At 36.0% G+C, this 72,089-nt stretch overlaps 1 protein-coding gene and 1 long non-coding RNA gene across 2 annotated transcripts; one reads left to right on the top strand and one right to left on the bottom strand.

Annotated features, from left to right (window-relative positions):
* The first annotated feature begins 29,660 nt into the window (after nt 1-29,660).
* On the top strand, nt 29,661-31,997 carry LOC113288103 (cytochrome b561 and DOMON domain-containing protein At5g47530-like). Its single transcript, XM_026537048.1, has 3 exons — nt 29,661-30,600; nt 31,043-31,297; nt 31,396-31,997. The coding sequence occupies exons 1-3, from the start codon at nt 29,974-29,976 to the stop codon at nt 31,702-31,704; spliced, it is 1,191 nt and encodes a 396-aa protein (XP_026392833.1). The 5' UTR covers nt 29,661-29,973; the 3' UTR covers nt 31,705-31,997.
* A 31,468-nt stretch (nt 31,998-63,465) lies between these two features.
* LOC113285790 lies at nt 63,466-66,585 on the bottom strand. The gene is made up of 7 exons (XR_003328942.1): nt 65,814-66,585; nt 65,588-65,704; nt 64,963-65,056; nt 64,813-64,889; nt 64,159-64,334; nt 63,810-63,912; nt 63,466-63,597 (listed from the first exon to the last, which is right to left on the bottom strand). It is a non-coding gene; the product is annotated as an uncharacterized LOC113285790 (long non-coding RNA).
* Nucleotides 66,586-72,089: the final 5,504 nt, after the last annotated feature.

The following is a 72,089-nucleotide window of genomic DNA, read 5'->3' as shown; positions in this document are numbered from 1 at the left end:
GAATGCATGCATTTCCGGACAATCACTGACCTGATGGTCAGAACCGTTACATATATCACAGATAGCCATTTCGACATGTTCACAGAAAGCAGTGGTAGAAGGTTTTACGTTTTTCTGAAGTTCTAATGCTTCTATTCTTCTTGCTAGTGCTGCCATTTTTGCATTTTCCTCAAATTTAGACTCAATTCTATGGACCTTATCTACAGGTGTAGTCTTTCTAGGTTCACGAATGGACTCCCATTGTTGAGTTTTTTCAGCAACTTCAATTAGGAAAGCCCAAGAGTCATCAGCACTTTTATCTGTGAAGAGTCCATTGCACATAGACTCTACAATTGTTCGGGTGGAGACATCTAAACCTTCATACAAAATTTGCACAAGTCTCCATTTCTCAAAACCATGATGGGGACACTTAAGCAACAATTCATTGAATCTCTCAAGATATCTAGCTAAGGTTTCACCTTCTAATTGTACAAAGCTGTTCAGATTTTGACGAATTGTCGCAGTCTTGTGATTAGGGAAGAACTTTTTGAAAAACTCTTTCGTGAGGTTGTCCCATGTCCTAATTGACTGTGGATGTAAGGCATACAGCCATGACTTGGCCTTTTCCTTCAAAGAAAAAGGGAATAGTCTCAATTTTAGGGTTTCGTCAGACATCTGAGTGAAACGTATAGTTCCACAAATCTCCTCAAATTCTCTCACGTGATGGTAAGGGTTTTCATTTTCAATTCCTCTAAACACGGGAAGCATTTGTATTGTGCTCGATTTTAGCTCATAATGACCAATAGCTTCTGGTAAAACAATGCACGAGGGTTGACTTGTCCTTGTGGGTACATGTAATCCTTGAGGCTACGGGGTTCTTCCATTATCTCAGGTTGGTCCGGTGTGTTTTCCTCAGAGGATGTGGGTATGTCAATTGGGTCTATTGGATTGACTCTAATTAGTCGGTTTGATTGGTCTCTAAAGGTCACAACCATATCCCTAAGATCATTGATCGATGAACTAACATCTAACAGGCCCACAGTCAATGAAAAACACGACCTAAAATTTGGTTTTGGTTGGGTTTTGGTTTCACAATGGGTTTAGAGAAATTTTGGATTAAGGGACAAAAGCCCAAACAACTAAAAAAAAAAACTTTTGGTTCTTGGTTTTTTTTTTTTTTTTTGTAAGGTTAGGAGCCCAATGATTGGGGTATAAACCTATAGTCCAAAATAAAATGCAAGCCCACAAAAGAAAAGAAAAATAACAAACAAATAATTACAAGCATATAAAAGAAAAAGAAAAAGAAAAATAAAAATTATTACAAGCCCAAATAGAAAATAAAGAAAAAGAAAAATAAAATTATTACAGGCCCAAATATAAACACTTAAATACAAGCCCAGATAAATTTAATGAGGCCCAGTTGGGTTAGCTCATGGGTTAGGCTTACCTGATTTTTGGAGGGAGCCCAAATTTGGGCTTTTTATCCCTTTTTGGTTGCACAGGCCCAGTTGGGCTTTAGGATCGTCCTAAGCAGCTCAGTTGGTTCAAGCCCAGCAGCAAAGGTGGAGCAGAGCCCAGGGGCAGTAAGTACTAAGCCCAGCTCAGTTGGTTCAAGCCCAGCTCAGTTGGTTCAGAGCCCAGCAGCAGAGAGTTGGCACAAGCCCAGCAGCAGAGAAAGCAGGCTTTGGCTTTGGCAGCAGCAGCAACAGCAGCAGCTGCACAGCAACAGCACCAGCAGCAGCACTTGCAGCAGCAGAGCAGCAGCACCACAGCAACAGCAGCAACACTTGCACACCAACAGCAGCAGCACTTGCACTTGCAGCAGCACAGCAGCAGCACTTGCAGCAGTGCAAGGTAGTGCAAGGCAATGCACTTAGTGAAGCAAAAACAAGACAGAAAACAGGAAACAAACAGAAAACAAGCAAACCGCTACCGAGTCCCCGGCAGCGGCGCCAAAAACTTGGTGTAAGGGGAAAAGAACCTACAAACTAGCCTGCAAGTATGCAGAGTTGTTGTAGATAGGTGGAGTAAGAAAGGGTTTGTCCACAGGGACTTGGAGGATTTGATGAAGTTCTCTTTGGGGAGTTTCTAAGGTTATCTGAGTTCAAGGGAGGGTACTAAGGCTTTTGATTCCACTACTTGACCCTAGGCTAAGGAAATTGTGATGCAATGTATGTCATGTTCTTTCATGAAAGATTACAATGAAGAAAAGAGTAACTAACCTAGCTAAATGACCCCTAGCATCAGCTGTCTTTCAACAGCACAACTGATCACAAGTATTTAGCTCAACTAGCTAACTGAGCTTAAGGCAATCTCTCTAATGGATTAAATTCTTACAACTGACCTAGCTGCACTCCTAGCATCAGCTGTCTTCTAACAGCACAGCTGATCACAAGTGAAGTAACTCAAGTGGCATTTCATTAATCCTAAGGCAGTTAAATCATTCCAAGACAATACATATACATTTACTATCCTAGCATATGATCAAGAGCTTCCTCTAAGCCCTAGCAAAAGAATTAGAACATGGACATGGTTATAATCATGATATTAACACATATACACATGCTCCACATTATAACAGTATACTTCACAATCAATTTTTATGCATCACAAATATTCCACATGAACTGAAAATGTAACTGATATATGAAGTAAAATGAAAACTAAAACATGTGTTCACTGGCTAGCCCAGAGATGTCAATTTCACAACCCATGACCCCAATTTATAGTCAGTTACAATTCCCCCCAAAATACCCAAATGTCAGAAATTAGGGTTTCACAAAAAGGTGAAATTGACTTACCTAATACACTGATAACAACTCTAAATCTTCCCCCCATGCTTCTGTTGATCCAATTGCATCTACCCATGCTCTGATTTCTTCTCCAACTTCACCTATTCTACCAATTTCAAACCTAGGGTTTCTGTGAAGAAAAAGGGTTGAAATCGATAGAATATGTGTCTAGAGAGGTAGGGTAATGATGGGTTATGATTACAAGTAGCCATGATGGCTTTTGGAAGAGGCGTGGTGGTGGTTGAGGCAGAGGCAGGCGGAGTTGGTTTTGCAGCAGGGTAAGGTGGAGGAGATGGGTTCGATAGAATGGGAGAAGGGTCTGTTTGTTTGGGGTGTAGGTGCTCGGTCGCTAGGGTGTGAGGCGGGTCCATCAAGAGATGATGTTTCGTGAGATGGGCCGTGGGATGTGAAGCTGGTAGGTGGATCGGATGGTTCCTCCTGATGAGGTTGGTAGCGACCGTCAGATTTTTTGATACAACGAAGTTAACGGTTCTAGATGGGGTTAGGTGTTGTAGTGTAAGGCGGAGATATCAAACGTTGATGAACAGCAAGGGAGCGACCGTTGGATTCAACTACCATCTAATCTGAAGGCTTGGAATTTCAGCGCTGTGGTGCTTGGCAAAAACTTCAGATTTTGATGCTCTACGAAGGAGTGACCGTCGGATGCTTCTGAGAACTGATCTGATGGCTGAGAACGGAGGCGTTTTTGTGTGTAGAAAATGAGGTTGTGCGCACCATTCTTCGCGGCTTCCTTGCGTAATTTCTCCCGGCTTTTCACTACTTTTCTGCTCTTTTCGCTCCGCGACTCATCCGAACTTTATTTATTACCTAAAAATGCAAAATTAATTAATAAAAACATTTATTCTTGAAAACAATGAAAATACAGAATATGGGATAAAATGTAGAATTACTGCACAAAAGATGAGTTAAATGCCAACAAAAAAAGGATAAATATATACAATATTTGGCACTCATCAGAATGCCACCATGTCACAACTACTAGCACGTCGCTATGCCATGGCCACTGGCATACCACCATGCCACAGCCAATAGCACGTCGCTATGCCAAGGATATTGGCATGCCACCATGCCACAGCTGCTAGCACGTCTCTATGCTACGGCTACTGGTATGCCACCATACCACAACTGCTAGCACGTCGCTATTCCACGGCTACTGGCATGCCACCATGCCACAGCTGCTAGCACGTCGCTATGCCACGGCTACTGGAATGCCACCATGCCAGAGCTGCTAGCACGTTGATATGCCACGGCTACTGGCATGCCACCATGCCACAGCTGCTAGCACGTCGCTATGCCACGGCTACTGGCATGCCACCATGCCACAAATACTAGCACGTCTCTATGCCACGGCTACAGGCATGCCACCATGCCGCAGCTACTAGAACGTCGCTATGCCACGGCCACTGGCATGCCACACGTAGCAACGTGCTACACGCATTCCACGAAAACATTCGAGACATCAAAACATGTCACAAACTGGGGGATACTCATCAGGGTATTGGTCTGGCGGTGTACAGCGTGCGGCGTGCAATACGCCCGTTCAAGAAAGTGTCATAAGAATGAGGCGGTTAGTAAATATAAGAAGTAATGGTGAAACGTTCTCTTCATTATGGAAACATCAATTCCAGACGTTACCCGTTACGACTTTCTTCCATTACATAACCGTTTCCACTTCTTACGAGGCCAGGGTACGTTTCATTACGACTTGTATAAATAGGTTTCACCTATTTCCACCAAAGGACAAGTTTTTTGGTCAGGAGAACAATACAGATCCAGAAATCACCTGGTAGCTTTCCATTCAGCTTGCCAGTTCAACTTTCGGATACAAGTCGCAAAACACCCACACTTTCAGAATCAACTATTCTGGCCTCAACACTTTCTTCGCTTCCCTCCGTAAGACCAAACCTTCTCCTTCACTTTGTGACCGAAGCAAACCTGGAACGGCCATTTCTTGGTTTAGGCCAGGGTTATATAGATTGATCTCTCGAATCAAAAGTACTCCCGTGCAGTACATTGTTTTGGGTTTAGATTCGTTTCTCACCCGCACTCACACGAAATTACCGAAATCAGCAGAAACGATTTTCACCCATAAACAAGCATATAAACCCCATGGAGCTTGCACTTCCTTCTTACACAGCTATATAGCATAGGTGAATCACTTTCAACTTCTTAATTCCAATTTCTTAAGCAAGGAGCAAACTATTTATTATAGCCCACACCTCTACAATTATTATATATGCTATTGATATCCAATTTTCTTTGTTTTATATACAATTGTAATCAATGGTTGCGCTATCAGAATACCAGTTATTTAGAAAGTAAAGATAATTTTTAAAAATAGAGTTTTGTTAAAAGAAATATAAAATATAAAATTTATACAAAATACTTTTTTGATTTTTAAAATCGGAAATAGCAACAAAAAATAAAGAAAATTTTATACGAAAATATTTTTTTGATTCATACCTAAATTTTAAAAAAGAAATTAAAAAAAAATATTTTATACAGAAAGAATCCCGAGTTTTTTTAATTAGTCAAAGGAAATTTTTTTTTAAGGAATTTTTTTTTTCTTTACATGAATATTTTTTTCCGGAATCTTTTTCATGTTTATCTTACGTGAATAAAAATTTTCTTTAATTATAATTTTAAGGAATTTTGTAATGTAAACGTATGCATATATTCTAGAGTTTTGAGAAACAAATCTAAGGCTCTTAAATGTGCATACTAATTACAATTCCAATTAAATCTATTTAGAGAAACAAATGTAGATATTTCTGTTCTTATTAAATACAAAATCCTATTTTAGTTATCGATGGTCATGACTTCCATTTTAAGACCTTATGTCAAATTTAGGCGACACTAATATGGTATCTCAAACAATATATATTTTTAGGATTTTTTTTAATAATTAAATCTCAGTTTTATATATGAAGGATATAAGACTATAGGCTTGAGCATTGCTTCATATTTTCATCGTTTGTGTGATTTGTTTCTCTGGTGATCATATTTTTAGCTTTCTTATTTGTTGTTGTTAATGTATAGGTTTTCTGTTCGGCCGAGAGTGCAGGTCTCAATTTCGTTTCTAATGAAGAAGCATACATGTAAAACTATTTTTGTATCGTTATTTTATCATTGTTACCCGATCAAATTAATCATAATCCAAGTATTTTTGGTAACTTTCTTAATTTGTCGACGAATTTTCTCTCTTGCCACTTTTTATATCTCTTTATCTTATCATCTTAACGATTTAGTAGATTAGTGGATAGTATCGGGTTGAGATTATACACGCTCAGTAACTGTTTCCTAAAATGGTAAATTTTATAAAATGTAACTCATGCAATAAAGGTTTTTTTCCCCTGACTTATACTGATACTATGATTTCCTCCTTTTGGTTTATTGATTTTACAATAGAATGACACCTAAAGGTCTATTTTTTTCGTTTACGGATCGCAGTACCCTAGCTACCAAGGTGATTAAAATGAACATATCTGTGTAACTATAGCTTATTGTACACTATATTACTGATTTATAGCCACTGCTGTTAGAAGTGCGATCAAAATTGGTTATTTTATGCTTTTGACTTTCACCTTTTTCCTTTTATGCATTTTATTATCTCCTTCATTTGTTAAGTGTAAGACGGTGACCAAGAAATTAAATAAAATAAATAATTTAAAGACCATCCTCCATGGAGGAACTTAAGAATGGATTACCAGTACTGGTCAATGGATTTGGATTCGCCGAATATCATTAATATCATGGCCGCTTATGGGTATTCAGTCTCGTTTTATAGCTTTTGTTCCACTTGAATCTCTCTTTTGCATATTTTGTTTTCTTTGTGATGGGATCATGATGTGAAATAATTGTTTTCTTCATCAAGAATTTTCAACAAACATCTTAAGTACAGTAGAATGTGACACAAGGCTGAATAATGAACTACACCCATAGAGAACATAACTCCCCAATTTTCATGTTTTTTGAAGTGGATAATTTGCCTCTTTGTTTTCTGTTAGCTCTTCTTCATGACATGGAGATGCTGATTTTTTTATTTTTTTCTAAAAGGAAATTTCTTGAACAAGATTTTGATTCTAAGATTGTTTTTTATTTGTTCTTCATGGCTCTTTTACCCGCCCTACAAAGATATCAATTCCAGACTATCCATTAATTTCTTTTTGATATTTGATAAATATAGTCCACATTGATTGATATGTAATTTTAAGCTATCTTGGTGATAGCTCAAAGAAATTTGTTATAATTTCTTGATGCAAATAAGAGCTCATGATCAGCTTCCTTTGGTTATTTTGTGACTCAATTTTTTCCCATCTGTTTGTACCAATGGTACTTGTTGCGGTTGCAGGGTGGTACATATTTTTCCCCTTTTCGGTTGATGTCTATTTGTTGGTAGTATGCTTTTTTAGCAGTCTCAGTGTCGGGACCATGAATTGTACATTGATCACCAATGAAGAGTGGATGCGAAATCAAAAATACTACACAATATGGAATTAGTGACACTTTAGTAGTTTGAAAATATTAATCGGATACGATTTGAATTTTATTGAGATTTGATTTTTAAGTGATTTTATGTGATTATATAGGATTATTCTAAAATACGTTTTTCTATTATTTGTTACATATTTTTGGGGATGTACATATATTTTCTGTTCATACCCTGTTTGGGTAGGGACGACATTGAATTTGTTTTATATCTCCTCTCTCCCTCTTTTAAATGGGGTGGACTGAAATTGATATCGATGGCTAAATTAGTATGGTGAATACATGTGAGACAACAAGTATTAATTGTTAAACCACACTCAGACAGCCGCCCTTGAATTTGGATTGAGTATAAAAAAAATAGATGGTTCAAAATATTATAGACAAATATAGGACATTCTTAATGAAGAAGGTACGTAATATGATATGAATATGAATTTGATAACTATCACTATGAACTAACAATTTATTGAAAATTGCTAGCCAATCATTCTATTCAATAACCTGGCAGAAATTGTCAGAAAGAAAGATAGTAAACTGAAAAAATGCCGGAATAAAGAGAGGCAATGAGTGACAAAGTACCGGTGTTTGAAGGGTTGAATATATATAGAGTAATCGTGAGTCTAATTTATAGGTAAAGTAAAACTCAATTAAACTTTAATGCACAGCGTTTTAGTTAAACTATTAAAAATGTAAGTTCCACATTATCCTTTGAAATTTGAATCGACTTATCTTTAGTTTATATATGGAAAACAATTTCTTATATGGAGTAACCTAAACCGGCCCGAGATATTATTTTCTCACACCAACTTAAATATTAACTATTTATTCCATATATGCAAGAAATAGGCCCGTGCATTGCACTGGCGACAACCTAGTAGAGTTAAAGGCTGTATTTTGTAGTTGTTGTAGAAGATTTCGTTTTGTTTGAAATTGGAATAGAACTATACAAGAGAAACTGCATCGATCTTTCCTAAAATAGATTATCAAACAAAAGATACGAATGACCAAAGACTAGTGTCATGCATATGTAATTGATTAGGAGTTGGCGGTGGCACACAAAATATACAGTTTTTTCCATAGAAAAATTACCAGTTAAAATGCATTGATTATTCCCCAAAATGCAGGACGAAAAAGTCTGTTGAGTGCCTGAACACAAATTCCCTAAATGGCTACATTTCAAGTTTGTCGTTACCAATCGCAATCAATATCGGCTTATTATGCGAGCATCTGTATTTTGATTGCATTCAGAAAAATCCATATTTGATAAAATGGTCACACATTTCTGCAGGATTTTAATGCAATTTACATCGGAATAATAAGTTTCGTGTACAAGTAAGTTCAAAATCAAAGTTCTATGAAAGCGAACATAGTGAAAATACGAGTGTCACTATCTCAAGTTAAGTATTGGACGGAGAAAAATGTTCTTAAAAGACTATTAAAAGGTAAGAAGGTTGGTGAAGTCTTGAAGAGTCTTCATGTAGTTCCTATCCGCTCGCAAAATATGCAGTCTACGCAGATAAAATCAAGACAAGATCCCATGATGATTTAAAGCATATATGATATGCCTAATGTAAAGTGTACCAGTGTAGAATAAAGAGAATCCCAAAAGAAAAAGGAGGAAACCGTTATCATCCGCGGCACATGTGTCTTAACTTTCAAAGCAAAATACCCCCTTGCCAGTAGGCCAACTCTCCGACTGTAGGGACTTGTTAAAAGCCGAGATGCTAAAACCCTCCGGTTGCTTGCCATTGGCAATTGGCATGACTACCAATGGGTTACTAAGTTGTCTGGGAATGTGTACAAAATCCATACGAGAGAAAACATTTTTTAACATTAATTTAATACTAGTGTTGAGCCCGTGCGTTGCACGGGTTTATGTCTGTCATACCGAATTTGTTACTATGATATAAATGCATAAGTTAAGTAATTCAATGTTTTTATATTCGGGGATTTTGCTTAAATTTTGTAATTTTTTCCCAGTTCTGAAATTGTACTAATCATCTTCAGTTACCAATTGACAAATATTTTCTCTTCTATCAGTTTCATCAAGATATGATTAGATTTTCGTAATTAAAAAAAAAGAAAATTATTACTTTTTTTTACAGATTCAACTTGGTTCGGAGAGATTATCAGTTTGGAATCTAATTAATGTTTCTATCGAGTTCTAATCCAAGGAAAAAATGCAACAGTAACAAATTAAAAGTTGCTATCATAAAAATTATAAAATAGTTAAATCGTCATCACTCTCATCACCTTCATTTTTACCATTGCTATGGTCGATAAATATTTTATATATAAGCGCCCGTCCGTTGCACGGGTTCAAATTGGTTGTCTCAAAGGTAATCAATCCATGTAAGCGTATAGGTTTTTATGTAAAAAATAGGTTATGTATATTGAGAGTGATTCGGCGCTCATTTACCTACTCATTCTATTTTGCTACGCCAATCCCACGATTCTTATTGGTCGGGGGCCAAGAGCATGATTCGACGCTCATTTACCCACCCGTTCTATTGTGCTATGTCAATCCTTGATTCTTATTGGTCGGGGGCCAAGAGCATGATTCGGCGCTCATTTACCTATCCATTCTATTTTGCTACGTCAATCCTTGATTCTTATTGGTCGTGGCCCATGAAGAGCATGATTCGACGCTCATTTACCCACTCATTCTACTGTGTTACGTCAATCCTTGATTCTTATTGGTCGGGGGCCAAGAACATGATTCGGCGCTCATTTACCTATCCATTCTATTTTGCTACGTCAATCCTTGATTCTTATTGGTCGTGGTCCAGGAAGAGCATGATTCGGCGCTCATTTACCTATCCATTATAATTTGCTACGTCAATCCTTGATTCTTATTGGTCGTGGCCCAGGAGCTCTAGAATTCGAGCTTTTGGTCTAACTTTCAACGTGAGGCCAGCAATTTCAACTGAAATTATATATAAAATATTGTTAAACTCGTATCGGCATTATCGACGTTCGTCATTATGCCTAGCTATAGAGGATGCATCATAAGATCATGCAAAGTGCAATCAGACCACCGCAAAACTTGAGTAGAATCCACTACCTGTTGGCTCAAATTCGTGAAGGTGTTAAAGGAGGTCCAGGTCCATTTTGTCGGTGGCAGCTACATTGAGACAAATAGGGTCTCAAGACCCATATATATTTTATAATCAAAGGCCTTCAAAAAGGCTAATGGTCCTCCTCAACTGTTGGTAGGAGCCAAACATGAGGGACAAACCAGTACATAGTAGAATTGTTTTTCTTAGCCTATAAAGCAAGTTCATGAGCTACAGAGTTACAATAACGAGGTTGAAAGCTAAAAACACAGGAAACTAACTTAGAAGAGAAAAATTGAATATCCTTAAAGATAACATCCGTACGCGAATTCCCTTCGAAATTTCCAGCTGAAAATTGGTCGATGAGAGATTTCGCATCACTTTCAATGATGATGTGAGTTAACTGTTTCTCCAAGGCTTTCTTCAGTACTACCCAGATGGCTCTTGCTTCAGCTTCTTCAGCAGAATGTAATTCAAAGACTAAGGACGCACAAAAGGTTGTTTTTCTTGAGAAATATCGCATCACATACCGTGCCTCATTTGCTCCAGAAGTATCATCAAAGGCACCATCAGTATTACATTAAATCCAACCAAAAGAGGGGGCATCCATTTATCACAAATACTGACAGAAGTAGTAGTGGAAACACCCAGGCTAGTTTTTCTAGTGAGAAGCATAGCTCTGGCTCTAGCTAGGACAATAGTATGATTTTCAGAAATATTTTGGAAGATGAAATTGTTCCTACTAGTCCAAAGAGACCATAAGATAGCAACAAAAAAACTTTGAGCTTCATCAGAGAGTTTAGACCGGGGATCAGTTAACCAAAAAAGAAGCTAATCAATGAAGGACTTGTTTTGAAAGAATTGAGTGTTAATGTTGAAATCAGAGATAAACCAGACTCTGCTATCAAAGGGACAAAGGACCAAAGCATGCATAATAGTTTCATAAGGATCAGTACACCTAGGACAATCCACACTATGCATAGGCATTCTAGTGTGAAGGATAGTTCTGTAAGGCAAAGCGTTTCTAGCTGCTCTCCAAATAAAAACTTGAATTCTATAAGGAACTCTGACTTGCCAGATACGCTTCCAAATATTTTTACAATGGGAGCGCCTAAGACCTCTGAGCCCCATGCAGACAGATTTAGAAGAAAACTTGCCATTCTTTGAAAGATCCTCAGCCCTCATATCAGGAGTGCAAAGCTGGCTTAAGGGACTTGTGATAATCTTCTGAACAGAAGCATTATCAAAGTGGGTGTTAAGTCTAGACACATTCCAACTTCTGGTTTGTGAGCCAATAAAATAAGACAATTTGATACTAGGATCAGGGGGAACTAGAGGGTTGGGTGTTGCAGAACCCAAGGAGGGTATCCATTTGTCACACCATGGGTCAATAAATTGACCATCCCCAACTATCCAAGAAATGAAAGGCTTGATTAGTTCTTTGATGGCATGTAGACACTTCCAAGTCCAAGAACACTTACCAGTGCACTTGGCATTAAAGAAATCAATTCTAGGAAAGTATCTAGCCTTAAGAACAGTGGCCAGTAGGCAATTAGGATTTTCCAGGATTCTCCAGGCATTCCTAGCTAGCATAGCCAAATTATTTAATTCAGCCTTCCTAAAGCCCAAACCACCTTCAACTTTGGGGGAGCATAAAATGTCCCAGCCAAGCAGGTGCAACTTCTTATCTTTTGGGTCTAAAGTTTCACCCTACCAAAATTTGTAGAGGTGAGAATCCATTTGTTTACAAAGATGCCTAGGAATAAGAAAGGCTCCCATTTGAAATAGAGGAATAGCTTGGCCAATATGTTTAATTAAAGTGGTTCTAGCAGCTTGGGACAAGAGATTATGAAGCCAGATAGAGATTCTGGCATCAACAGCTTGGAGAATACCCATATGAGCTTGGATTTTAGAAGCTTGGAATACAGTAGGAGTGCCAAGATATTTTTGAATGTTAAGGTAAGTAGGAGTCTTAAGACCCACTTTTTTTTGAATGTTAAGGTAAGTATGTAACGTGTATAATTTCATGGAAAATTTTAATGTTTGTGGGGTCAAAAGAGGTAATTACATGTAAATTATTATCCTATGTCTATCTTGACCCCATCCCCTAAAGATCTTTCCCTCCGTCGCTGCATTCGCTATGAGTTATCTTGGATTACTCGTCCAATTTTTTTTTCTTTATTATCTTTGTGGTGAATTTTTTTTTTATTTTTTCAGGTTCAGCGGGTTATATCTTTACCAAGAAAACTCAAATGTTAAAGTTTAAGCTAAAAAACATAGAGTTTGGAGATGTTGACATGATTTTAGAAGATTTAGAAGGGGAATTTTTGCAACTGGATATGGAAGAAGAAGATAATGGTGTTTGAGTGAAGAGCTATGGGACAAAAGAGTTTTGGCTCAACAGAATTATTGTAGAACTATTGTTTTAGTTGCGGAGAAATAGAGGGCTCAAAGTAGAGTAAACTTTATTCAAAACTATGATAAGAATACAAAGTTGTTTCCCAAGTTTGCTTCTGATAGAAGAAGAAGAAAGTATACCAATAAGGTCAAAGTCGAGGGTATAATGACTCAAGATAATAAGGAAACTAAGGATGGAACTGTTAATCATTTTAAGAAAAATTTTCAGGATAAGCCTCTTAGAAGACCTGTTATGAGGGTTTTGAAGTTTAACAAGATTGATGAGGAGATGAATTTGTATTCGGAACAATCCATTTCTGAATTTGAAATTTACTAAGCTTTTGTGAGATTAAGGGGGACAGATGGATTTTAAATTTTATTTTACATAAAGGCTTGGGAGATTATCAAATTTGACTTTATGAAAGTTATTCAAGAGTTGCAGGAGTTTGGGGTTTTAGATCGGAGATTCAAGAATACTTTTGTTGCTCAAATTTCTAAAAAATACATAGTGGAGGAAATCTATGATCTTAGACCTATTATTTTAGTGGTCGGGGCTTAGAATATTATTTCTAAAGTGTTGGCAACCAAGCTTTACAAAAATTATCTCTCAGCAGTAATCAACATTCATCAAACAAAGACAAATACTGGATGGGGTCTTAATAGCCAATGAGTTAATCAATTCTAGATTGAAATCTGGGAAAATTGGTTTCGAAAAAGCCTTTAATAACGTTAGTTGGGATTTCCTGTAAGAAACAATTGTTCAAATGGGTTTTGGACAGAGATGGATAAAATGGATAATAATATGTGTTCAAAGAGTTCGTTTCTTGATTCTTATCAATGGGAGTGTTGAGGTTTACTTCACAAGCAAAAAAGGAATTTTCCAAGGTGATCCTCTCTCAACCTTTTTATTTCTTATTGTTGTTGAAGTCCTTTGTTTAATGATGTTGAAAGCTAAAGTGGAAGGTCTTATTAATGGTTTTAATATCAAAGAAAATGGGACTTCTATTACCCACCTTCAATTTGCAGACGACTCTTTGTTTTGTTCTAGATGCTAATGATGATCGTCTTAAACATTTGAGAATAATTCTGCAAGGTTTTGAGCTATTATTTGGTCTAAAAAACAATTTTGCGAAAGGCAAGTTATATGGTGTGGCTTTGAATTGTGATTTTGGTCAATTTTCTTCTATTTTGGGTTGTCTCAGCGACGTATTACCCACTTCTTATTTGGTATTACCACTTGGCGATAAGTATAAGGATTCAAGAAAATGGAATATAGTTAAGATAAGTGCACTCGAAGGTTATCTAACTGACATAAAGCTAATATGAGTAGGGCATGTAAAATTACCCTTATCAACAGCGTTCCAGCATGTTTACCAAACTATTTCATGTCCTTATTTGAGATTCCGGTTTCTGTGGCTAATAAGATTGAGAAATCATGAGAGACTTTCTCTTGGATGGAAAACATAGCAGGAAGAAAATTCACTTGGTGAAATGTTCTCAACTGATGAAAAAGAAAAATAATGGGGATCTTCAGATTTAGAGTTCAAGGCATATGAATGATGCCATGTTAGTAAAGTGGGTTTGGAGATTTGCGTTAGAAGACGATATGTTATGGAATAAGATTATAAAAGAAAAATATTGTATTAGTCGACAACCTTATATCTCTAATCAGCCTAAAGGTAGCTATGGGGTTTTAATATGGAGAGCAGTTATGAATAGAGAATCAATTTTTAAAGAGAATATTACTTTCAAGTTAACAGTGCATCTAAAGTCAGATTCTATATTGTTGGTTGTTCGACTGAGACATGAAATCTGAATTCCCTGATATATACAATAAAGCTCGATCTAAAGGTAAGTTTATTGGTGATGTAAGTAACGGCGAAAACGTAGGGATACCAAAATACACCACCAACCTTTTCTTAGGAAACTTGTATGGACTAAACTCGAATACAATTGTGAGAGTTCAACTTAATGAATCTCAATCAAGGAATCATATGAAGAGCTTATATCTCTTTCTCTCACAATTAGAATGTTTTTAGTTTTAGTCCCTGAACCCAATTATGTGTGACAGTACTTGGACGATTCCAAAGATCAATATCCAAGAATTAATCAAGTCGTATCCAACAGACAAGGATGGATATATCTACTTTTATTGATTAACATACAACATGTGATATGTCAATTATAAATATAAACAATATAATGTGGAAAAATAAATAACACATACACCAGAAATTTTGTTACCGAGGAAACCGCAAATGCAGAAAAATCCCAGGACCTAGTCCAGATTTGAACACCAAAATTGTATTGAGCCGCTACAGACACTAGCCTATCAAAACTTCGGACTGAAATGTAGTTGAACCGAATTAAGCCGTCACAGCAATTCAGTTACAATCGCGCTCCTTACGCCTCTTGAATCCCAGCAGGACTCCGCGCAATTGATTCCCTTAGCTGGCGTCCTTTACATCCTAAGAGTTGCTTCAACTCAATTCAAGACTTTAAACCAATCTTACTCCCACAGATAAGCCTATATTTGATTTCCGCTCTGATCAAAGATCAAGGTGAGGTAGGAAATCGATTGCGATAGACAAATTCTAGCAAACCTCAAAATCTGGTCTTATGACTCCCGAAGAGCAGCTAGATTATTTCGTAACTCTATATACTTAAGTGGGAAAACAACTACTATATCTTTCCTTGATACTTTGACCATAGTATAATGACCAAGTCACCAATACTAGAGACAAGTAAACAAACTATATTTTGTATTTTATGCTTTCATTTAATACTGATTTGCAAGAACTAAGAGTAGAAATAGAACAAGTCAAGTTTCTGTTATTAACCTTGTGTTGAAGGATTATGTGTTCGTTGTTGCCGACACGTCTTCAGGTTCTTCATGAGTAACTAGAGCGAGTCTCAACATTTCTATGTTTCTAGTCTAACCTAACGAAGTTGACTCTAGTAACCAAATCAAGCACTTCGAGTTTCAGAACTAAAATATGACAAGTAAAGTTGCCATACCAATGCTTGGTGGTTTCAAGCGAGCAATGTTGTAACAGATTTATCCCTTATATTGTGTACATGATCCATGTATCAAAGTTCCTTCAACCAAGTGTCAAAGAATTTAAAAGAAAAATATTCATCTCTCGAGGATGGATCATGACTTAAAGAGATAAGACAATGGCCATAATTAAAAGGCACTATCAGAGAAAGATTAACAATAGGAATTTATGTGACATGTATATGTTTGGTTAACCCTTATCTAATCTTTCTGGTTATTCCAAAATGTATTTACTCCTTGGAAACCCTAGATTGTCCATCGTACAAAATTGATCTCTGAACAATTCTTGAAACATTTTTAGCTTCTATTTTAATAAAAGATAGGGCCTCTTTTCTTTTTTAGTTCGGGAACATGTCATATTAAAAACATCAACTTCTATCAGAAGCATTCTAGTATATTTGAGTATAGCAGGGATTTCCTCCAGGTTATCCCAAGCAATATGCCTATTATTTTTATGAGTTAGTGGAAACATGTTAAAAGTTATTCTTTAGCTGATAAATTAGATTTTATATAACTAATCGTATTGAAGTTTCATTAGCCATTTCAAACTAAGACTCAGCCCCTCAGAAAATTGTTAATATCATTGCAACGCAAATTGGGTCCATAGAGTGAGATTTTTTTTTTTTTTTTGGGGGGGGGGTTGGGGGTGGGATAACAAGTTTTACATCAAAGGTTTCTGAGATTTAGTCTGAGATATATAAGGTCTTTTAGTATGAAATATATAAGGTCTCTCAAAATTTATAAAAATAATTTGAGTATTGTGAAGTTCCCCCAACATCATTGAGCATTCGATGCATTAAGTCATTTTTTTTAAAGCCTGAAAGAATCTTTGGATACTCAAGAAATCATGAAATTATTAAGCATGGGAGGGATTAAATGTTCTATGATTTACACTGAAATGTGAAACCTAGCTAGTTAGCAATTCTGTGTAGGTGGACAGTTGAAAGGAGAACAATTCAAGTACTATCCGCGTTGAGAAAATGTAAATTTTGTCTGATATTCCGTCAATCATTCGTGATTCACGGATAATGTGGAACCACTTCAGTGTGCATATTTATCTTTTTGGACATATGAGCCGGCGCACAAATACTAACATGCAATGAAGTAGGAAAAAAACTATTATAATAAACATTTTTGTTAGAAAAGTTTGATCTTATGATCTAAATGAATTATATATTTCTATCCAAAGAGCCCAATAGTGCAATTCGTATGCGCAAACTATCTATTTTGCATTTTTTTTAGATAACTGAAATTTTTATTTAAGTAGGAGGAGGGTTAATAAACCTTTCTAGAAAAGTATCAATACTAAGAGCAGAGTTGTAGTACTCTTCCATATACTGTTTATCACTTCTTTTTCTTTTAGAAATGGTATCTGCCAATCGATTACCATCTCTTTTAATACGAGTGATTGACCAGAAATTAAAAGAAGATAAAATAGATTTAATGGTTCTAATAATTTTCCTATTTTCCCAGCTAACAAATAGTTCTTTCGTTGTGATAGATCTCACAACAGATACTGCATCAGCTACAATGTGAATTTTCATGATGTTCTTGTCTCGAACCCAGCTCAAAGCTTCCATTACAACCATGCATTTTCCTGTTTCTGGATCTCTTACTCCAGTTACATAGGATCCTTTGACACCTGAGACTTCCCCTGCAAAATTACAAAGCACCATACCAGTGCCACAATCATTAGTAATGTAATATAATGAAGCATCCACAAAGATTTTGAGAACATCATCATCTCCTGAACTGAGACTCTGAACACCTGAACATCATTATAGTACAATGATTATTGGTTGATGATACTAATAACCGAGTTCGAATTTGGTCGATACCAAACTTTTTACCAATAAAATGAAAATCAATTTTGGATTAGTTTGATTTGGAACTGTTCTTGAATAGTCGGGTGAAACATTGGTCAGGATATGAACAAATTTTCCACCAGATTTCTTATTTTATCATGGGAGTGTGGAACTATGAAAGTGGATTGTGTAGCAAAAATTGCATAATATCGACATTTCATCCAAAAGCACGCGTGCTTTGTCTTCGGTAATGGGATTGTCCCATTTCACTTTTGCTACTACTAGTACTAGTTTCCTTTTATATTTCCTTCTAAACTACTCGTAGCCTCGTAGGTCTCTAGAAGACCTGCTAAGAGCTTCTCCAATGGAATGTATGTGAAGATAAATGTCTAAGTTCACATAGGATAGACATTCATTTTCCATAAAATTCTTCTCCAACCCCAACTTCTTAAATCAATGTGAAGATGACATGGCTTCACTTTTGTTAGACATTGTCAAGGTGGATGTCGAGTTTTACACATTCAACTTGACAATATCAAACTATCCTAGTAAGCTTTTGCTTACCTAAATTAATCTCAATATATTAAATAACCATTTTTAGCTCTAATAAAATCTAAAAATTACTAAAAATAATATTTACATTTAATCCACAAAACATCACAACAACACCATTGGAGATGAACTATATTTACTCCCTAAAGTTAAAGAAAAATTAGAATGAGTATGTCTTGTTTATGTTGCCACCTAGGAAACACACACAACCACCATTAGAGGATCTCTAATGATGATAAACTAGCGATTGGTCGAATCAATGACGATGTTGTAGTTTTTCTTCCACTAACCAATCGGCACGCCAAAGGGCCGTGGGATCCACAAAGAACGACACTAGCTGGTGCCTGGGAATATTGTTACTGATATTGCATTGGTCTCTCGGGACCTGAATTTATCTTTTCCTGGGTTAGTGTAATATACCGTGTGGACCGGGATGGGCTGTGTGATCATCTCTCCTTCAGTCTTTCTCTACCCTGGCGACTACTTCACGTCTATTAACGGTTATGCTCATGGCTGCTTTACCAGGTTGGGATCAGCCCTCAATTTCAGCCATACAATAACGTATGTCCGATTTTCTTTTAATATTATACAGTTAAGATGCACTTTAATTTTACATAGAGCAACATAGGATTCCAATTTCAAAGGTGGCATGTAAAGTGTGACTACCGTAAGCAGTTAAAAATCCATAACCAATGTTCCCTTTGAGTACTAGGCTAGTTAGGCAAGTTGACAAGGTCAAACATTATGATTGTATGTACCTTGATAAAGTAAGAGTCCAAACGTTATTATGCGAATAATTGTGTTATATATAGGGATCATTAATTAATGGCTCAAGAAGAAGACTAGAAGCTTGTGGACTGCACAAGCCCCGTAGTTGACCCAACAATTTCCGTACATTCAGAAATGTGAATCACTAGCAGTGTCTTGTTCCGCTAGACTTGTTCAACTCGTCTTCTCTTCCACATATATATAGAGTTAACAACTTGCATGTATCCGACCATAATTCCTCTGATTTCGGTCAACATGTGGGTTAACAATTATTTCAAACCGATGTAATAGATAATTAACATGTACTATTCCTTACAGAAGGGAGGGATGTCGCGGGCTCCTAAGTCTTATTTGTTTGGATGTATAGTTTCTAAGTAAAGAACCGTGTTGACATCTATAATTCCTTTAAATGCCTCAAGTTCAAAAGTCATTGAAACTAGCTCTCAATGTGAGTAGAAAAACTGTTGGTTAAACTTCAACATAGAAGTCACTAACAAGGTGGTTATGACAAGATTAGAAAATTGATGTAATTCTAAGGGAATTAGAAGTCATCTAATTCTAAGAAAAGGAAAGACATGTAATAAGGTAATAGGACTAGAAAAAGGAATTCATAGTTCTATATATATATATGATCACCAAAGTTGTGGTTGATTATATTGGGTGCAATAATTAAAATAAAAAAAAAATCAAATAAGCAAAAGTTATTGATACTTATCTCCTTTATAATGGAATTGATCGATTGACGAAACGAACGAGCTTCTCATATCTCCACAACAGCAACAAGGCAAAACTTTGGAAAAACAGAGTGAGTCACGTGTTCAACACGTTGCCCTTAAGACATTAGCGCCCGGCTACACTCAAGAGTGACGCTATAGCCCTCACAGGACGGATATCTCCAGGATAAAACACCCTACTACACCTACTACTAGCATATGTAGTAGATGCTCAACTTGAGTTTGGCAACTCCGAAAAAACCGTTAAGGAAAATCGCGAACTCTTAAGAAACGCTATAAAATATTTTCCCTTAGGGGTCCCTCTAAAATATAGAGCAACCCCTTTCCCATCGATTTTACAAAAGCAGTGAATTTCTTTATATAATGGAATAAAACAATTTAAGAAGTGGAAACTCCACAATGTGGGACTAATAAGTTTATATAGTTTCTTAAAACTACTAAAAATTGGAAACTCCACAATGTGGGACTAAAAAGTTTCATTCACAAAAGAAAATAATAAATTATAATTTTTTATTAAAACTTTAAAAAATTATTTTTTTATTAATCGTTTTCCAACAATCCCCCACATGAATGAAAACTCAATAAAACATGAAAACACAGATAGATCTTGGTAAATCAACATCCCAACCTCACGATCCAAACAGACTGATCGTGCAAATGTTGAAATCATACTAGTCATTTCGACGTCCTCTCCCTCATACAAAAGTGTGTTGACCCCAGGGTCATACTATGGATTGCATAAATCATAATATATTGAGAGCTTTCATCTTTAGTTCTCACATGGTGAGACTATAGGTATCTTTCACCAAAGTGAAAAAGCATGAACTAGTGAACCCTTAGTGACCTTTAGGTCCTAAGTTCCAGTAATACCAAAACCATCAAAACGAAAATCACATAAAAAGCGCAGGAAATACCATTTTAGGCAGAGGTGTCCATGAGGTCTTGAACCTTTGCTTAGTGAGATATTACCGGAATTACTTGCTAGAGACAGTGAACTATGTCTTGAACTGCTAGCATTTGATGTAATTCGCGATAACCACGGGTGATATCTCCAAGATTGCTGCCAAGCTCGTGCCGTTTTGTCCAATTTGGCCCTGGACATATCCTGTTTCTCAGAATGCTCTAGAGAATCAAAGCTCATATTCTCATAGGAAGCGGCCCACTTCCTCATTCAGATAGGTGAGTTTCCATAAAGAGTGTTACTGCTACACCCCACTTCAATCTTAAATTGAAACTATAGAACTCATTAAGACTTCTTAAAAGTCATCCTTCACATGCAGTCACACTATCACGTCTACACCATAGGGAAGGGACAGAGAATAAAATTCTCTGATAGTGTTTACCTTTACCCACCAAAATTAGTTGTCTCATTCGAAACCTTGATCTTGGGATCTCCAGTCAGCAAGGTTGAGTATCCTTCATGGCAAGTTTAATTTATGAGCTTAAGCCCCTTCCCCTTCCTGTGTTTCTAACTATCTTTGGATAACCTTTCGTCAAAGGTTGCGCGATATTCTCCTTGGACTTTATCCAATCAATGGAAATAACGCCGATTGAGATTAGTTATTTTCAGCTTTAGCTATTATAGCTTGGCTAACACATGTATAGATATAGCTGGCACAGGCCTATGCCAGAGAGGAATGTCTTCTAAAAAGCATCTTAGGCACTCGGCCCCCTCTCGTGCTTTATCTAACTCAATACTCTCAGATTCCATAATGAATTGAGCAATATATGTTGTTTGAAATCTTCCAAAACAAACCCCTGCTAGAGTGAAACATATCCACTCGTAGACTTAGACTCCTCTGAGTCAACTATCCAGTTTGCATCACAAAGTCCCTCAAGGACACAAGATACCTTTCATAAATCAAATAAAAGGTAATAGAGTATTTTAGGTACCATAATACTCTAAGTGCATCTGAATGCTCTTGCTCTGGACTACAATTATATCTACTTAACTTACTCAATATAGGCAATGTCTGGACTCTTACAGTTCATTAAATTCATCAGACATCCTATAACTCTTGAGTATTCAAGTTAAGATACTCCATTACCCTTTTCTTGAGTCTACAAGAATAATCGTACGGAGTACAAGCAGGCTTACAATCACACTGATTGTATCTCTTAAGCACAAATTCAACATAATGAGAATGACTAAGACTACATATGTTAGATTATTTTCTAATCCTCATCCCTAAGATTACATCAACAGGGCCTAAGTCTTTCAAGTCAACGTTCTCATTCAGCGCATGTTTTTAGTGGAATTAATCACATCTATGTTTGTATCAAGTATAAGCATATCATCAACATACAAGCATACAATCACACAGGCATCCTTAACAAGTTACTTGTAAATATACTTGTCAGATTCATTAACTTAAATCCACTACACATTATCACATGATCAAATTTTCCATGTCACTGTTTACGTGCTTATTTTATAAACCATACAAAATTTTGTTCAACTTACAAACTTTGTCATCATAACCTTTCACTACAAAGTCCTCAGGTTGGTCTATGTAAATTTCTTTATCTAATTCACGATTTTAGAAAAGCTGTCTTAACATCCATCTGATGTATCTCTAATTTGTTTATGACAGCAATAACAATTAGCATCTCAACGTAAGTAAATCTCGTCACATGTGAATAAGAATCAAGGAAATATACACCTTCTTTTAGTTTATAGCCTTTAGCTACCAACTTAGCCTAATATTTTTCTACAGTTCCATATACCTAATGTTTCCTCTTAAAGACTCATTTACATCTCATGGTCTTACTCTCTGGAGGTAAACTATAAACCTCCCAAGTCAGGTTCCGACGGACTGAGTCCATTTCACTAAATGAAGCTTCTTACCAGAATGGGGTTTCAGTAGATATCAAGGCTTCTTTACAAGTCCAGGGCTTAGACTACGCTAGGCATGTTATGAAGTCGGCTTCATAAGAAGTCTCAAGTCTAATTGTTTTACTTCTCTTAGGCTCAACCTTAACTTCATCTTCCTTTAAGATAAGTTCTGACTATTTGAAAATAAATCTAGGGGATCAACAACACATCTCTAATGAGGTACAGGTTTAAGAATAAACATGTTCAAAGAACTCAGCATCCCTAGATTATGTAATAGTATTCACAACAAAGTCAGAAAAATCACACCAAAGTATGAAAAATCAGAACACACAACCAAAAATCTATATGTAGAAGTATACTCAGCATACCTTATATGAAGACACCATTTTTGGTTTCTATCTTCTTTAGGAAGAGGAATGACAATCTTAGTCAAACACCCCCACACTTTGACATATTCATAAGAAGGTCATCTACCTTTCCATAAATCATATGGAGTTTCATCTGATCCTTAAGGGTACTATATTCAGGATATACTAGTTAAGAGGACTTCCTCCTCCCACAAGACCGCAGGTAATCCTGAACTAATCAACATGGTAATTATGATCTCCTTAAGGATACAATTAATATGTTCAAGGCTTCTAATTGGTTATCAACTTCAAGTTTATACATCTTAAGGCTTCTAAGGCATCATCCTTATCCCTAAGCAAGTATACAAGATAGTACCTCGTACAATCATCTACGGAAGTTATAAACCATCTTTTACCATAGTGGTTTTGGGTTGAACTCATGTCAACTAGGCCTAACTGAATTAATTCTAAGGATTAGAATTACTGAACATTTGTGCTAAAAGATTTTATAGCATATTCATTTCACTTTTGTGTTCAAGATCCAAACTAAATTTGGGTACGAAGCCTATGCTAGGCAGTTTATACATTGACTTATAATTTTACGGTTCCAAGTCTACCATGCAAAACATTCAAAGACACAAAAGAAAGCACAAGAATCAACTATGTTCACTTCATCAGATTTTCCTTCAAACTTATATAGACCCTAAGTCCTATAACTGTTGCCTAAAAATCAATACCCTTAGTTATAACAAGTTTTCCACATTTAATTAAGATCTTCAATTTTACCATCTTCAAGAGAACAAGATACAAGATTTCATATGCTCGGAACATGAAAACTTCATTCAGTGTGAGAATATTACAGATATGAGCTTATGCTCGACCTTTCCCTTTTATGCAACCTCTGTCGCAGATGAGTTACTCATATAGAGTTTCTCGACATCCCTTATCCTCTGATAAGAGGTGAACAGGTCTCTGTTTCAACAAACATACTTAGTGGCTCCAGAGTCCACCCACCAGTCTCTCACATTGGTTATTAAAATAACTTCCGACATCATGTCAATGAACTCGTTCTAATTTGTTTCAACTAAATTAGCATTAACTTTTACTTATTAAGGTTTTATGTTGTCTACACTTTACTGCCGTATGGCCAGGAATTTTACAAACATAACAATCACCCTTAATTAAAGTAATGCCGGATTCAGTTTTACGAAACATACCTTTCTTATGAAGACTACGCTTAGAGTTGTGTTTGATGTTCTCGCCTTTGTCAGCTTTGGAAGACTTGTGTTCATCCACATGCGCCTGGTAGCCATGTTCCTTTTCAATTTCATGTCACAATCTTCGTTTATACTCTGACCACGGACACGGTAATTTCCCAATCACCTAATACACCACATCTCACAAACCTTAGTTCCGAAACGGAAGATAAAATATGAGTTTTGAAGATAATATCTAGATTTACAAACTTCGTTTGAACCACCATATCAAAAAACTCATGTTACCCCAAAAAAATACTTTAGTTAACAACAAAAGTTTGCCCGTCAGAATTTTTCAGGAACATTTGTCTGTTTTGTAAAATATCAAAAAAATACTTTTACAACTCCAAAAATTCTGAAATTTTACGTGGGTAACTATCAGGATGTCTACTACGTTGTGTCAAAAGGGTTCATCGAAATTCCTTCTAGGTTAAGATAATCTCGAAACTCTACAGCTGACCAAAAAATTGTTTTTGTTTTTCACTCCACAATTAACATCCATGATTCACAAACCAACCAACCATTTTCGATTATTACAAATTATAATGTCTTAAGATTGTTGGGTGCAATAATAAAAAAAGAAAAATCAAATAAGCAAAAGTTATTGATACTTAGCTCCTTTATAATGGAAGTGATCGATTGGAAACGAACGAGCTCATATCTCCACAACAGCAACAAGGCAAAACTTTGGAAAAACAGAGTGAGTCACGTGTTCAACACGTTGCCCTTAAGACATTAGCGCCCGGCTACACTCAAGAGTGATGCTATAGCCCTCACAGGACGGATATCTCCAGGATAAAACACCCTACTACACCTACTACTAGCATATGTAGTAGATGCTCAACTTGAGCTTGGCAACTCCGAAAAAACCGTTAAGGAAAATCGCGAACTCTTAAGAAACGCTATAAAATATTTTCCCTTAGGGGTCCCTCTAAATATAGAGCAACCCCTTTCCCATAGATTTTACAAAAGTAGTGAATTTTATATATTGAAAAACAATTTAAGAAGAAACTCCCCGATGTGGGACTAAAAGTTTATATAGTTTCTTAAAACTACTAAAAATTGGAAACTCCACAATGTGGGACTAAAAAGTTTCATTCACAAAAGAAAACAATAAATTATAATTTTTTCTTAAAACTTTAAAAAATTATTTTTTTATTAATCGTTTTCCAACAGATTATATGAGCAAGATTAGAGCTTGTGTTTAGTTTTGAGAGATTTTCTAAACATCAATAAAGAGAGTTGTCTTTATATAAGCTAAGTTTCATCTTGCAGTTGCCATTAACTGGTATCAGAGCTTGTTTCTGAGCCATGGAAAACGAAACCACCATTGTGGGTGCAAAACAGTTCACGCCACCATCAATACAAGTTTCAATCCTCAACGCCACAAACTACACAGTATGGGCCATGAGAATGAAGGTACTGATGAAAATCTACAAAGTTTGGGAAACAATTGATCCTGGTACATTGGACCCAGACAAAAACAATGTTGCCATTGGATTACCCTTTCAAGCAATACCAGAATGTCTTGTTCTACAAGTTGGTGAACAGGAAACTTCAAAGAAAATTTGGGATGCAATAAAGGCACGTAATCTCGGAGCTGATCGAGTTAAAGAAGCCTGTCTGCAAACCTTAATGTCTGAATTTGAAAGAGTGCAGATGAAAGACACTGATATTGTTGATAGCTTTGCAGGAAAGCTATCAGAGATAGCCTCAAAAGCTGCATCACTTGGACAAACTATTGAAGAGAACAAGCTTGTCAAGAAGTTTCTCAACAGTCTACCAAGATCCAAGTATATTCATATCATAGCTTCTCTCGAACAAGTCTTAGATTTAAAGAAGACAAGCTATGAAGATATAATTGGAAGATTGAAAGCATATGAAGAAAGAATCCTTGATGAAGAAAACAATGGAGAAACTCAAGGAAAACTCTTGTACACAAACTCTTACCAACAAACTCTGCGACAAGAGGAAGAGGTCGTGGAAGAGGTGGTAGAGGAAACAGAGGCCGAGGAAGGGGAGGAAGGTTTAACTCACAAGATAAAACAACAAGTCAGAATGATCAAAACCAAGGGAAAGAAAAGAAGGATAGATCAAGAATTATTTGTTACAGATGTGATAAACCAGGACACTTCTCCTCTGTATGCCCTGAAAGAATACAAAAGATGGAAGAAGCAAACAAGAATGAAACAAGAGAAGCAAATACAACTCTTTTCATACACGAAGTTGTATTCTTAAACGAAGGGAACCTAATACCAAAGAACTACGAATCAAAGGATGGAGAAGAAGGAATCTGGTATTTAGATAATGGAGCCAGCAATCACATGACTGGTAAGAGACACTACTTTTCTGAACTCAATGATAAAATCAAAGGACAAGTGAAGTTTGGGGATGGATCTTCTGTAGAAATTGAAGGGAAAGGATCAATTCTATTTCAGAGCAAGACCGGAGAACAGAAGCTTGTCACAAACATCTACTTCATCCCAAACTTACAAAGCAACATTCTAAGTTTAGGACAAGCTACAGAAGTTGGATGTGATGTTAGAATGCGACAAGATTATCTAACAGTTCATGACCCAAGTGGAAGACTTTTATTTAGAGTCTCACGCTCACAGAATAGACTCTACAAGATAAGTCTCATGATTGGAAGGCCATTGTGTCTGAATATGAGACTGGAAGATCAGACATGGAAGTGGCACGCAAGGTTAGGACACATAAGTTTCAGAACCTTAAAAACTATGTCTCATAACAAGATGGTTCGAGGGCTACCACAGATAAACGATGAATCAAGGATCTGTGAATCATGTTTAGTTGGGAAACAAACGCGTCAAGGTTTTCCAAAAGCAACAACATTCAGAGTGGTAGTAAGTCGCGACGTGGTGTTTGATGAGACAGCAGATTGGAACTGGAAAGAAACTAATGATGGACCAAGTAGGGATCCAGGAATGTTTCACATGAGATGGGGTCAAGTAATTGATGAAGGCGAAGGACCCATAATCATCAATACCAATGGAAACAATGATGTTAATCAAGAAGAAGAAGAGAATAATGAAAACACTGAGAATAACGAAGAAGTAGAAGAAGAAGAAGAGATCGATGAAATAACTCAACCCATTCCACTGCGAAAATCAACAAGACGGATACAAAAGCCACAGTATCTGGAGGATTATGTTCTTCAAGCTGCAGAAGAATGTGAGATTATGCTACTTTCTGTTAATGATGAACCAAGGAATTTTCAGGAAGCAACGGTCTCGACTAAATGGACACAAGCATGTAGAGAAGAAATTATTTCAATCAACAGAAACAAGACTTGGTTTCTAGTTGATAAGCCAGGTGGGTTAAACTGATTGGTCTTAAGTGGATTTTCAAAATAAAACGGAATGCTGATGGTATTGTCAACAAATATAAGGCAAGACTTGTAGCTAAAGGATAGTTCAAGAATCAGGCATAGACTTTGATGAAGTTTTCGCACCAGTTGCTAGACTAGAGACAATTCGTCTCTTAATAGAAGAAGTTGCATCAAACTCATGGGAAATTCACCACTTAGACGTTAAGACAACATTCTTACATGGTGAATTGCGAGAAGATGTGTATGTTGAACAACCAGAAGGTTTTGAAGTAAAAGGACAAGAGCATAAGGTTTATAAGTTATCAAAAGCTCTATATGGTCTAAGACAAGCTCCTCGAGCCTGGAATACAAAGTTAGATCAAATCTTAAGAGAAATCAGATTTGTTAAGTGCTCTAAAGAAACATCAGTATGCAGAAGAGAAGAAAAGGGAACGCTTCTTGTGATTGCAGTCTATGTAGATGATCTATTTTTGACTGGAAACTCCCTTAAGGTGATCAATGAGTTCAAGAGAGAAATATCATCAAAGTTTGAGATGTCAGACCTCGGAAAGCTCACTTATTACCTTGGCATAGAAGTCCATCAAGGAGTAGATGGGATTCAGATTAAACAAGAAGCTTATGCAAGGAGAATTCTGAAAGAAGCAAGACTTGAAACTTGTAATCCAACTAAGATACCAATGGAGTTTGGACTTAAAGTTTCAAAGGCACAAGAAGAAGCAGAGATTGATTCAACGAGTTATAAAAGAAATGTTGGATGCCTAAGATACTTATTACACACAAGACCAGATTTGGCTTTCTCTGTGGGAGTAGCAAGCCGTTATATGCAGAGTCCATGAAAGTCTCATGGTGATGTAATAAAGCAGATATTGAGATATCTAAGAGGAACAATCAGCTATGGATTGAAGTATGGTCGAGGAGGATCAAAAGGAATTGTTGGGTATAGTGACAGCAGTCATAATATTGACCAAGATGATGGAAAAGGTACAACTGGTCATATATTTTATCTAGGTGAAGCACCTATTACATGGTGTTCACAGAAGCAAGACATTGTAGCCCTCTCATCCTGTGAAGCTGAGTTTATGGCCGCAACAGAAGCAGCTAAACAATCAATATGGCTTCAAGAACTGTTGGGTGAAATCAAAGGAAGAGAACCTGAAAAAGTTCTCATCAAGATTGATAATAAGTCTGCAATTGCACTCGCTAAAAATCCAATGTTTCATGGGAAGACGAAACACATTCACAAAAGGTATCATTTCATACGAGAATGTATCGAGAAGGAGATCATCAACGTTGAACACATATCAGGAACTGAGCAGAAAGCAGATATATTGACAAAGGCATTAGCTCGGATCAAGTTTGAAGAAATGAGACAACTGATTGGAGTACAAGATATGTCACGGGTAAGGCTGAAGCTTAATGGGGAGAATGTTGGTTAAACTTCAACATAAAAGTCACTAACAAGCTGGTTAGGACAAGATTAGGAAATTGATGTAATCCTAAGGGAATTAGAAGTCACTAGTTCTAAGAAAAGGAAAGACATGTAATAAGGTAATAGGACTAGGAAAAGGAATTCATAGTTCTATATATATATGATCACCAAAGTCGTGGTTGATTATATGAGCAAGATTAGATCTTGTGTTTAGTTTTGAGAGATTTTCTAAACATCAATAAAGAGAATTGTCTTTATATAAGCTAAGTTTCATCTTGCAGTTGCCATTAAAAACATCCCTCTAAGTTCTTGTAACGACATTATCAAATCAAATGGTGCTTACATATATGATTATGAAGAAGACTTCACACCAATAAAGCTGTCCTGTCTTAGTAAAAAGTTAAAAGACTTTTAAGGCCGTTCTTAATCACTAATCTTTTAACAAGGTAACGCTTGAAGCTTTGAACATGACATTTTCTTCCATAGAGTAACTACTAATCAATGCCTTCTTCTCTCCTTTTACACAAATTCTGTTTTTCTAAGAAAAAAAGTTGATTTACCTAAAATTCTTAGGGACAGGTGGGAAACCAAAGGGTGGGTTGGTGTGAAATACAAACCTGAAAACTTAAGGAAAGTGAGAAAAAAAAGACACGTTAAATACACAAATGACTCATCAACATTTGCTACACCTACCCATCTTTCTTTGTAATCAAATAACCTACCCATCTTATACATCAAAAAACACACACACATAGAAAGTGTTACTGAATTAGCAGGTCCCAGTGAAATGTTATCACTTGGCAATCTCTTCTCGTTCACACACAAATCAAAGAGAGAACAAAAATCCAAAGTAAAAGCAATGACTTGATTTAATTCCGAACCTTCATCTGTATCCGAACCAGTCAACAACCTCAACTGCCCTTTTGTATTAAAACCCTTACTTTCCCCTTTCTTTTCTTTCATTCACCTTTCTCTCTGTTCTTCTTACACAGAGCAAAAAAAAAATCTGAATTCTCATACAAATTCAGTGACAATCATTTACAGAACACCCAGATCTTAAAAACTTCACAAGTTTCCTGAGATTCTCTTCTGTTCTGGGTTTCACCATGGTTGATTCTCTTAGACCGGTTCTGTTTCTAACTCTCTTCGTTTCATTATTCATCTCAATTTCAGCTCAAACTTGTAGAACACATGTGTTTCCAAGTAATAATCAAGTCAGTACTGATTTCACTTCTTGTAGCGATTTACCACACTTGAATTCATTTATTCACTGGAAATATGACTCAGCAACCAGAAGAGTGAACATCGCTTATCGACATACCAACATCGATTCGAGTAGATGGATAGCTTGGGCTATTAATCCAACCAGAACAGGAATGGAAGGATGTCAAGCTCTTGTTGCTTATCAAAAAGATGGGCGGATGACTGTTTATACATCTCCAATCCCGACGTATTCTACAACACTGGCACAAGGAAACTTATCTTTTCCAGTTCCTGATTTAACCGCAACATTTCAGGATCGGGAGATGACAATTTTTGCAACTATACAATTACCAACTAATACCACCACAGCTGTTGTTAATCAAGTTTGGCAAGAAGGTCCTCTTCGCAATGGTAATCCTTCTGCACATGATTTTGCTCCGGCTAATAAACAATCTATGAGTACTTTGGATTTTCTCTCTGGACAACAATCTTCCTCTGGTGGTGTTGATTCAAGAACCAAACGCAGGAACGTAAGTATTTCTTATTTGTTCTTTTGGTTTTTTCCTTCTGCTTAACCAAGTTTTATTTCCGTTTTACTTGACTTATTATGAGGTATTATGTTTCGTAAACGATCTGATTTATATGGCCTTGCATTAGAATTTATCTGCTCGAAATTGTTTCTTTTCGAAGAATAATCGTCAGAAAGCCATCAATGTAACTCTCTTTGAAATCATGTGCGAATGACTAGTGTTTTCTAAGCCGCCACATACTAAGATTGCAGGAATATTCCAGCATTGTTTTTCTGTGATTGGGTTGGGAACCAAATTAAGTTTCTCACATGTTAATGTACTACGTGAAATCTTCACTTCAAAGATAGGAGTCTAAAATATTCTTATGTTGGCATGAAATCTTCACTTCAAATATAGGATTCTAAAAATTTCTATGTTGGTCTATTGGGATTGAAACTTTCAGGTTCATGGAGTATTGAATGCTGTTGCTTGGGGAATTCTGATGCCTGTTGGAGCCATCGCTGCAAGGTATTTGAGGGTATTCAATTCAATGGACCCAGCATGGTTTTACATCCACATTGCTACCCAAACTTCTGCTTACATTATCGGCGTTGCTGGATGGGCAACTGGCCTCAAACTCGGTAGTGAATCTTCGGGCATTCAACATAATGCCCATAGAAACATTGGGATTGCTTTGTTCATTCTGGGGACACTTCAGGTATATTAGCTACTCTCATCTATATACTCTTCCATCGACGTAGAAAAGGAAGCAATAATTTGACTGACTATGAGAATTTGGAATCTTTTTTGTATTAGGTGTTTGCTTTGCTTCTGAGGCCTAAGCCTGATCACAAATATCGATCCTACTGGAATATCTATCACCGCTTGACTGGATGCATAGTCATAGTACTTAGCATCATTAACATATTCAAAGGTTTTGATATTTTGGAGCCTGAGAAGAAATGGAAGAATGTATTCATAGGCGTGCTTATAGGTTTGGCTGTTATTGTGGTTCTGTTAGAAGCTTTTACATGGTACATTGTTTTGAAGAGGAAGAAATCTGAGAAATCTCATCATGGTGCAAATGGTCACGCTGGTGGCAATGGAAACCCATACGGTGCTTGAATTCAATCGGTTGCGTAGACGGAGATGGGTCGACGTCTCAAACTGCGCTGTTTTGGCGACGGGTATGATAGAGTATAATGTTAGTATCACCATACAGATATATGTAAACAGAGATGGTTAGTTGGGTTTAGAACTTATTCTTTGTAGCAGCACAGAGTGTTTTGTTTGTTTTCAGTAAATGGCTTTGGATGCCCTTGCTAGATTGGAGAGAGATCCACATCATGTAGACTATTCTTATTGACTTATTTATACTCATATTTTCTTGTTTTGAAACTTGGATTTTCGTTTTTGCATACCTGTTTTTCTTACTTCTTGTAGTTAATTCCGACTTCTTTAAGCAAAATTTTGAAATTCTTAGACCACTTTGATAGATTTCACATCAGATGGAATTACATTTTTACATAATACCAAAGAAGGAGTTGATACTAACTGCAAGTTATTCAATAGATAGCATATTCTACCTCCTTATTTTGACCAAGTGGTTGATGACCAAGTCATAAGATGATCTCATGATTGTCATTAAAATCTGTATTTTCCTGGCGTGAGGCAAGTTTCAAGTTTCAACATGGCAAGTACTATTCAGTTAACCGCGTCAAAAGGACACGCCATTTTTTGCCATTCGAATTTGTTCAGTAACTGTTATAAAACCAATGAATAATGTGTATTGCTAAAGACATAGTACATCAAATATGTTAGCATCTCGATATGACCCACTGAAATCTATCCTTAAGCTTAACCCATTCCCATCGAATATATTCAGGATTCAACATCTTGAAGTTGTCCGATATATAAGATATACAACATTGAACTTCTACGACAAGTATGTGATTGTTTTCTATGATCTTCTCTTTACTCTTAATTAGTTCCCAGTGCTGCATCCTCTCAAATATGACATTATCTGCATGAAATAAGCCGGAATTAGCAGATTTTTGTTGCTGGAAGTTGGAACTGTCTATAATTCTTTGTATGAACACGTTCATTGATTAAGGATTAGACTTTTGGTATGAAAATAATTAACAGAATCCTGAATGGTTATCACAGTGATTTGGATGTCCTTAAGATTTTGAAGGCTGTTTTCAGGCATACCAAAAACTTTCAAGGATACAAAATAATTTTTCCATCCTAGGTGACCTTATAAGGGGTGTGTATTTGGTAGTTCAATTATCTATATACCCTTGAACCTAAAATCAAAAAATAAACTGTCCCAAACATCTCTTCTTCTTCCTCTATCCAAACCACCTTCCTTTTCTCTCAGATTTTTTTTCCATCACCCTAATTAATTATCGATTCGTGAAAATTCGATCATCGGTTAAATTGAACCATATATATAATGGATTGTACGAAGAAAAAAGCAAACGTCAGGTGTTCTAAATCCTCTTCCAATCCATGAATTAAAGAAGAAGAACCAATTGAAGATGAAGGGTGTAAAAACTATAGTTGAACCAGAAATTGAATCGAAAATTCAACCATTTGAAGCTCCAAATACTGAAATGAGGATAAGAAGGTATTCCCTACAAACCCAATCTTTTATTTGTTGTTTTTCATGGATTGAAGGGGTTAAATTGCTAAAAACTTAGGTTTTTGACGGCTACAGTAGCGGGTTCGGCTGATAATTGAGTTGAGTTTTGAGCCGAACTGTTCTTGAAATTTCACGCTGAAAGTGTCTCTGAACAGTTCGGCTAAACCGTAAATGTCAATTTTTAGCCGAACCCCAAAATGTATATTAAATACGTCCAAGAACAGTGTCAGGTTCGGCTAATACCTTGCAAACCTTCCTGGCCGAACCTGAGAAGTGAAATTTACCCCAGGTGGTTGTCAGGTTCGGCTGACTCGATTAGATCACTTTAAAGCTGAACCTCTCTCTGTAAACACTTCGAAAATATTGATTTGCAGGCTCTAGGTTCGGCTAGCTCGTGTTGTTGAGTTATCAGCCGAACCTTCTCTTTGCACACTCAAGTTTTTCGATCTTGTTTTTGCCATAACTTTTTCGTCCAATGTCGGAATGACCTCATTCTTTTTGCGTTGTGTTTTTATTTTAATTCTATTGAATTTGAATATAAGATCTCATTGATTTTAATGAGTTTAATATGGACCTTGGTATTTTCCATCATTAGACTTTACATTCTTAACACTTTTAGTAATTTCCACTTTTCTTGTTTGGTTCATCCTATGAAAAGGCTGCACAATAGAAAACATATGTAATAAAAAGCCTAACCCCTAAATGTGTATGAATTGAAGTGTTTCATGGAAAATAAGTATCATGTTCGGCTGATGTGATTTTTTGAATATGAGTCGAACTTGGAAAAATATATAGTTCGTCTGATACGATATTTAGAGTGAAAAACGAACCTAACTCTCAGGAATAGGTTCGGCTTGTTATTAGACTTTAATATAAGCCGAACTAGGATCTTTCAAATAGGTTGGAAGTTGGAAAATGAAGGTTCAGCGTATAACGTTAACAAATTCAGCTAGCTGAACTGTTCATCAATTTAGTGGGTTCGGCTTATATTTTTAAGCCGAACATAGTCCTGGTTCGCTGAACCATGATAAAAAATACAATTTTTTGACGATTTCAAGCTACAAAAGTGAGATTAAACATAAAATAGAAGTGTACATGTGTGTTAGAAGCATTGGGTTCCTCATCTATGTATTCATCATCTGGATTTGGTTCTAAAAATCATCATCTTGAGTTTGAGTTTGTGTAAAATCATTCTCGTAATCTAAGAAATCAGCCATTTCTGGATCATTGTTGTAGTTGATATGTATTTTCTTAGGTTTTTTAGATGAAGAATGACCCTTCTCATCCTCCATTGAATAAAGAATTTTTTTTTTCTCACTTTCTCCTTTTCCTTCTCTCCTTCTCAATAAAAACTTGATTTTTTTCCCCAAATTTTTTCATCTACCCAAAACTTGATAATTTTGAATTATCTTAATCACTAAACAAAATTTTTAATCACTAATCCACTTTACTAACACTTATACAGAAAGGGCAGATTTGTCATTATAAAAAATTTTGGTTAAGGGGGTTTCTGATTTTGTTATTTGACATCCTTTTTCGTCTTTATTCAATAAGCCTAGAAAGATTTAGGTATGCCTAAAAACAACCTTCAAGATTTTATCTTCTTTTAGTAGCTGGGCCTGGAAATGCACTTATGTGGAAATTGATGTTAACCAGGTCCATATAGCTCATGCCTTAGCTAAACAGTAAACATGGTATCTTAAGTTTTCAAACCTTGGAAATTTCTTTTAACCACCCTGCTTGGATATAGAATGTATCCAAGCAGTTGTAATCCTTTCCTTCATCAATAAATCTCTTCTTTTCGTATTAAAAAATATATCACACTGATTCTGTCGATATGAGTGCTAGAGTTATAGTCAATGTGGGACTATTAATTTCAACACTCTCCTTCGTGTATATAACAAGATTTTGTCCTTTAAAACGTGCATCCCATATTATATTCATGTATCGGCTTACATCGGAATATTAATCCCAAAAATTAAGATATCTGGGTTTTCATTTCAAAACCAATTAACAATGAGTGGAATGGTCGTCTCGTATTATATTGGGTATCAATGCTAGAGTTATGGTCTACATGGGAATATTAATCCCAAAAAACCGCAGAAAATATAAAGTTTAAGGATACGAGGAATTCAGTTTATAACATGATGTCTTTGACTAATGGCAAGTATGTCATAACTCTGGATCAACCCACAAATTCGTAATGATTTACTTCTTCAAACTGAACAAACAAATTGAGTTGAAATTAATAGATTTTATGGTTTAGTCGTTTTTACGAAAATGATAATTTTAAAAAGATTCGAAGTAGTTGCAACAACGGCAAGTATGTGATAACTCTGGATCAACCCACAAATTCGTAATGATTTACTTCTTCAAAGTGATCAAACAAATTGAGTTGAAATTAATAGATTTTATGGTTTAGTCGTTTTTATGAAAATGATAATTCTAAAAAGATTCGAAGTAGTTGCAACAACATTAGACAGAAATGTAGAACATGTTATGTGTTTTTTTTAACCAAATCTACAAAAGGCAAATCTCTTTAAGACAAGATCTACCATTCGCCATAGTTGGAGACAACCTACTAAACCGAAATTAAGGTTTTCAGTATAATTTTTGTATTGCCATAGTTGGAGCATTGTTCGATTGAACCTACCAAGCGTTGGTATGCCAAGCTGTTGCGCTATCAACAAATGATAGAAGAAACCCAAGATATCTGTTTCTTGCACTCAAGAAGACAGCCTACAAACTTATCTTTTCATTCATAAGCCACACAGAGAAGTACATTTTCTCTTAAATAGTTATTTGTACAAACGCTAATCAAATAACTACTCACACGGTACATCTCAGCCGTTAATTTCTAATTCTATCCAACTTACTAATTAAATCTACTTAATACTAAATAACTTGCTAATTAAGTTACAGATAATTAAGTGTACTAAAACATAATGGATAAGAGCACCCTGTCTCACTAAGGGTTATCCAGGGATATGACATTACTCTCCCTAAAAGAGTTCCTTGTCTTCAAGGATAAAAAGATGGAAAGTGTGCCCTGATGTTGTTGACATCTTCCCAGGTACTATCTTCTGTAGCAGAGTTGGACCATTGGATCAGAAATTGAGGAATGGTAGTGTTGTTGCGTGAGATGATCCTTTCTCCCAGTAAAGCTACTAGATTGACCATGATTTGTCCTTGTTGGTCCACCAGTGATAGATGAGGAATGACTGTGACAGAGGACCCTATCTTGTTCTAGAGTTGAGATACATGGAAAATTGGATGTATCTTAGAGTGTGTAGGCAACTGAAGCCTGTAAGCTACAGATCCAATCTTCTCAATGACCTGAAATGGCCCATAATACTTTGCAGAAAATTTTAAGTTCTTCCTCAGAGCTATGGTAGTTTGCCTATAGGGCTGCAACTTGAGACAAACCATGTCATTTATTCTGAACTGCCTATCAGTCCTCTTCATATATGAGAAGTAATTCATCCTTTCTTGAGACATATGTAGTGATTACTTGAGTAGGTTTAGTATCTGGTCCCTTTCTTTAATAGAATCTTCAACATATGCTATTGAGGTGGTGACTGAGATAGGAAAAGCCAAATGATGAGGGTTGTACCCATAGAGATCCTTGACGGGGGTCATGTGTAGGCTAGTATGATAGTTTGAATTGTACCAACACTCATCTAAAGGTAACCAGTTGTGCCAAGCTTTTGGTTTGTGACTAGTCATGCACCTCAAATAGTTCTCCAAACATGCACTCACCCTCTCAGTCTGGACATCAATTTGAGGATGGTTCTGTGCTGAGGTTTAAAATGGTGCCAATGGATTTGAACAAGTCTTGCCAAAAATTGTTGATAAAGATTTTATCTCTGTCAGATGTAATGGATGATGGTAATCCATTGAGCTTGAATACATGGCTCCTGTGCAACAGTAGCAACTGTATAGGGGTGACTGAGAGCAATAAAATGACTGTATTAAGTCAACTTGTCTACTACTACCAGTATGACATCCTTCATTTCAGATTTTGGAAATCATTCAATGAAATCTAAGGAGATGTGTTTCCAAGCATGCTATGGGATAAGGAGGGGCTGTAACAGACCTACAAGGTGAGTGTGTTCTCATTTATTTGTTTGGCAGACATCACATGAGACTACATACTCCAATATATCATCTCTCATCTTTGGCCAGTAAAAGTATGCCTTTGCTCTCTGATAGCTCACTTGAATCCCAGAGTGGCCACCAATGGCAGAGGAGTGAAGAGAAGATAAAACTGTTTGTTTGACACCATTACTGTTACCTACATATATTCTGGATTTATACCTTAACACTCCCTTGTTGTAGGTGTAATTATATACTGAAGTTGGTGAAACCATAAGTTTTCCAATGATGTCTTGAGTTGTTGTATCTTGTTCATAGCTTCTACTAATCTCCACTGCCCATTCTGGTTGAGAAATGGTAAAGGTGTTGCATGAAGAACTAGGCATCCTGGAAAGGGCATCAGCTGCTTTGTTTTCCAACCCCTTCTTGTATTTGATCGCATAATCAAAACCAAGTAGTTTCATCAGCCACCTCTGCTGCAATGCAGTTTTCATTCTTTGTTCTAAGAAGTATTTAATGCTCTGCTGATCTATATGTATGATGAAGTGATTTCTCATTAAATAACTCATACACTTGGTTACTGCCATCACAATTACAAGAATCTCCTTTTCATATATGTAAAGACTTAATGATCTGGGACCCAAAGGCTTGTTGTAATATGCTATTGGTCTTCTTTCTTGCATAAGCACATCTCCTAACCCTTTAGAGCAAGCATCAGCTTATACTATGAATGTTTTGGTGAAGTCTGGTAATGCTGGCACTGGAGTGATACTCATGACTTGTTTAAGCTCCATAAAGGCTTGTTCAGCTTCACCTGACCATACAAATGCATTCTTATTTAGTAGATCAGTGAGTGGTTTGCATATAACCCCATATCCCTTGATAAACTTTCTGTAGTAGCCAGTTAAGCCTAAAAATCCTCTCAGATCCTTGACAGTTGTGGGTGTAGGCCAAGAAACCATGTTAAAAACTTTAGAAAGGTCAGCTTCTACTCCCTTCTAAGTAATTATGTGCCCCAAATACTCTTACTCTTCTTGAGCAAAGCAGCACTTGGATTTCTTAACATAGAGTTCATGCTGTCTCAAGACCTCCAAAATCTGTCTTAAGTGTTGAACATGTTCTGTATGTGACTTGTTGTAGATTATAATGTCATCAAATGACACAAAGACAAACTTCTTGAGTAATGGTTTGAACACTTTATTCATGAGATCTTGGAAAGTTGCAGGGGAATTTGTCAAACCAAATGGCATCACTTTGAACTCATAATGGCCCTCATGAGTCTTAAAAGTTGTCTTGTGAATATCTGGTACATGCATTCTTATTTGATAATAACCAGACCTTAGATATAGTTTGGTGAATACCATTTCCCCTTTTAGTTCATCTATCACAGGAATGTGAAACTTATTCTTGTTATTGTTGTTGAGTAAATTGAGTTTTCTTTAATGATTACGACACTCGCGCGCTTCGACTTTGATCGTTGTGGATTGGTACAAAGATCGATCCCTAGGTGAGCGGATTTAATTTTAACATCCGGCACAATAACAATGAAAATGAAAGATCTCATGCATTGGAGTCCATGGTTATGGCCCCGAATCCATTAGTATGGAATATTTTATTTTCCAAGTCAAATCAAGTCTTGATGTGAGTATGTGAGTGAGAAGTGGGAATTAAGATTAGGAATTGGGTTTGACACTCTTGGACTTTCAATTTCAAATTTCTAAGGGGCGCATAATTCAATTGAAGTATTAAACGATTTTGGAGGGGGGCCATGAACGATTTTTTGGGCACCATTCTATTTTAGAGGGGGCCTGATTTCAATATTAGTAGGTGATCGGTGCCTAATAATGCATATTTCTATATCATTTTGCTATCTTTTATCACATCTCAAATGCATCAATGTCGTATTTTAAGTCAAATTATGCATTTTGCGTCTCAGGGTGTCAATAATATGTTTTGTTGTAATTATTGATATTTTGTGTTTGCTTTGTAGGAATGATGAGTATTTGGAGGTTCATAAAATGAGCAGGTGGTTGGAGGTTAGAATGGCAACGGTATAAAGAGTGGAATTCACGTGCGACTAAGGATCAACTCATATCAGAAAGTAGATGGACTGAATAATGGGCCATGTGTGGAAAATGAGAGAACAAATTAAAACTTCAAATACCTAAGCCAGGTACAATCATCCAACACCCAATAAACACGCCCTGTATCACTCTTCCCATTTCCATTTTCCAGATCAGAAGTAAAAATAAATCATCTTCTTTCTTACTCTACCCGACAACTGCACCCATTCCTCTCATCTCCTGTGTACCACCAGACCATCACCGCCGACTTCTCTTTCTCCTTCTCTTTCAAGTTGTCAATTACCTCCATCGGCATCTTTCCCAAGATGTCTTCTTTGTACCCATTTTAAGCTAACCCTAGATAGTTATTATTTGAGGAAAATAGGCTGGCTAATTTTTCTCCAAGAGCTGCTATAATGGCAACTTAAGGTCTGAATTTCAAACTCTCTGCAGCATCAACATCATTAGATAATAAGGTGGTTGTGTACAGTGAAGACTATGCATCAGTGGTGAGTTTTGTAAACATCAAATACCTAATTTTGTATTGTACTTTATTGAAAATGGAATTGAAAATTGGGAGAAGTATTGTATAAATTGGGAGAGGGGTTGTAGATAAAAACTCATGCCCGGATTAGCCGGAGCACCAAGTAGTAATATAGATTAAATTTCAATATTTCTTCACCATGTGCTGAATTTCATAACTTGGGTTGAGATGAAGGTCTTAAAATTTTGGCTGATTTTGTTGTTCAATTTGAAATCTATTGCATATGGAATGGTTTAGTATTTGTGTGCCAGCATATAACTTTCACTTCGAATGTCTTGCATCCATAGTCGAACATTTATATGTTGTTACTCCAACTCGTGCTTCAATTGATATGGTTGGTCTGTGATTAGTTGTGCTATAAAAAGACATCTAATTCTAGGGATTAATCCTTTAGTTGACAATAAACCTTCAACTTAAGAATCTTTACATTATTGGAAGAACGGGAGACTCATATCTCTGCCGCCGATTCAAGGGACAACACTGTTAGCTGAATTATCTAGCCTAGGTTAAGTACTGGATTCAACTGCCCTAGTACTTCTTATGTGTGTGTTTAAATCCTATTTTTCATTTGTTTTATGCATTCTAGTTTATATTTCATATCATCTGTTTCGTCGTATCGACACCCAACAAAACAACCTTTGTGTTATTCTTTCTTTTGAATCAGTTTTAGTAAGAATTTGTAATCAACTCTACACCCACCTTGTCCACTTTGTAATCAACTCTACTGTGCGCTTGCAGTTAATATTGTAGGCATCTTTCCTAGCCTACCAGTAGGACATTTGGAAACAAATTGAAATACCTCTTATCCTTGTATTTATCTTAATACCAAAATTATCGTAATGATTAGCTAAATGATTAAATTAAGCTAATTAAGGATTAATGAGGTTAAATTGATGTGTTGGTTTTTTTGGAAGAAGAATTATTTAGAGATAGAAGAAGAACAAGAGGGTTTTGGAAAAATACTTAGGATTATTTATTTATTTATTGAGATGCTTGATTTCGAAATAAGTGATTCGAGTGAGAGCTTCTCCGAATCAGAACCTTCATCCTAGAGTATTTTTAAATCTTCACAATGATTCAGAAATGAGTTATTTTTTAGATGGTGGTTGCATTCTTCCCCAAACTCAAACTTAAGATCAAAATGATGGTTTTTACGAGCCACAACCAGAGGAAGAGTATTTGGGTACTCATGTATATTTCAAATTTAGTTAACGTTGCTTGAAATTGCCAAAACCTTCCTAAAAATGAAAAACTTATAAGTTGATTTCGGCCAAGTCAAACAAGTTCAGCTACAATATCTGAATAACCAGTAGTCGAACTTATCTGTACATGTAGTTCCGCTAATGTTTCCTAAGACACGGGTAGCCGAACTTAGCTTTAATAAAGTTTTTACTTTGTTCAGCTATTAGGATATATGATAATTAGCTGAACTTTTATTCTAGGTTATACGGAGAAATATTCGGTTTAGTCGAGTCCATTCTTTTCGTAGCCGTACTTTAAGTTAATAATTTGCTAACTATAGAAAATAATTATTCAGCGTGTTTTTAAAGTTGCATGTATAATCGAACTTTTTGTTCGGTTTTGTTCGCAAAGTTGCATGTATTTCCGAACTTGTTATTCATGGGAAAATCCTATCACAAGAGTTTATTAGATGGGAATTTCGATATGTGCACACTTAATTGCCGACGACGTTAATTTCACTGTTCATTTAGATTATAGTGTTACACTCACCCCAAAAACAACCATATGTGTCGAGCAACTTAAACATATGAGACTGATGATTGCATTGGTTGGAAGCAACCACTTTATAGGCCTCCAGTTAGAACCTAATTGTCTATTTCCTTCAATATCCACAACTTCTTATTGGCATGGATTTAACCTCGACGTAATATTGGGTTGGTGCATTTCGTACGAGCATAACATGGAGAAGTGAAATGCTTTGAAGAATTCGGCAGAAATAACATATGAAGACTCAATTGTTATTTAGGATAAAATGCCACATGTAATGAGAATAAATATACTTTGAAGATCATAGTATGAATGAAAGATTATGTTTCTTGAAATTTTTTATTGTATACTTGTAAAATCAAAATTTGAGTTTACCGAGAGTTCGGTTAGTGATGGGTTTTATAAACAACCTACAAATTGACCTGCAAGTATACAGGGTCAATTGTAGCTAGAATGGGAAGAAAGGGAAAGTCCACAGGGACAAGGGGAGCAAATGTTTTTTTCTAGCTTCTCTAGCTGCTTCCTAAGCTAACATGGAGCTGAATGGACTGATGTATGAGAGCTGAATGGGGGCAGTAAACAGTGAGTGAAACAAGTAAAGATTGTGGTGTTAAGACACCACTGTGAGCATGAGGGGAAAACAAACAGTGAGTAATGAAGGTAAAATAAATGAAAGAAAACAGAAAACAAGCAAAACAGTTGAAGATGTAAGTGTATGGAGATGGATGAGAATTCTCTTTCACCTAGCTAGTTAGCCTGGGATAAATCCTTGTCATGTGGCTAGTTAACTACCTAAAATCCTTAGATTAACCCCTAGCATTGCCTATCTGATTAAAGCATAAACAATCACAGGTCATTTAGGTTCCTAGGTTTCTAACTAATATGGTTTGTTCATCCCTTAGATTATTACTAACTCCTAGCATTAATGGTCTGTTTAAAGCACCACTAATCACAAGCCAGTGAACCTTTGGAATGTTACTAACCTAAATGTTTTGAGCTCAACAGGGTCTAACCCAAATGGCTAACCAACAAAGTTCAGTTGTCTTCTCACCCTAGTGGTGAATTAGAACATAACAAACATGGTGATTTACATGAACATTAACATACACGAGAACATGAACATAACATCAGAACAGAGTTTAACAGTGAAGAACAAGTACTGACAGTATAATTGAAATTGAAATTAAACATGAAATTGAAATTAAAATTAACCCAATTAGGGGGTATCTCGGCTAACCCAAGAACACTTTAAACATTCTACATCAGTTTCTATTTATAGCTTACATCAAATCCCTAATTTCTAAACCCTAAAATTTGGGGATTTTCAATTTCTCTCACCCATTTGCGAATTCAGCTCGACCCATGCTTTATCTTCTCTTCCTCCTGCTCCTGCTACGTTTCTAGCTTGATTTGTGTCATCAACTGCACACTCTAGGGTTCAGAGAGGAAGAGTGTGAGATTGATGGAACAACTCGGCTAGGAGGATATGAGGCTAGGTGGTAATGATGGTTTGGGGTATGGTGAGATAGGATGGTTGTGGCAGAGCAGTTGGGAGAGCAGGTGGAGGAGCAGGTGGTGGAGATGGTGGTGGTATGGCGTCTGTAGAGGAATGGAGAATATGGAGTCGATGGTTTTGGGAAGAAAGGTGTGTTTTGTTGGGTTAATAGATTTGGGTTCTTGGGTGTTGAGAGGGTTTAGCAATTGTTGATGCACAACGAGGATGAGACGTTGGATGCGAAGATGATGGATCGATCTAACGGCGAGATGGAAGGAAGCGGGGAGCGACCGTTGGATGCCCGATACAACGAAACTGACGGCTCAAGATGGAGTTAGGTGTTGTAGTGTTAGACAGAAGCTTCAGACTTTGATGTACTGGCGATGCTGCGACCGTAGGATGCTGAGATGATCCAATCTGACGGCTAGAAAGGGAAACGGGTATGGATATAGGAAATGGATTTGGATGAGGGTTTTGGGACTTGGGTATGCCAAGCCCATATCTTCTTTAAGAACAATTCTTCCTCTTCAAGCCCATTTCTAGCCTTTTGATCTTGTGCACAACATTTTTCGCGGCTTCCTTGTGTATTTCCTCCCGGCTTTTCACTACTTTTCTGCTCTTTTCCGCTCCGCTATTCATCCAAACTTTATTTGGTACCTAAAAATGCAAAATTAATTAATAAAAATATTTATTCTTAAAAACAATGAAAATACAGAATATGGGTTAAAATGGAGAATTAGAGCACAAAAGATGAGTTAAATGCCAAGAAAAATATATATAAATATGCACTTTTTAGCACTCATCAAATACCCCCAAACCTGAATTTTACTTGTCCTCAAGTAAAACAAAACTAAGGAAATCCTAACTATACCACTGTCGCTGGTCTCTCGAATGCATTTAGCGTATGCACTAAGCCTTTTAAACCACTAAGTGTCCCTAGTGGACAAGTGAAGTCTCGTGAAGGTTTGCTTAGAACGTACCTACAAAGTTCTAGGACAAAATATAAGCTCAGATTCCATCAAATGTGACATGTGCAAGTCAGTTTAAGCTCACAGCAAAATGGAGATGTCAATCTAGCTATCAAAGGCACAATCCTAGCACTGATAACAAATAAAGACATGTGATAAGAGTGTAAAGTGTATCTACACATGCATAAAGAAAGATCGGATGTTATGACTACTAATCACCAAGAGATAGTTTCTCAGGCTAAGAACCGGGGTCGAAATCTAGCTAGCTGTCCGGACTTTACGAGAATTGTGAATGAGTTGGAGGTATTTCACAATTACTCGCGTTGTACATCAATGGCATACACCCTCCTTGCTTATTACAATGAAACAACAAAATGACTCTTTACATGACTCTTATTTACATTGACTACTCTCTTTTATTTTTGGAACAAGAGAGGATGAAATTGATAAATACTTGATTTTATTTTATTTTTTGATTTTTTTCTGAATATATACATCGTGTTTTTTTTTTTTCTTTTTAACACTTGCTAACACTTTTGATACATAACAAAAAGAAACAAAAAATTACATGACACTTTGCAAGAGGTAGCCCTTTTTGATGCACCCAGTTAAATTCGATGGTTGTCTTTCTTAATGTAACCTCCACCTTCTATCCCAACCAACCAAAGAACAAGCTAGTCAAGTTTCGTTCAGTATTCTAAAGTGATTGGCAACTAAAACTTCCGATAGAACACCTCAAGGATGAGGCTATACATGTATTGGTAGATCGTGCGCGTGCAAGTTTCTTATCACTATGTAAATTGTGCTAGAATCAGGGTGCCTAAATATCTAGACTAAGACTCCAAAATTTTACATATTTGCACAAGAGTCAACATTTCAAGGTAAATGAGCTCCATTTTTATGATTTTTTATTTTTTATTTTTTTTATTATTTTTTTTCAATTTTTTAATTTTTTTCAAAAAATAAGGAGTTCTTGTTTTCAATTATAACATGTGATCGTGGTATCTACTCTATACCCCCAAACCTAAACTAAGCATTGTCCTCAATGTTTCAAAAGATGTAAAGAATTATAATACAACATATGGAGAGGACCATGCTGAGCAGGGAAAAAGGAAAGAGAATACCCGGATGTCGGCGAAAGCAAGATTAGAACTCCGTTATTCAAGGCAAAAATCCAACATATTTCAGTTAAGAGTCACATTGGATTAGCAAAATATGTACAAAAGGAACAAAAGGGTTTTTTTTTTTTTTTTTTTTTAAAAAAAAAAAAAAAGTTTGTCTACTAGATTATGTACAAAAAAATCACCATACACCAATAATCTAAAGAGTTGAGGATCAACCCAAAAGACGAAGTGTAGAGGTTTCAACAGCTTCACACAAATATAACAGGAAAGAAACGCAAGTGAAACTATGAAACAAAATGAGCTACCCCCAAACCTGGATTTTTCAACGGACAAAATTTTGGAAACAAAATCTCGCAGTTTTTGGGGTTCATCATGCACAAGGTCTAATTCGAAATGAACTTTTCTAGGGACGGGTACACATGCTAATTCCAACTGTGGTTCCTCAAAGATATTATACTTAGATGCAAAATAATCCAAAAGGACTTGGGAAGCACACAGTTCCAAACCTAGATTAGGGACTCTCAGAAAAATTGGTTTGACAATATGGGTACAAACCAACTCTAGGTTGGGTGGAAGGCTATCAGATTGTGACTTAGGCAAGAAAGTGACATCTAAGTGTCTCACATGCATGAGATCAAGAGTATCAATATTATCAGTCACATCAGCATTATCTAAGTCACACTCAAGATGTGTAGCATGCTCATCATCACAAAAAATTTGCACAAGTCCTAATTCAGAATCGTGGTTATCCGATATATTCAAATTATCATCAAAAGAAGCAATATATTGTGGCTTAAGTATGGAATAAGACACATCAACTATGTTTTCCTGCATAGGATCATTAGTGTCAACAGAAGATTTACCTAAGTCATGCTCTTCACAGGATAATTGCACAATATCTAAATCAGTATCAACATCACATGCATATGGAATACTAGAAGAAATATCATTCATGAAGGTCGGGGCAGAAAAGCCTAATGTATTTGAAACCAAAGGTTCCACAACATTTTCAGCATAGACATGTTCTTCTAACATAACATTATCATCATCATCATCATCATCATCATCATAGTAATATGCATACTTGTCCCTATTAGCAGTTGCGGTGTCATTAGTCAACTCATGTTCCTCTAGATTAGGTTCATATTCAATATCATACACATGGGAAGGACTATACATGCTATTTTCAAAGTTCAATTCATTATCACCTATATCATGTGACAGTGTCTCAGTTTCCCTAATGGATTCCCATTGACGGGTTTTCTCTGCACTCTCAGCTAAAAATTTCCATGCATCATCCACAGTTTTATCAACAAATTCACCATTACACATACACTCAACCATGGCTCGAGATTTAAAGTCTAGTCCCTCATAGAGGATAGCGACAAGTCTCCACTTCTCAAATCCATGGTGTGGACATTCGCTCAACAAATCATTAAAACGTTCAAAATAGTCAAAAACAGTTTCCTCATCCAATTGGACAAAACAATTGATACTTTGACGAATAGCGATGGTCCTATGATGTGGAAAGAATTTTTTGAAAAATAGATCTGTGAGTTGGTCCCAAGTGTTGATTGATTGTGGTCTCAAACCGTAAAACCATGTTTTGGCCCTTTCCTTTAGAGAAAATGTAAACAAACGCAATTTCAAAGAGTCTTCGGACATATGATCAGGTTGCATAGTCCGACAAATTTTTTCAAACTCTCTTACATGAGTATAGAGGTTCTCAGAATCGAACCCTCGAAATATAGGAAGTATTTGTATCATGCTTGCATTTATTTTAAAAGGGTTATTGGTTTGAGGTAATACAATACATGATAATGGAATTTTTATTGTGGGATACATGTATTCATGGAGAGCACGAGGTTGGCCCATATTGAAAAGACACAAAGCCCACTATTAGGTTTTAAAGGGTTTTCAAAAATTTGGTTTTTTATGGGAAAATTTTGGTTTTTATGGGTTTTGAAAACTTTGGTTTTTATGGGATTAAAATTTTGGTTTTCGAAATTAGGAGCAATTTTTTTTTTTTTTTTTTTTTGTGTTGGGTTTTGAAGCCCAAATTTTAGTTTAAAAGAAACTACAAGCCTAACACAACTAAATTACTAGCCCAAATAAAGAAATAAATAAAAATAAAACTAATTATTACAAACCCACAAAAAAAAAGAAAATAAAAATAAAACTAAAATTATTACAATCCCAAATAAAAAATAAATAAAAGAAATAAAATTAAAATAATTATTACATGCCCAAAAAAATAATTACAATTACAAGCCCAAAAGAGAATAACAATACAAACCAAAAAAAATTACAAGCCCAAAAAATTTGGTTTGGGTTTAGGCTTACCTTTTTGGAGGGAAGCCAGTTGGGCTTTTATCCCTTTTCTTAAGTTGCACAAGCCCAGTTGGGCTTTGGATCTTCCTAAACTTTTGTTGGAGAGGCCCAGTTGGGCTTTGGCTCTCAGCAACAAGCTCAGACCAGCAACTCAACAATAGCAGAAGGAAAACAACAGCAGCACCAGAGGCTGGCTGTAGCAATGGCCCAAGCACCAGCAGCAGCAGGAAGAAGTAGCAGCAGCAGCAGGGAGAAGAAGAAAGTAGCAGCACAGCTGCAGCAACAACAGCAAGAGCACCAGAGGCTCAGCACCAGCAGCAGCAAGTGGCAAGCCCAGCAGCACAGCAGCAGAGGCTGGCAGCAGCAACACCTGTTGGCTCAAAAAGAGAAGTAAGTTTCTCTTAAAAAAGAAGCAATGAGGGATCAATACAGCAGTGATATGCAAACTAAGATGCAAACTAATATGCAATATGCAAGATGCTAATGCAAGTTACACTAAGATGCAGTTAACCTAAGATGCAATGCAAAACAGTAAGATGCACAGCAAGTTATGCAAAAACAGCAAATTAAGATACAAGAAAAACTTCAACAAAACAGCAGCCAAGTCCCCGGCAGCGGCGCCAAAAACTTGGTAGGCTTTTGGATATGTATAAAATAAGAGCAAAGACAGCCTACAGTGATACCTGCAAGTGCACAGGGTCAGTTGTAGCAATGTATGTGCAAGAACAGGGTCATTCCACAGGGACTAGGGTGTGAGTTGAAGTTTCCTAAGCTAATTCTCTGAGCAGTGAACTAATGAAGCAAAGAGTGACAGTGGAAAATGACAGTTACAATGGCAATGAGCCAAAGGCAGTGAAGTATAGAATGAAGGTACTAGGGTCTTTGAATCTACTTCTTGATCCTAAGCTAAGGCAGCATCTAATCGAATCATGTCTTGTTTCATCTCAGGAAATACTATAATGGGTGATTTATCAACTAATTTTACTAGCATACCCCTAGCATCAGCTGTCTTTCTACAGCACAGCTGATCACAGGTTTACTTGCACAACCAATTAATCTATCAACTCTAAGGCATTTGGGCACAATCCTTCTAATGTACTGAATTTTTAACCATTATCACTCACTTACCCCTAGCATCAGCTGTCTTTCTACAGCACAACTGATCACAGGCTTACTTGTTCAAATGGTTACTAGCAGTCCTAACTCATTTTTAGCACTACAAGAACAATGACATGATTACTAACTATCTTAACATACAATCAAGAGTTTCATCTAAACCCTAGAACATGATACTTAAAACATGCTGGAAATGATTAATAGCTGAAATTGAAATAATATTGACTTCAAAACATGAACTGAAAAAAAACTTGGAAGCACTGGCTATTCCAGGCCCCTTGGGTGAAGCCCTGGCTAGCCCAGGCATGACTTCTAACACACACCCATCATCCCTATTTATACAACAATCCAAAATTAGGGTTAACACCCTTTTCCCCAAAACAGTGAAATTAGGGTTTGATGAAAATCAAAATTAAATCAAAATAATCCTACCTAATGTCACTGAATCTACTCAATAACACTCACCCATGCCTCTATTTCTAGTTGTAATCATCAATTCCTAAGAATCCCCAATTTGTAAAATTAGGGTTTCCTGTTGAGAAATAGAAATCGAAATTACTCACCTAACAGCTCTGATTTCTTCCCAATAGTCTCGAACCATGCTTCCTCAACGTCTTCTGCTCCTTCCCATGCTTCAATTACATCCATCTCATCAACTTATTTCACCAACTCCACAGCTAGGGATTAGAGGTGTGAAAATGGGTGAAATTAGTCGTTGAGAGGGATATAGGACGTGATATAGGGGATGGGTTTAGTTGGTAGGAGCCATGATGGCTTTGGTGGTGGATGTGGTGGTGGCAGAAGGAGCAGGTGGTGGTGATGGCGACAGCGTCGCTGTGCAGAGAAGGGAGGAGAAGAAGATGGGTTCGATATTTTTGGAGTAGGGGGTGTTTGGTTGGGTTAATAGATTTGGGTTCTTGGGTGTTGAGAAGGCTCATCAAGTCTTGATGTTTGGATGGTGAAAGGCGTAGGATGAAAAGATGAAAGAATGATCCAACGGCTCGATGGAAATGGATATAAAGCGACCTTTGGATCTGGGATACATCAAAACTGACGGTCTGAGATGGAGTTAGGTGCTATAGTGTTAGACAGGAACATCAAAACTCGATGCACTCTGATAGAGCGACCGTTGGATGATGGAATGGATTCAATCTGACGGTGAAGGAGAGAAACGGGTTTGGGTATTGATTTTAGGCTTAGAAAATGGGTTTGGGCTTAAAAAATCTTGAGCCCACTTCTTCTTTAAGAACAATTTCTTCTTTTGTGAGCCCATTTTCATCCTTGAGTCTTCCATACCGCATTCTGCACTTCTTTTCCTCTAGAGTTTCCGCCGGCTTTCTCCGTGTCTTTGCACTTTTCGCTCCGCAACTCATCTAGTCTTTATTTATTACCTAAAAATGCAAAATTAATTAATAAAAATATTTATTCTTGAAAACAAAGAAAATACAGAATATGGGATAAAATGTAGAATTAATGCACAAAAGATGAGTTAAATGCCAAGAAAAATATATAGAAATATGCACTTTTTAGCACTCATCAGTTAGGACGGAGGATTACATAAGTAACCGAAATTCAGCCAATGTGTGATGTATCTGAATGAACTTCTGGTAAATTTACCAGGATTAAGAAGCAAAAAGTTATGCTATCTAATAAAAAATGACAGGTAGCCGAACTTCTGGTAAATTTATCAGGTATTGGGAAGCAAGAAATTTAGATATCTGGTCAAAAGGACAGGTAGCCGAACCTCCAGTAAATTTACCAGGAATTAAGTTATTCAAAGTTCAGCAATACCTATAATTTAGTTAGGTAACCGAAATGTATAATGAATCTTAAATTTGGTTAGTTGGGATCTAGGAAGGATAGTTGTTGAACTTCAAAACAAGAAAGACCAAACATTTTTATTGGAAAGTTTTGAAATTACAACAACAACATAGAAAAAAAAGTCGAGGTGGCCATTAATGCTAAATGAAAAAGTTACTAACACTCAATTAGAAACACTGTAACTACTTTGGTAAGTAAAGCATCCTTAATATCCGAAACGATCCCAGAAAAACTCTTTAAAGTTGTAGAAATGAGTTTCATATTTAAAATTCTTTCTTTTCCATCATTCATCTTGAGATCTCATTACAATTTCGTCGAAGTTTTCACCCTTAAGTCGATATCGCTTCAAAATCCGAACTACAGCCATAAATTCTTTAAACTCTTTCTTCTATCTTTCCAAATTGACAAAAAAAAGTTGCACAATTACGGTTATGAGGGTTTCAGGCGTCGGGGCGGATTTTCTGATGAATTTTACCCCAATAATTGTTAGAGCACTGCTCGGTCGAACTCGCAAGCGTTGCTATATATCAAGCTTGTTTGTCAAGTTTATGTGATCAAAACTATAAGTCTTGATATCTAGTCTACTTAAAGATATATGTCGGATTAGGATAGAATGTGTAGTTGAGCTTTATACTTCACGATGTTCATCGATTGAAGACGAAGATCTACTGAGGAGAGCTTGGAGGAAATTCATCAACAAAAGGTATGTGGAGACTAAAACTTATTTATCACTAAGAAGTCTATTCTATCTCCTAATGAGACTAAGTCGTATAGCTATATAGACTTATACATTAAAAACATTTGATATTTCGAGCTGAGTTTAACTCGCTTATATCTTTCTCGAAATATGTGTTGGAAAGCTTTTTGCTTTAGATATGTTCATCATTATTCTTGACGAGTTTAGTTGGAAACAATTTATTTGTTGGAAACTAAATAATAGGTCAAAAGATGATCATGTGAAAATTGCCTTGAAACATCTTATATGATTTGTGTGAGACAATCATTTGATGTCGACTAGGAATGTTTCGTATTGATCATTCGATCACTTGAAAATTATTTATAAGCTAATAGTTTGTGTGAGACAACTATTGTCTTATTCTAAGGATGTTTCAATGATTGAAATGGATGTAACACAGTATACATACCAGTATGCAAACTGTTGTGGTATGATTCAGGTCCAGGAACCAAGTTTGCATACCAGTATGCGAACAATTTTAACTGTCAAAGTTCGGGAACCAAGTTTGCATACCAGTATGCGAATGATTTTACCTGATCTGAGGTCCAGGACGACAATATACGTACGCCTTTGCGAACTGTCGGACAAGACCAAAGTCTGGAGCTTAAGTTTGCGTAACCGTTTGCAAACTTAATTGGTGAAGTTATAAAATCGTTTAAGTATGATTTCATACTCATGAACAAATACATTTATATATTAAGGAATGCAATCTTTTCAATCCGTGGCTAAATGTTCCTGAATTGATTCTCTTGAATCGAATCCGATGCTTCAATAGTGTATTGTATACTTCTATGAGAATATAAAAAATTAAAAAACTCTATGAGGTAACACAATTAGATTCATTTGATTATCATTTGATCTAGAAGTGTTATATGAATGTGGTTAATACAAAAGTGTTCATGTGGCTAACTTCGGTTAACTATTGTTGAGCCAAATCAATATACATGTTTAGGTACGGTTACTCATATCTAAGTGAAGTTATATTTTATTTGTGTGCAACAAGCTAAGACAATCTAACGGTGGAGAGATATTTCTTTGGTTTTAAGCAAACTTAGCTTGAATCTTAAATCGGGATTTCATCTAACGGTGAATATTGATTGCTTTTTTTCAAAGCTATCAAACCCTGATTTCAAGACTATATAAGGGAGAACTCTAGCATCTGGAAAACCTAATCCCCACTCTTATGGGTGATACTAGTTGCGTACTTGAGTCGATTATCCTTTAACCTAGGTTTTTCCTAAAACCATTATAGGTTTAACGACTTGAAGACTTCATTGGGATTCTGAAGCCAGACCCAACTATTTTCTTTGTAGTTGCGTGTTCTGATCTTACTTGTTCTATCGTATTGAGTACTATCTTCTCTAAGATTGGATCGAGATTTATGTCATATAAAACGTAATCACAAATCTCTTCGTCTCATTCTTTGTGATTCCACAATAACTTCTTCTACTACCATATAGTTAAGTTATTGTGAGGTGATTGATATTTCTAAGTTATTCTTTGGGAATATAAGACCGGATTATCAATTGGTTCATGTTCACCTTGATTTATCAAAAGAGGGAACAAAAACTTTGTAGGTACTTTTGTGGGAGACAGATTTATCTATCAGAATAGACTTTTCTATGGGAGACATATATGTTTATAAAATCTTCGACTTTGGGTTGTAGGCTCGTAACAACTCTTAGTTATGGGTGATATCAACTAAGGGAATCAAATGCGTAGAGTCCTGCTGGGATTCAGATACGTAAGGAACGCGGCTATACCTTAATCGGTGTGAGACTTGGTTAGGGCTCAACTATATTCCAGTCCGATGTTAACTTATAGTAGGCTAGTTTATGTAGCGGCTTAATATAATGTGGTGCTCAAATCTGGACTAGGTCCCGAGGTTTTTCTGGATTTGCGGTTTCCTTGTTAACAAAAATTCAGGCGTCTGTGTTGTTTCTTTTCCGCATTATGTTTGTTTATATAATTGAAATATCACAGGTTGTGCGGAGTTCAATCAATTGGTAAATCCGACCTTTGGTTGTTGATTGTTGATTGAAATTGATTGACACTTGAATATTGGTCTTTGGTACCGTTCAAGTTATTTATCATATCAATCAGACTCACAGATCTCTATCTGTTCGATTGTAGATTGAGTCTGATTGTCTAGTTGATTCTCTTGGAATTATATTGGTGTTAGTCCATACATATTTCCGACCAAAATATTGGGTGTGGTTGTTAGACCCACGCTTTTTCAATAACTTTGACTCATAACACAATTTACATTATATAGTTTCCGCAAAGAGAAAAATCGTCGTCTAGAGTAAATTTAGAACTACGCTCTGCCATTTTTGGGAGATGTGATATTGGAATGTGAAATTGTTGATTAGTAATATATAATGGAGGAGTGTAACGGATATTTTTTTTTCAAAAAAGTACAGTTGTTCTTCGACAAATATACTTAGAAGAATGTTCGGTTAGATCAATAATTTGGCATTTTAGCCGAACTATCTGAATTTAAAAAAATTATGGTCAGGTATAGATTTCAGTTACCTATGATTTTTAACAAGGTAGCTGAACAATAATTGGTAGCTCCTAATTTGGAGAGTAAGTAAATTCGGTTAGATCGATAATTTTGACTTTTATCCAAACTAACTGAATTTTAAAAAATTATGGTCTAGTATAGAGTTCAGTTACCAATGATTTTTAACCAGATAGCCGACCAACTCTTTGTAACTCCTAATTTGGAGAGTAAGTAAGTTCGGTTAGATTGATAATTTGGCCCTTCCGAACTTTTAACTTGAACAGAGTCATTGGATTTTTTTTTTCGAACCCAAAACAAACATAAAATTGTAATATAAACCAAACTAGGAAATTTTTTAACTAATTATTTACAACACGTATAAAAGTGTAATACAACCAAACTACGAAATTTCTTAATTAATTTTTTCAAGCACACTAACATACGAAATCAAAAATACAAAATCCACAACTAAAATTTTTACTAAAATAACAACTTTTAAGGAGATTGTTTCAAACACTTAATCACGACGAACTCTTTTACCGCCTCGGCGAGGACAAGCTTGTTGTTGTTCTTCTTCTTTTTCTTCCTCGCCATTGGATTTTTCTTCAATAACCTGAATTGAACCTTCCATTTGTTGTCCACTCCTCTTGACCGCCTTGGGCTGGCCTAGCTCCATAGTGTCTTGTGATATCACATTAGTCCACTAGTTGTAGAGGTTGATTTTTTTGTGAGTCGACATCGGATGTCCACTGCGGATTTTAGACATTATTTTCTTCAACAATTTCTTACCCGACTTCATCTACTTTCTATTAAAACCACAAAGGAGTATTTTTTTTAATAATTTGTAACAACTTGAAAGCATAAAGAGGAAACAATATCTTACCACATTATCTCATAACTTCACGACGTTTTCGCCACAAGAAGGCATCTGGTTCCTAAATTCTCTGAGCCTCTTTATCCTTTTCCTTCGCCTTTACCCTCTCAGCACGAGCTTGTTGTTACCTAGTTATTACTAAGAGATGACTAATACCTTGATGCCATCCATTTATCCTTTGAAGGTGTCATTTGGATCGCCATCCGTAGGTATACACTCTTCGTTTCTAATAAGATAGTCAGAAAATTTGTTCCAGAGATCTATTGATGGAGTTGGTTTATACTTTGGGTTAAAATACCTGTCGGTGTTCTTGGTTCCCCTAACCAACAATTTGAAGTTTCAATAATCCATGGATGGTATAATTCGGACACAAGAAAGTTTTCTTAATATTCTTCGAGGATTATATATTGAGTAACCGCCAGGATGCCATAATGGTCGACAGTAATCCGGGACATGTGAAAAATCCTTGACATCGAATTCATCTTCATCCGTGGATATATGGATGAAAACCACATCTTCAACCGTCAGATTATCCAGTTTCACCCTCAACAATATCAACACACTCTCTTTAGAATTATTTTGTGAGTCCAAGAGTTGATATTTTTATAACACCCCAATTTTTGGGCCCGTATTCTGCCCGAATCCAATGACCAAAAATCCGAGGTGCTACTTCGATGCCATAGCCGAAGCCCGGATATAAGCCTAAGCTCATTAAAAAAATTATTTTTGGCAATATTAATAAATGTTCAAGTTAATATTCTTATCACAGCTGAAATTTATAAATCTATTTAGGAACATCTAACCGTTGATTTAATATAATTCTAAAACCTCCGGAAGCAAAAACACATTTTACTTTTCAATTTAAAATATGTCCATCATTCAAGACGTTGGATTTAATTAATAAATAACGATTTCAACACCAAAATATAAAAATGGAAAAAAAAACAAAGTAGATTCCTAGAATTTTGCAGGCATCATAAGAGTTCCAAAATTATGATAATTATATGGAAAAAATCCTTACTGAAAATACTATTAGGTATAAACTTTGTAGATAGTGTTTAGTATCCTAAAACTACAGTCAAACACATAATTGACCAACACTGTAGACAATCAAAATATGACATTCTATTTAGAAAAATTAAATCAAATAACAACCAACTCAAAATTGAATTGAGGCTTACCATTTTAGAATAGATAAATGCAAGTTTCTAAAAAATACACCAAGGTCTAAAAATCAAGGGATCCTAGTTTTAAAAATCAGATATCCAAGGTATATTAAAAACTATCAGACAATTTAAGGATTTAACACCAGTACAAAGTATTGTTTTAAAAATATGTATATAATTCAGAAAATTCTTTAATTTTCACCAAATGTCCCTTAAATGTACTATATTTATTACAAAAAGAATCATACCAAAACTTATAAAGGATTAAAAACGATGAATAGTCAACTCAAGGCCGTACAAGATTTTTCAGCTTTGAAACTAAGATTAATTACATTTAAAAATAGAATTTTAGGCATGAACGACAACTTTAAGCATCTAAAATAATTTTTTAGGCTCCACGTTGGCCAACTCCTTGTCATGCATGAAATTTGGAGTTTTTGTCATAATACGACATGAGTTTTGACACTCAGTAGGCAACGAAGTAACAAAAACATTTTCAACTCTTATAGCAAAACAATCATGATTTTAACAACAACATGCCTTACATCATGTCATCCATGTTGCAACAAATTTTTTAAAATTCAATCAAAAAGCATCCGATCGCGGCTAAGGAGCACCATGGTTTATAAATAAAATAGTTGGCATCCATCAACTCCTAATGATCACCATGTTGTTTTAGGGAGGCAACCATCGACTCCTATGGATAATTTGTACTGATAAAAATAGTTTTTAGGGGTCGCTGCCCATGGACTGCAGTCCAAATCACACACATACATAGCATATCATTAATCACACCAAAACCATGAGTCAATAATGTTTAAAACATATTTAGTCAAAATAATTTTAAGAGTTGGTGAAAAAGCGAGGGTCTAACAAAACTACACCCAATATTTAACTTAGCAATCTGTATGGACAAATTCCAATATAATTCCAAGAGAATCAACTCTACAGTCAGACTCAATCAATGTAAATATATCCAAGAGTTGTATCTATGTTTCACAATGTAATCAGCAAATCAAACAGATAGAAATCCGCGAACCTGATTATTATGTGAAACTACTTGAACGGTACCAAAGACCAATGTTCAAGTGTCAATCAATTTATATCAACAACCAAATATTGGATTATCTAATTGATTGAACTAAGCACAACCTGTGATATTTCAATTATATAGAAAATATAATAAGGAAAAGAAATAACACAGACACCAGAAATTTTGTTAACGAGAAAATCGCAAATGCAGAAAACCCCGGGACCTAATCCATATTTGAACACCACACTGTATTGAGATGCTACATACACTAGCCTACTCCAAGTTAATTTCAGACTGGAATGTAGTTGAGACCTAACCAATCTCACACTGATCAAGGTACAGTCGCGTTCCTTACGTCTTTGAATCCCAACGGGACTCTACGTACTTGATTCCCTTAACTGATCTCACCCACAACTAAGAGTTGTTACGACCCAAAGTCGAAGACTTGTGAGGTAATTGATAATACTAGGATGTTCTTCAGGAATATAAGTCTGGGTTATCAATTGGTTCATGTTCACCTTGATTTATCAAAAGACGGAACAAAAACTCTTGGGTATTTCTGTGGGAGACCGATTTATTCAATCCTATAGACTTCTCTGTGTGATATAAATTTGTTTATCAACTCTTCGACTTTGGGTCGTAGCAACTCTTAGTTGTGGGTGAGATCAACTAAGGGAATCAAGTGCGTAGTATCCTACTAGGGTCAGAGACGTAAGGAGCGCAATTGTACCTTGAATTAGTGTGAGATTGATTAGCGTTCAACTACAGTCCAATACGAAGTTAATTGGTAGTAGGCTAGTGTCTGTAGCGGCTTGATACAGTGTGGTGTTCAAACTGGACTAGGTCCTGGGGGGTTTCTGCATTTGCGGTTTTCCTCGTGAACAAAATTCTTGTGTTTGTGTTATTTCTTTTCCGCATTATATTTTGTTATATAATTGAAATATCACAGGTTGTGCGTTAAGATCAATCAATTAGATAATCCAACCTTTGGTTGTTGATTTAAATTGATTGACACTTGAACATTGGTCTTTGGTACCATTCAAGTTACTCCTCTTTTATTCAACCGGGCTCGCAGATTTCTATTTGCTGATTGCAGATTGAATTAAGATTTAGAGATATAAACTCTTCGATATACTTTTCTATAGATTGAGTATGACTGTCTAGTTGATTCTCTAGAAAGTATATTGGAGTAAGTCCTCTCAGATTGCCAAACGAAATGTTGGGTGTGGTTGTTAGACCCCCGCATTTTCAATTGGTATCAGAGCAGGCAAACACATTAAAGACCTCATAAGTCTGTATTTGTAGCAATCTGTGTTCTGAGGACCTAAGAAGTATCTCACAAGATAACACATATTGATATGTCTTCAAAAGATTCTGATTATAACAAAATTTTTGGGTTTACCTTAAAGGATTGCTCCATAGTAGATTCTTCCGAATCCCGAGGGGAAAACAAGATTTGTGAGATCGTGTCAGAATCTGAAATGGAACTCACCAGATCATTAAAAAAATCTGTTGATATCATTGACTTTCAAGTTTCTAAAATCAAGACTCTTGAAGAAAAAAATGATCAGCTTATTGATGAATTTGAGAAATCTCTTGAAAGGGAACGTGAACTCGACAGCTTCATTGAATATCTCTCTAACAATATCGAAAAATTGGTTCAAGAAACTACTCTACAGCGTGAAAAGATTAGTATGCTTCAAGATATTGTTAGAGAATACTCAATTAGAGAAAAACGTTTAGTCAAGGCTCATTCATCAGAAATAAACAGTTATCGTGTCGAAAAATAGAAACTTGTTGCATCTCTTTAACTTGCGCGAGAGCAGTGTAACACCTTGAAAAAGGAAAACTTAGCTTTGATGATTAAGTCATCTTCTGCACCTCCTTCTGATACTCACAAGGCTTTACATGGCGTCAAGAAAATTTTCACCAAGGAATTACCCATTGTAAATCACTTGCAAAATTTGCATGTGCGGGAAGAAGTTATGGGTAACGACAATCATGTCTCAAATCCATGATATTGTTCTTTCTGTGACGAAAAAAATCAGTATGCTCTTCATTGTTTTGCCAAGAAGAAACCAATTTCTGATCTCCATAATTTGCTTCTTTCTACTGTCAACGGAGTAAATCGTCTAACGACGTCTACAGTGAATTTCCTTCCTACAGAAAACCAGAACTCTTATAAAAAATGATCTCTCATCTAGAAATCATCACAGGTTGCACGTTCCCCATTATGGTCTAAGCTCTTGTGCCACTAATGAACACTTTGCATGTGCTCATAAGAACAAGTCTGGTAAGTCTAGGTCAAGAAAATGGAAAACCTCCAACTTCTCTCCTCTGGAACCAATATCTAGAGGTCCTAGACTCAGTCCTCAGAAAAATCTATCAGATGGACTATTGAAAGGGTTTACGAAAAATTCTTCTGGAATAAGTTATAATCGATCGAAAGGAGGTGATACACAGATGAAACGCTTAAAAAACTTGTACAACTCTTATCCCATGATTCGTAGTGAGGTCACTTCTCACTCCTTTACCTAACTCTAGGTAATATCATCCTTGAATCTATCTTGAGAGGTGCAAGGATGATGATTATGGGAGTCTCAAGACTAATTGTATGTACTGTTTTTGTTTTCCTCTTGTTAATCAATTTGAGTTTCACAATTATGCTATCATGACTCAGGATCTAATTGAGGTATATTAACAAACATTGTGTTATCTCTTATTGGATTTTTCTTAATCCATCTTTCTCTTATGAATGGTTCGTGTACGTCCGTGTTCCCCTTCTGCGAATTCATAGGTTTTCCTGAATGAGATTTTCTTCTCTTTACTTAAAATACACATATATATATATATATATATATATTGTATTAATCCATCCCTAACAAAAAATTATATGGAGAACTTTGCAAAATCTCAAAAGATTGTGCATCTTGATACGGAGGAAGACACTCAAGGACATGATTCGATTCAAGAGATGGTTCTAAAGAAGATGCTTGAAAGGAAGGAACACAACTCCTGGATTGGTGAATCTGTCAAGGATTTAACTCGTTTTCAAGATGATTCAAAGGTCGAGTTTTCAAATCTTCAACTGCAAATAAACCAACTCTTAGATGGTCAGGCCAGAATCCTTGCAAATCAAAATATTCTGATACTGAATCATAAAAAGCTCATCATGGACTATGTCAAAGTTAGACAGCTTGCTCGGGTTGTTGATCGTAAAGTTTGTACTCTAACTCGCGAACATGGTGTGTCTGCGGTCAAGAGAATAAGGGAAATCAGTGACACCTTCTATGATGGATTCATTGAAAGGTATGAGGTTCGCAAAGAACTTTGATTTTGTCTAGGAAAACTTATTATGAGAATTTATTTCTTATGTTTTTAGAAGGATTACTAGGGTTTGGAATAGCCATTATTGTGAGTACACATAGTTATTTCCAACATTTTCATCTTCAATGTTTTTAGATTAATTTATTTAAATTTTAAGTTATTTGGAAGATGATTTTTGCAATTTTAATCTTTATGATTGTATATATTGCAAACTGTTATGGGATATGTTTTTTACGTCCGTGAACCTGTGACTATCTCATACGTGTTCAAAGGTTATCTCTATTATATGTCAGTACGAAAGTATTGATAAAAGATAGAATGAACTTTTGACAAACAAAAGTTAAACATGCAAATATTGATGGAAGAAAGGATGTACTTTTGTTTATAAGGATTAAGTCTATTATATGTCATTGTGCAAATAATGATGAAAAATAGAATTAATCCTTGTTTATTCCGCTGTATTGGTCTTTCTCCGATCCATATTTTTGTGCATATACTGTGTTGCTCCGTAAGTTCTCTTATGTCGAGCATGGACAATTGAATTGATCATTTTTGTGGTTGATTCAATTGAGATTTTTGGATTCAAATCCATGTTTTCATGTGATTTAGTTATATCCAAAGAAATCCTTCTTTTCTTGTAAAAGCAAGGTCGGCTTTGTTGTTCTTCCGGGAATTAAATTTTAAGGAGGAGAGTTCTTTTTGAAGTCGTATTACGATATAGTTTTCTATTATATACATTTGAGATTTCGAGTTGACTTTATCTCGCTTACATATTTCGGGAAATATGTGTTGGCAAGCTTTCGCTTCGACCAAGTTCATCTTATATTCTTGACGAATGTCAGAATATGATCATATGAAAATTGCCGACTAACATCTTACATGGTTTGCGTGATATAATCAGTTTGTATAGACTTGGAATGTTTCGTTATGATTATTTCAATATCTTGAAAATTGCTTTGATGCTAATAGTGTGTGAAAACGGCTATTGTCATCCTCTAAGAAAGTTTCAATGATTGAAATAAAGAGTTTAGAATCATGTAAACATGTTTGGATATAAACATAGTGTGTTATCACATTTGTGTATAAGTCCAAAACCGGGAACCTGAAGTATGCGTACCCGTACGCGTACTGGCGGTTGTTGGATGTATGGGAAAGTATGCGTACCCGTATGCATATTGGCGGAAGTCCCACGTTTGTGAATTTCTGTTGGAGTTTGGAATGTAAAGTGGTATGCGCACCCGTACGCGTACTGGCGTAACCAAACTCGGTACGGCTAATTAAGTATGCGTACCCGTTTGCATACTTGAGTTGGTTATTTTCTAAAATCGGTTGTGTACATGAACTTAAACATTTATAAAATAAGGAATACAATCTTTGCAAACCGTGGCTATAATATGAATTTATTCGAGTGAATCAAACCGATTTTGCTTCAATTATGTTCTTTTATACTTCTATGAGAATATAGCAATTGAACGGCTCTTTAACTAGTTTCACTTGAACTAGTTATGGTTAAGATGAATAATGTTGATATGAGAGTAATCATATGGCTAACTTCGGTTAACTATTGTTGAGCCAACATGGTGTACACGTTTGGGTACGGTCACATAAACCTAAATGAGGGTACATTTCATTTGTGTGTAATAATCTAAGTTCGATCTAACAGTTGAAAGATATTAGCTTGGTTGAATCAGGTTTTTCATCTAACAGTAAATATTGAATGCTTTGTTACCAAGGTAACTTGGATTGCAAACCCTGATTTGAAAACTATATAAAGGAGAACTCTAGCAATTGGGAAACCTAATCCCCGCACCTCCTGTGTGTTACTTGTTGCATCAACTAGAGTCGATTATCCTTTAACCTTAGGTTTCGATCGAGACCCTGTAGGTTAACGACTTCAAAGACTTCATTGGGATTGTGAAGACAGGCTCAACTATTTTCTTTGTAGTTGCGTGTTCTGATCTTGCCTGATTCTATCGTTTGAGTACTATCCTCTCTAAGTGAAAAGGAGGGGATCTAACAACACCACCCAATATTTCGCTTAGCAATCTGTATGGACTAACTCCGAAATACTTTCTAGAGAATCAACTAGACAGTCAGACTCAATCTAGGTAAAAGTATCTCAAGGAGTTAATATCTCTTTCTTGTTTTGATTTACTCGAGCTAATAGAAATCAGCGAGTCTTTAATCAAACACAAGGAATAACTTGGATGGTACCAAAGACCAATATCCAAGGATCAATCAATGACAATCAACAACCAAAGGTTGGATTACTCTAACTGATGATCTAACGCACAACCTGTATTATTTCAATTATAAAGATAAAACAATATAATGCGGAAACTGAAATAACACAAATACCAAAAATTTTGTTAACGAAGAAATCGCAAATGCAAAAAAACCTCGGGACCTAGTCCAGATTGAACACACACTGTATTAAGCCGCTACAGACACTAGCCTACTCCAAGCTAACTTCGGACTGGACTGTAGTTGAACCCCAATCAGTCTCCCACTGATCCAAGGTACAGTTGTACTCCCTACGCCTCTGATCCCAGCAAGATATTGCGCACTTGATTCCCTTAGCTGATCTCACCCACAACTAAGAGTTGCTACGACCCAAAATCGCAGGCTTTGACAATAAACAAATCTGTCTCACACAGACAAGTCTATCAAAGGATCAATCTGTCTCCCACAGATAAACCCTAAAGGTTTTGTTCCGTATTTTGATAATAATAAAAGTGAACATGAATCAATTGATAATTCGATCTTATATTTCCGAAGAACAGCCTAGAGTTATCAATCACCTCACAACAATCTTAATCGTATCACTACACCATTTTTAGCGATTTATAACGGCACGGTTCAGTTGCAAAGCGGGGTTGCAACAGTTAGAAACTGTTACGAAAGTCGATGTTGCAAATTTTCGCAACGGCTCATAAGCAGTTGCGAGTTTTCGGTTGCAACTGTAACTGTTGCGAAATTAGATGATTGCAACTGTTAATAGCAATTGCGAATTTTTTTGCAACAACAAAAAAATAGTGGTTTTGACCTGGTCAAAACCAGGAAATCAAGTCAAAATCCGGTTTTGACCTGGTCAACATCAGGTATTGACCCGCAACAGTTCCCCTGTAACAAGAAATTCACTGAAATTCTCCAGTTATTTTTCGGCAAAACAATCCAAACATATAACCATAAGATTCTAAAAGACGTTAATGTGTATTGAAAAAAGAAATCTTTCAATCAAAAGAAAGAGAGAAAAAACTTAGGTAATACATGACCAATTCATACATTAAATTCTTAAAACTATCATTGAACTTAGGCAATTCATGAGTTATTCTGTATACCTATGAAAAAGAAAGTAACTCAATTCTGCAGTAGAGATACAAAATTCTATTGACGTACACCAGTGAACATTGAGTTACTTCCTTGTTCAGTATTGGACCTTGGTCACTGTTTTAACATCAAACAGAAAGACATTTAGTTCTGCAGTAGAGATACAAAATTCTGGTTTTGGATGAGAGCAAACATGGATTTACTCTTCCGTTTTTGAGGAATGAGAAAGAATGATAAATTATCAACCATAAAGCAACCTCCACATATCTGGGCATGTAAAAACAAAGCAAGAGGCAGTGGTCACTCCGAAGAAAAGTTGAACAATGTACCTGATTTAATAAGATTAATAACGAACTGGAATTCAAACTCTTCCATCGCAGTAGCACCTGCACCACTAGATGCTTGATATGTACTAACAACCATTCACACTACCTAGCATACACAAACACAACACAACAAAGAGGTTAGTAAGATACGATGTTTCAAACTAAGAGTTTTCACTGTGATCAAAACATATGTCTTTCAGGTTCGTAGAATCGCATACAAGAAACATAATTAACAGTAATAAATTGAAGATAAGAAATATAATGCCCAAAATATATTATTTGAACCGATAACAAGCCTTTTTTCTAGGAGTGACTTAATGCTTGAAAAGAGGTAAATACAAAAGATGACTACCTTCATAAGAAGCAAGTGCAAGGCTTTCCAGTTAACCATTGGTTTATAGCATCATACATCTGATGCATCTCAGCTCATCCCTAGCACCCCAAGCAACAGTAATCTCTTCTTTGTTGCGTCTCATCTCATCCCATCTGTAAAAGATGCTGCTATTTGGATATTGGTGTTTCTGAATCCTGTAAATATATCATATAAACATTAGATCTACACAGAAATCTCATATCATGAAATGAAGTTGAAAACTATATGAGTACTAAATGGTTATAAGATGACTGCAATGGACCAAATGTAAAGAAAACTTTTCCTCTGCAAACTTTTTTATGCTTCTTTAAGTTAATTTAGATCTAAATGAGCAATTGCGAGAAACATCAAAGCTTGAACTACCAGCAAAAGCTAAATGAGCAGTTGTTCATAAATATAGGTAAATATAAACTCCAAAATCTCAATTAGATAAAAGACCTTGTAATTGTCTAGTGACAAACGGAATGTTGTATGCATTCTGCATGCATTCCCATGGAAATCTCAAGGAAAATCACAGTATCTTATGCATAGTTTAGGCCAGTACTTAACATATCTAAGTGTAAGCAATAAACGTACGGTTTGATGGAATTTAACCTAATAGGTTAACCACCATAAGGAATGAGCTAAACTGACCTGCTCAATGTGCTCACGCTCCTGCTGGTAGTCATCTTCTGCGTATTCTAATTGCTCAAACTGAGCCCGTCTATCAGCTGCATACAAATATCTCAGCAACTATGTCTATAATTTATATAAAAAGCAATATAAATGAAGTGAACTAGTTACCGAAATTCCCAGGGTTGACACGAATCTTGAACATTCAGCAACTCGCAATGCAATAGGAGCAAAATGAATGTCCGCCACCAAAGGAATGTTATAACTACATAAACAGAAACCACGGAAACATCAGGATATGCATATATAAGTGTAGCATATGGTGAGGGTCAGTATATTTAGGGACAAAACTTCATTACACAGAGAACCTAAGCCATTTTCAAGTTATAAGAAATACTTTTTCTGGAAAAGTGTGTTCTTCATCTCAAAGAGAGCATTCGCTTCTTTCTTCCCTTGAACAGTAATCCAACTGATAAATTAAATCCAAGAAACCACTAACCTTTCCGTTGGTAGCACTCCAAGCTTGCTTATGTCAAAGATTCATATAAAGGCAGTATATCATTATGCATTTTTATTTTTAAAAATTGGTGTTACATACCATCTACTGAGAACCATTAATTTTTTCACTTTATATAATAGCATAAAAGGGTATTGGTCTTGAGATTAACGGGGCTCTTCTCTCATTCCTTCTTGGACGGTTACAGGTTGTTCCCTCATTTTCCGTTGTCATCAAAATCATATATATTAAAAATGTTCAGCAATCAGAAGTAGGGTTCATAGGGTGGTGAAGATGTACCTATTGAAATCCTTAGGACATCTTGAAATTAATTCAAGACTTGCTTAACGGAATATCGTATCAGCTGGAACTATACCATAGATTCACATATTATTCTTGTTTTTGTAATCTACAATTCTACATAATGAAAGCCAGTTAGATGAAAATCACAATATAGCCTTAAAACTAGAAGAAAAACATAACAAGAATTTACACACTGGTCAAAAGTTGTAAGTTAGGTACATACTAGATCCGTCTGCTTGCTTGAAAATCCAACAACAACATTAGCAGCCATGTTGATAGAGAAACAATTGAAATCAATTACACCTCTTTGATTCTGTGATTCAAGGAAATTTTGATTTCTGCATAAAACAAATATCTTCCCATTGAATAAGATCAATAGTTCCAGTGGCCATGAGCTTAATCAGAGCTTGACTCAGAAAGCATGACCAGTCTTGCACTCTGCAAGAACTTTCAATACCAAGGTATTGCCTGAGTAATTCATGCAACACAAAATTACTCCCCTTCTTCGTTCAACATTTTCAGGTGTTTGAGGTATTCCTAGCAGATCCAAGCGCATGCTGCTGCAAGTTCCTCCAGAAATTCTTCACTCTAAAACACACCTCCTGCCAAATTGTTAAGCAACCAATGTCGAGAAAATCCAGTAACCCATAACATAAAGCAAAGAAACTAAAAAATTTGTGTACTACAAAGATTAAGGAAACCCACAACATATTTTGGCAAGGACTATCCAGGCTCCTTGACTTGTGTCCTCACAGGAAACAAATTGAGAAACTCATAAAAAGTGAAAAACCAAAAGAAATTGGTATAGAAACTCTAAATTGGATGGAACAACAATCACATATTCCCCAGAATAATATCGCTTTTAAGACACTAAGCCCGAGCAAGGGATTCATATCTTAAAGATACTTTGTTCTTCTAAAACCCTCTCTTTGCGAACACTTCAAAGAAATACCTATGATAGAAAAGGTTGAAATAACAACATTAAAAAAGAACTAGGATGAGTTCTCCACCCTTGTTGATGCTCTTCCCTCAATTAACGCCAATGTAAAATTGAGTAAAAAAAACCCAAATTGAAAAACCCAAATTTAAAATAGAGGAAATAAAACACCAAATAAGAACAAAAATTGAACATCTACACCAACAAAGAAGAAAAAACAGAGTTAGAATTCCAGAAAATATACCTTTTGGTAATGATTTTGCTACGATCTGTGGGATTGAAACACATTTGTCTAGTAGAGCTCGGGGTTCTTCGGAATAAAGGGAAAACGAGAGAGAGAATAAGCGAAGAAAGATAAAAGAAGAGAGAGTTCTGATAATCATCATCATCATCATTGTGTGTGTATAAAGATCGATGATTATTGAACTCCAACCAAGAAGAAGAAGTCGAACCCTAATAATTAGAGAAGAGAACGAGAGAGAGTGGAGAATGAAAAATGAAATCTCGATTGGATTTTAGACTAGAGACGAGTCAGTTTTGAAGCAAACTGCACATCTGAATGGGCTGAAAACGAGTCAGCTTAAAGTGTGGGATGCCACACTCACGAGTCGCACGCGCACAACTTCATCTAGTTGCTAATTGTAACAGATTCAAATAGTTGCGAGTTTTGTAACAAGGAAAAACAGTTGCAAATATTTTGCAACTGAAATTCGCAACTGATATTCGCAACTGAAAATTCGCAACAGTGGCAAAGCTGTTGCGAAATCCAGTTACTAATCAAGGAAAATGGTGTAGTGTATGGTAGCAAAATAAGATTATGTGGAATCACAGACAATGAGACGAAGATGTTTGTGACTACTTTTTATATCTTGCCTATCGGAGATATCAATCTCAAGACAATCAATCTGATTGTACTCGTACGATAGAAGATGCAAGATCAGATCACACAACTACGATAAAAGTAGTATCGGTCTGGATTCACAATCACAATGAAGTCTTTAAGTCGTTAACCTGGTTTTAGAAGAAGAAAACCAAAGGTTAAAAGAGAAACGACTCTAGCATGCAAACTAGTATCACACGTGAGGTGTGGGGATTAGTTTTGCACAATACTAGATGTCTCATTTATATAGTCTTTCAAATCAGGGTTTGCAATCAATGTTAGCTTAGTAACAAAGCATTCAATATTCACCGTTAGTTGAAAACCTGATTTAGATTCAAGCTAATATTTCTCAACTGTTAGATCGAAAACTTAGCTTACTACACACACTTGACAATGCACGCTTCTAGGTTTGTTAATCGTACCCAAACGTATGCACTTGTTGGTTCAACAATAGTTAACTAAATGGTTAGCCATATGAGCATTTCATATCAAACATGTTCTTCTTCACCATAACTAGTTCAAACGACTTCAAGATGAACTAGTTAGAGAGTTGTTCAATTGCAAGGAAATCTCATGTACTACACAAGACATAATTGAAGCAAAGATGATTTGATTCACTTGAATCGGTTCATGAACTTTTATAGTCTTTTTAAGCTTAAGTTCAGAAATCATCTTCAGATATATAACCTTCTCAAGTTCGCAGACTAGGTTCGCGGACTTAAGTTACCGGGCAGAGTTTACAAACTCCAGTAGAAATTCTCGGGTATGAGAACTTCGTCGGTTCGCGGACTGGGTTCGTGGACTGAGTTCGTGGACTTAGCTTCACGCAAATAGTTTGTCAACTCCAGCATAAATTCTCGGGTTTGAGAACTTCGGCAGTTCGCGGACTGAGTTCGCGGACTTGGCTCATGCCATTCTTATGGTTCTCTTGATCAACAAAGTTCGCAAACTTTGGTTCAAGGAATATGACTTATATATAAATGTGTTTCCACAACAATGCTTATGTCCACCATTGGTTATGTAATCTAAACTCTAATTTCAACCATTGAAACATTCTTAGAGGACGTTATATAGTTGCTACACCATTTCTCGTCAAAGCAATTTTCAAGATGATTGAAACATATCATGACTTTACTCACATGGTAAAGATAAACTTGATGGAAGCGAAAAGCTTACCAACACATATTTTGAGATATAGATAGGCGAGGTATACTCGTCTCGAAATACCAAATGTGTATAATCCAAGTCTATATATATAGCATACGAATTCTTGTCTCAAAGAGTAGGAGATAGAGTAGATAGACTTTTGAGTGATAGATAAGTTCAAGTCTTCAAATACTTTTTTTGTCGAGAAGTTCCACCGGTTCCTTGAGTAGTTCTTCTACTTGTATTATGAATCGCCACGAAGTCATTGAGCTCAACTACAATTTCTATCCTAGTCCGAGACTTAGCTATAATATACTAGAAATCAAGACTTATAGTTTTGATCACTAACATTGACAAACATGCTTGAGATAGCAACGCATGCGAGTTCGACTGAGGAATGCTCTAACACTAAGATTTGCTCGAGATTTAATCTCTGATAGGCAAGATAAACAGTAATCACAAACACCTTCGTCTCATTGTTTGTGATTTCACAATATCTAGTTTCGCCATCATACGATTTAGATTATTGTGAGGTGATTGATAATAATAAGTTGTTCTTCGGGAATATAAGTCCGGGTTATCAATTGGTTCCTGTTCACCTTGATTTATCAAAAGACGGAACAAAAAATCTTTGGTATTTCTATGGGAGACTGATTTATTCAATCTATAGACTTTTCTGTGTGAGACAGATTTGTTTATCAAGTCCTCGACTTTAGGTCATAACAACACTTGGTTGTGGGTGAGATCATCTAAGGGAATCAAGTGTGTAGTATCCTGCTGGGATCAGAGACTAAGGAACGCAACTGTACCTTGAATCAGTGTCGGATTTATTAGGGTTCAACTATAGTCCAGTCCGAAGTTCATTGGTAGTATGCTAGTGCATGTAGCGGATTAATACAGTGTGGTGTTCAAACTGGACTAGGTCCCGGGGTTTTTCTGCATTTAAGGTTTTCCCAGTTAACAAAATTCTTGTATCTATGTTATTTCTTTCCGCATTATATTTTGTTATATAATTGAAATATCACAGGTTGTGCGTTAAGATCAATCAATTAGATAATCCAACCTTTGGTTGTTGATTTAAATTGATTGACACTTGAGCATTGGTCTTTGGTACCTTTCAAGTTATTCCTCTTATATTCAATAGGGCTCGTAGATTTCTATTTGCTGATTGCAGATTGAATTAAGAGTTAGAGATATAAACTCTTTGATATACTTTTCTCTATATTGAGTCTGGATGTCTAGTTGATTCTCTAGAAAGTATATTGGAGTAATTCCTCTCAGATTTCCAAACGAATTGTTGGGTGTGGTTACTAGACCCCCGCATTTTCACTTCCCATCTTTCCAACCAACATTCTTTCGACAAAGCTCAAGAGAAATGGTTTGAAGGGATGGTTTTTCTTCTTTAGGTCTTAGAAGTTGAAAATTACCAAGAGGAATATTTGTGAGTTCTGAGATAAAATCTCGATCAACAACAATCTTTCCTCCCCCAATCATTAATTTAAATCTCATCTTATCGATATTAACAACATACATATTCGCATAAAACATCCTAGTAAGAAGATCAAAACCTCTCCCAATCCCACTGAAGATGCCTCCTAGATCATATTCATTAAAACACTTCCGTTTTAACATACCATTCTTCTAATTTCTTTATTAGAATAATTTCCCTTGTTGCAATTCTTTCAAAAGTCTCATTACAATCTGTGTTAATCAAACATATCCTAGGTCCTTCAGAAATTTTCTTAAGCTTGGGTTTTTCACTAACTCCTTTTGTTCTTGCCATAAAAACACAAATAGAGAAGATTTGATCTTACTTGAATAACTCCTTTTGAAGATAATTTCTTGATTTTCTCCTTCTTGATGCACTTTCTTGTAATTAAAGAGAAAGACCCAAAAATTGTGAATTGGATTGTGAAGACATCACATCGGTTCTGAAAACCTAACCTCAATTTCTAATCTCGTTCGTGAACTCACAGAAGAAGATGAAGTAAGGGAGTACACATACTCTTTTAATAAGTCCTTAATGGGCTTGGATGGGTTCGGGTGTGGGACTTCACGTTCAAACTTCCTCCTTTTTTTAAAAAAAAATTCCGTCAGGAGATACAATCATACCATGTTTTTGAATTCCGAATCAATCCCAAAATTGATAAGATTATCAATTTTAATAAGATAATTAATCTTATTTTTAGCTCTATGGAAAAATTCTAGAGCTCAAGAACATGGATTGACATTCATAGGGAAAAGAAGACCCATAATTTATATTGATTTTACGACATCGTGAAATTGGAGCCAGCTCAAAAACTTGTGATGTTATAATCATAATTTGTTACAAGTTTCTTCTTTTAGTTATGTGGTCATGGAACTTAAAAACATGATAGGTAGAATATTGAACAAAAAAAAAACAGAAACAGTCCTTTACAACAACTTTCCCATCTTAAATTGATACATGATGGGGTGCGAAAAGACGAGGGTACCCAAATACATCACAATCTTTTTATTTCAACCTATAAGTCCTCTTACCAAGTGTGATAGTCTATGGACAAAGTCGAGACAATACAAAAACTTCGGTATTCACACTTTGTGTGATTGTCTATGGATATGAGATCGAGACAATACGACTACAAAAATGTGATACCTTATAATAGGTTCGGACTTAACCAAACTCTATAGGATCACTATTAAGTATATTGAAATTAATGTAAAGTGCAATTTACTTTAAATTATATAAACAAATATAGTTGCGGAAAACAAAAGTAAATCGTAGCAATGTATTTCAAGAACTTAAATGTTTTTCACAAGCCATAAAAAGATCTTCGTCAATAGATCCTCTTATGTTGCATTTCTTAAACAGACTGTTTCACAATATTTTAAGATAGCGAAGCTTCTTACTCTTAACAGGACGTTTCTTGGTTTTAACAATTGCAGAAGATTCTTTAATTTTTCCCGTCGCTTCTTTACAGTCACTCAAGATATTAGAAATATTAAGTGAATATAGATCATCCTGTGAGACAATAAGTCTTGAGGAGAACGGATCCTGAAGAATCGCTAAGGAATTCTAGTGTGTGTCTGTAGATATTTCGCCTCTTCCCATATAGTCAGACTGCTTCAGACGCAGACTTATTAGGTTTTAACGTGTTTGCCTGCTCTGATAACAACTGAAAGTGCTGGGGATACCAAGATACACAACCAACTTTTTCTTAGGAAATCTGTATGGACAAACTCAACACAACTCCGAGAGTAAAAACTCAATCAAGAAAAGTTCCTAGAGTTATATATATATATATATATATATCTTTCTTGTTGTTAGAGTGTTACAGAATTGGATCCGTGAACCTAACTATAAAGAGAGTTCTTGGACGGTACCAAACACCAATGTCCAAGGATCAATCAAGTCTTTTCCAACTAACAAGGTTGGACCTAGCTACTGTGATTGATCAACGCACAACCTGTGATATTTCAATTATAAATATAAACAATATAATGCGGAAAAAGAAATAACACAGACACCAGAAGATTTGTTAACGAGGAAACTGCAA

Source organism: Papaver somniferum, chromosome 6 (genome assembly GCF_003573695.1).
Source record: "Papaver somniferum cultivar HN1 chromosome 6, ASM357369v1, whole genome shotgun sequence".
Taxonomy (NCBI): Eukaryota; Viridiplantae; Streptophyta; class Magnoliopsida; order Ranunculales; family Papaveraceae; genus Papaver; species Papaver somniferum.
This window is presented reverse-complemented; position numbering and strand designations above follow the sequence as displayed.

Bases quoted from the DNA above. Each gene is read 5' to 3' on its own strand.
- LOC113288103 (XM_026537048.1), top strand. From the start codon at position 29,974: ATGGTTGATTCTCTTAGACCGGTTCTGTTTCTAACTCTCTTCGTTTCA. The intron at 30,601-31,042 runs GTAAGTATTTCT...TGAAACTTTCAG, and splicing joins CAAGAACCAAACGCAGGAAC to GTTCATGGAGTATTGAATGC. The intron at 31,298-31,395 runs GTATATTAGCTA...TTTTTGTATTAG, and splicing joins TCATTCTGGGGACACTTCAG to GTGTTTGCTTTGCTTCTGAG.